Source organism: Seriola aureovittata, chromosome 9 (assembly GCF_021018895.1).
Source record: "Seriola aureovittata isolate HTS-2021-v1 ecotype China chromosome 9, ASM2101889v1, whole genome shotgun sequence".
Taxonomy (NCBI): domain Eukaryota; kingdom Metazoa; phylum Chordata; class Actinopteri; order Carangiformes; family Carangidae; genus Seriola; species Seriola aureovittata.
In genome coordinates, this window is record NC_079372.1 from 10617501 (window position 1) to 10670552 (window position 53052).

A 53052-nucleotide genomic window follows, 5' to 3' on the forward strand; every position below is an offset into this window, starting at 1 on the left:
GGGAGGGGGGGTTAATGCATACAGAGATATGAGGGGGCAGAGATTGATCTGGGACAGTGTGGGAGAGAAAGAGGGAATTGTATAAAAAAATAGAGAGAGAGAGAGAGAGAGCAAGGCCTTGGGAATGAATGTGTGTGTGGGAGAGAAACGATACACCGCTGGACTGCCGGAAAAAGAAAGTCAGCCAGGAGGACAGCAGATCGATTCCTCCCCAGAGTCTCACAACAAACACACTCTTTTTCTCTCTGCATAGCTCACCTCTGCTGCAGTCTGATATCGTCCCATCAGCACTTCATCTCTATCAACCTCTCTCTCCCTTATACCCCCCTCCCCTCCCCCCTCCTCCTCCTCTTTGTCTGCATGCTAGCACTTTTATTCTGTGGCCTCTGTGAAAAGGTCTTGAGATTAACTGGATTTTGTAATGGAGATTGGTTCTCACAGTAACTCGCTTGTGGTTAGTTGATAGGAATATTAAGCAAAATGCCCCAGATCTGTCATCTCAGCGCCACTTGCTAAAACACAACACATGACACATGAACAATGATCTGGACACGGCAGATAATGAACCGTCCGTCGAGAACGAAAAGAGAAAGAGAAAGACAGTAGCCTTCCTGTGTGACAGTGGTGGAATACAAATTGAGAAGTAGCTTCAATCTCATCATCAAAAATATCTCTGTGGGTCCTGTGTAATGCAGAGAGGAAACCACACACTGACACACACACACACACACACACACACACACACACACACACACACACACACACACACAGACAGACAGACAAAGAGTTTACCTCAAACACCAACCAACTGTCCTCCCAGACAGACAGGCAGATACTTTCAACTCAACCCTAATCTCATGAGCTCTGCATCACACAGACTCTCTCCTCCACTCAGATCACATTCCACACAGGGACACTGTAGCTGTTACGGTCACTCACACACACACACGCGCACACACACACACACACACACACACACACACACACACACACACACTACAGCAGGGAGGAGGATGAATGACTCCTCATCATCCTAATGATTATCATCTGAACTAACATCCCCACAGCTTGATCATCCAGTCATAGAATATACATATAATACATACAGGCTATGAATGTGTGTGTGTGTGTGTGTGTGTGTGTGAGGGGGCCTGCGCCAGACTGGGGCAATGGTGAGGTCACAGCTCCTTTACTCAGGGTTTGGCACGGCTCTGCTCCTATTCTTGCCATGTCAGCTCGAGCTTCCCAATAGAGCATTAACGCTGCCCTCGGAGTGTTAGTGAAGCAGCCCTGACGAAGCGAGACAACTCTTTGCGTTGTTTTGGAGTTGATGCAGGCCTGCAGCTGCCCCGCTGACAGCTGGCAAAAGCATTTCGGAATTCAAATCCTGTGCGCAACACAAGCCGTAGCCGTTTGGAAACAACTTAAGAAGAAAACCGCTGAGTTTTTTTTTTTTCCTTAAAAAAGAGAGAGAAACAGGGAGTTGAGATCCGCTTTTAATCATCAGGACGATTCACTTACCAGTAGCCGACACCCCCTGCATCTTGCACAAAGTTCTTCCCCGGTCTTTCTCTGCTGATCCCGTCCTTTTCTCTCGGAGAAAGTGGCAACAACAGTGGCTCCTGCGTACGGCGGACTACACACTCAGAGGAGCGCCTCCACTTCACAGCCCCCCTTTCCTGTTCGCCGGAAAATACACACACACTAAAGGACACTTCATGGTTTCCTAACGGACGCGAGCGATTTTTTTTACCCGGGTCATTTTTTTTTGTGTGTGTGTGTGTGTGTGTGTGTGTGCAGAGTAAAGAGCAGTGTGGTCCTCCGAACAGTCCTCTCTCCTCCCTCTCCAAAAACAGAACTCTCTCCGCTGGAAAGGAAAAAAAGAAAAAAAAAAGAAAAAGAAAATGCGCGTTCTCGCCGGTGCGATGCGCGCGCTCGACAGTTCCATTCATTGAGTGTGAAAGCTAGAATGAAAGATTAGCACTGGAAAAATAAAAAAGAAATAATTTTATCCTTTAACTCACCACTCGACTTTAAAGCAGTTGCTATAGCCTGTGTAGCTTACTCTAGTTTTTTATATTCCGTGTCTATTCAAGCTGTAGTTTTGCATCTTTAATATTACATCCACAGCCATGCTATGCCCACTGGCACAGAGGCATGACATGGCTTATCACGTGAAGTCATGAAAAGGATGAGGGATATTTCAAGAGATGGCTCTGCTTAGAGAACTCCACAGCTGCCTATTAGTGTGGAAAAAAAAAGAGCCTGGAAGACAAATACTAACTGGCAATACATTTCCATGTCAGTGCGCACGCTTTCTCCTGATTTCTTTTCATTGATTATCTTGAGTTTGCAGGGAGCTGAATGGAGGCTGTCAGCTGTCTCTGTGGATCATAAGGAAGCAGGAGAAAACAAATGTTGAATTTGCAAATCGTTAGAGTCATAAAATGTCATTTCTGTTGCTTGTGTATGTTTATCCAAAGTTGGAGGTCTGATAGTTGGCTATTAGGAAATACTACTCTTTACTGGTGGTGGAGAGTAACTAAGTACATTTACTCAAGTACTGTACTTCAAGTATTTTTCTTCTATGCTGCTCCATACTTCTACTCCAGTACATTTCTAAAGTAGACATTGTTCTTTTGACTACACTTCTTTATTCGACAGCTATAGTCAGTATTTACTTTTCAGTTGGACATTTACATACATACAAACTATGTGATGATCTTATAAGAATGCAATGCATTGTTTAAGGTTACACCTGCCGCTCTCGGTTTATGACTCATTACAAAACAGCAGTATCTAGTCAGCACTCCTTGTCACCTTTCAGATGTATGTATTTGGTTGCATTTCTAAATGTCTTAGATGGTTTAATAGTTTGATTTGTGAAGGTGAATTTAGTTATTTCTTCTTTCCTAACACATTAATCATCTCAGAAGTATCCTGTGAAACTTTGGAGGGCCCTGGACTAAATCTAGCTGTATATAAATGAGTTAAACCAAGCTTCACCTCGACTAATCTAATAGAAAAAATGCAACTTTACCATTGATGCATCAGTTACACTTTTATAATGTAATGCCATTTCTCTGCAGAAGGAGTCATTTTATTTTTGAGACTTTAAATACATTTTGCTGATAATCCTTCTGGACGTGAACTTTTATTTTCTTTTTGCAGTATTTTCACATTGTTGCCACAAGTTTTCACTTTTACTTAAGCGAAGGGACTGAGTATGTCTTCCACCACTGCTGGGCCATATGTCAATAATGTTTATCCTCAGTGATGTGACTATTTCCACCCAAGTCTCCAGGAGCACGACTGTGTGGTCGCTAACCTTCCTTGCCCCTCTCTGTGTCTGTCTGTCTGTTCAGCCCTCCATCTTTTTGAAACCTGTGTCGACTCAGCTACGCGTCATTAACCCCTTTTGTGGCTGGTGCTGTTGCTGCACGCTTTTCATCGGCCTCAGATCAACACACACAACAGCAGGGTCTCTAATGATAATGCCTCCTCGTCTGGCTGCTTGCCAGGCAGAAGGCCACTACGCTGACCCGCAGTCCACTCTAATAAGCTGTATATATACAGTGTATGTATATGAGCTCTTCTATACCAGCTGTCTGACTGCACTCTAATCACTTAATTTGTAAAGCATGACTCCTATTTTGCAGATCCAAGCAAATAAAAGAACAGAGAACACCCCCCCCCCCCTTTTACTTTAACCATTTTCCTCTTTGCTTTAGAGAATAATTCTGAACATGTCAGTGCAGAGTCTGAAAGGCCAAGTGTTTTGTGGATGACTGAACTCGTGTTTTAAATAGACCAGGGCCCCAGCGCCCCTGTTAGTGCCTCAGAGTGCATGGAGCTTCTTGTCAGCCCATCTGGGGCATGCTGGTCCACAGAAAGCAGAACACTAAACAGCCCTCTGGGATACATCCTCTCGCTTGCTTCCCTGGGGCTCCTCCACTCATAAGAGCAGAGCAGAGTGAAACAACAGCATCCCCAGAGAGGGAGGGAGGAGGAAGAGAGAGAGGAAGGGAGTTAAAGGAAGAGGGGGAAAGGTGAGAGACAGAGTATGAAAAAAAGACAGTTAGGACTAACTGAGTTGGCAGATGAGCAGCCAAGCTGATGGATTGGTGTGAACGTCGACACAGATAAGTGTGAGATGAGCTACCTAGAGCTTTTTACACTTATCTGAAACCTTCATGGTGTAAATGCCCCAATCATATGACTAATCACACTCCAGACCGGAGCGCCAGGCTTTATCTGCTCACTCTTTTTTCAGGTGTAAATTAAAGCATACTGATTGAATCAACACTTCGTCTGCTGTTGCCGTGGTAACCTGCCATATCTAGAAAAACATCAACAGTTTTGCGAGGATAATACCGACAGATCAATGAGTCACAATAGGGAGGGAGGACACTCACACCCAGCGTCCAGTGTCAGGACTAAGGAATGCTTTAATGCATCATGAGGCTGAGCTCACACTCCACAGGCCATAAATTTGTTAACATCCTCAGAGGTATTATTTCTGCTCCAGTGGAGCTGTTCAGAAACGTGTGTGTCCTGCTGGTGTTTGAGGCAGATCCATGTGAGGCATGTGTGGTGTTGATGATTGCTGCTGCTCATCCAGACCAGCTGATCCTGGCTGCTCCAGGCTCCACATGGGTTTATCACATGACAGCGCCGGCTCGAACACATAAAGAAAGACTCTTTGTACATGCAAACACATTCCGCCTCTCTCTTTAAGGCCAATGCTAGACCTTAAGGTAACTTGTGCGGACTCAAGCCGCTCATGAAGACGTCAACAGCTGTAGCACAGGGACCCCAAGTGGTGAATTTTAATAGTGCATCAGCTGAGATGTGAAACAGCTGCTCTGCTGTATCACCCTCCCTCCTTCCACACTATAATTACGGCACCTGCATATTAATAGAGCAGGACTGATGCCATGGAATGAATCCCACTGACCCATATTTCCTCTGCCAGTCGAGCCCTGAGTGGGGAGGATATATGAGGAGACTGGCACCAACAAAGGCTCCTCTGTTGCTACAGTGATGTCATCGGTTGTCAGTGAATTGACCTCTTCCCTCTGGTTTTCATTAATACTCTGACATTCAAATTCAATCAGTCTGGCACATGTTAACTGGTAGCAACCGGTTTAACTGCACTAAATCACAGCAGTGTGTGGGTGACATGATCATTAATGCAACTGATCTGTGGTATATTTAAGTTTTCTCATTACTATAACTGAAATGCTCTTTTTGTGTGTTTGTGAGCACAGTTTAAAACCAGTAATTGTTTCATTCACTAAAAAGGGGCACTCAACTGATGTTCAGTTTATTCATCAGGAGGAGTACTCCTTTAATTCCTGAGTTGCATTATGGGAAGTGTAGGATAGCTCATACAAAGAATTAAAAGTCAGGATATCTTGGCCTCTGCTGCTTTGATTTAACCATTCTTTTTTAAATAAGATCTCCTGTAAGTCTCCCCCAACTTTATGGAAGTGTGTGATCTAAATTGCTCGAGTAACCCTTTAAGAATATCTTTGCTGAACCACCTTTGGGAAGGTCTAAACTTGAATCATTTTGCTGTCAAAGCTCAAGATGATATTCAAAATGTTTCATTAGAGCCACATCTCTCAGGAACAGGAAATCTCTGAAAAATCATCATTATAAATAAAAGATGTTTGTGCACTCTGTGTCATGTGTCATCATTATCATAATCATGTTTAGGTTGTGAGTATTATGAATATGAATTTAAGTTTGGGTTGTTTTTTCAAAGCAGCATTTCTCCTGCATTTTAAATCACCACAAAGAAAATCACTGCAGTATTAATTGGACAGAGCGCCGGCCTCCAGAGCCTGGACAGGAAGTGCTGGGTGTACCAAAGGTCAACAGAAACTGGCTCTGAGTGCGTGGGCGTATCTCCAGAAGGCAGGGAGTGGGGAGGAAAGGAAAAGGAATGGGAAATGGAGAAAGGCCGAGGAGGGGGAGGGAGGGAGAGAGGGAGGGAGGAGCGAGGTTTAAGCGAGACAGCAGAGAAAAGACAGGGAGAGAAAGAAGGGTTGAAGGGGTGGGGGGTGTTTTTGTGCATTGTGTGAAATGTGATCATGTCCTGGAGCTGCTCAGACAGCTGGGAAGTTCCCCTGCCCCTGGCTTCCAGCTGGGAACACTCTGCGGAGACACCAGGGCTGCAGACCATATACTTCCCTGGTTAACCCTTCGTGTGCTGCCACTGCTGTGGAGGAGTTGTAAATGACGACACTGGACACCTCGGAACTTAAGTCACATTTATTGATTTTAGCCAGTATGACTACCTTTACACAGACATACCACCTCTCTACTGGAAAACAAACAAAACACTTTTGTAGGATTAGTTCAGCAGTAATACATCAGACTTAACTCTTGTCTTTTCTTTTCTTTTTTCGCAGTTTTTTTTTTTTTACACCCTGACAAGTTTACATGTTTGTTTTCAATTCTGTGTAAAGGTCCCATGACTGAGAAACATGCATATGACATTTAGCTGTAATCAATATGCCACTAATCATAATGCACATTATTGATAAGAATACAGTACTGCATGACAATTCAAATAAATACCAACATACAGGTGAAGTCGTTATTTCATATAAAGATATCAAACTCTCATTATGGATCAATACTGAAACACAATATGACAATATAAAGTTTGCACAGCTAATTTTATTATCACAATGCTATCGCTTCCAGCAAACAGAAAACTTTTTCTTTTTTAAATGTAAAACTGTATCTGAATTGCACTTTATTTTTTAGCTTCTTGTCCGTATTGGTAACTTTAACGCCTCAACAAACAAGCATTGGCTTATCATGGCACTATTCAAGCTTGTTGATGCTCATTTTGTTTTCTGTTTCCTGAAAACATAATGCTCAAAGATGATGTAAAAAAAAAATTCAAGAATAATAATAATAATAAAAAAAACCCAACAAACAAACCTCAAATTGGACAAAAAGAAAGATAAAATGCGCTCTCTGCACATTTTTTCAACAATACTATTGATATCACATTACCTTCACCAAACAAAGCTAGAGATACGTAGATGTTTCCAATAGTACACTGATCTACCCCAACACTTTACAGATGCTTGGAGCATTTTGTTCAATAACAGGAGGCCAAAGGGATTTCTTTTGGTTCCCAAAGTTTGATAAAAAAAACAACCTTTTCTTAATACCCCTGAATTTATTGAGTGGATCACTGACCCGCAGAATTCAATACAATTTCAGTTTCATTGAGCTAATTTCAAAACTATCTCACTCATGCAGAAAGGGTGGACATTCCCTTTGCACTTATTGCTGCTCACAGTCATTTTGAACCCAAAGTCCTCACCTATAAAAAAAAAAAAAGAAAACATAAAACGCTAGTCTAAGATTCTCCCTTGAAACAATGAAAGGCACTACTGGTCAGAAACGAAGAACTAAACAAACCAAAAAACAAAACCCCGGCGCTCGCATTGGGAGCGCCATGGCCCGAATTACACCTTTCTCAGTGACGGCTTGTCTTCTTTCCGAGTCTTGATTCTTTTCAATCTAAATGGTGTACCAAGATTTGGCACGATAAACGAAGAGAGAATGAAACAATTCCAATTTGGAATTTAATCGTCGCACTTGCAGAGAATTCTGAAAGTCAGTGATCCCGCTTCAGTGGAACGCCCTCGGTAAGAAGCTAGGAAAAGCATATCACGTCACTCAAATTTTTCCCAAAACACAACTTACCTATTCGAGTCAGAGCGTTGTCAAGTTTCATTGTGTTATTTTGAACTATTCCTAGGAATAATAAATACATGAAAAAACCCCAGAATTTGATCACCCTGGATTTTTTGTATAGAACATGGCAGTAGAACAAACATAAAAGAAAACAGCATAACATATGATGTAACAAAACAATTTAAGAATGATTATTTGATGGATAAAATCTTGAGGATGAAGTCGTAATAGTAGGTCTGTGGTTTGTGAAGCCCTTACTGGAGTAAATAGTCTCTTAAAATCAGGTGATTCAGGAGGACGTATAATCCTATAGTCTTACAACCTGTACTGAATAACTCACAAACCATAGTACTACCACGCTTTCCTATAGGTTAATAATAGTCTGTTATAATCCTATATAATGAAAGTGCACAGATTAAGAAAACAATAAACTAAAACAACAACAACAAAAAGCTTGTTGATTGACATAGAGAAAAAAAACCCCATCTCCCCTGGTTAGCCAATCACAAACACTGGTTCAGAATATCAATCAGTTCCACTGAACTTGTGAGAAATTGGCTTCCAGCAGCAGCACGCACAAATGAGACCAAGTGTAATATGCATCACGTTTTAGTGTTCAAAAGGAAAAGGAAGGACAGCTGATTTGACTTAAAAATCTGTGTTTTCATTTTGCAGGTTTTTCTTTTTTTTTTTTTTTTTTTGCTGTGGCGGCTATTTTTTGTCTTCAAGTCCAAATAGCCTATAGTGCTAACTCTTTTCGGCGAACTCAATCAGCTGCGAGAAAGGACCTTGTGTCGGTACGTCATCATCCGCGCAGAGCTACTGTAATTTACTGCAAAATGGAGAGACAAACAAATGATCAGCGTTAGCATTATTGGTCAATTTTAGAGCGACTGTTAACATGGTCAGCAGCTGAGTCCACACAGACGGGTAAACGGCGGCTGTAGTTAGTCAAAGCAACAGAAGCCGATGTTAGGAGCCCTGAGGCAGCTGATGTTATGTCAGGAGCTTTTCTGTCATATCAACATCATATTTCTGAGGAGCTGATGTGAAAGCACATTCACCACAAGTTATCCTGTGCGTGCAGTTAGGAAGCCAATGACTCACGAGTACCATGACCTTTCATTCAAAGGACAGAGTTGAAGCCACATCCCACCACCCTGGTTGAAGGAGAGGGGTCTTTCTCATATGCCATGCAAGTTAATGAAAAATGGGTTATGGGTTTGACATGCAGGCTTACAAGAAATCAGAAACTTGATGCATCATGTGTCGTAAAACTTAAAGGTGGAGTGGGAGGAGCCTGCAAGCAGAGGTAGGAGGAGCTTTTTCGGTGGCATGCTGTTATGACACCAGCTAAGCCAGACATTGATTTCAAATTAGACGGAGCAAAGTGGGAATTCATCTATCTAAGGAGAGGGGATTCTAGTTAAAACCACATCCTGGGGTCTATCTACTGCTCAGTGATTCCACTGCGCCTGTACAAGGGGAAGGGTTAGGGGCTCAACTAATTTGAATCAATGTCCTCTGGTTGATTGAGCAACTAGTTTTCTGTTTTTGTTTTTTTTTTAATTCTTCCTCCAAAAATTAACAGGAGTTTCTCCCCTCAGGAAACTCCTGGACTCATTTCTCCACAGTATAAGAGTCAGCTCTCAGCCAGACATCTGGCTTTCCTCACCAGCATGTCTAGCTTTCTTATCTCCTCTCTCAGGAGCTGGTTTACAACAAGAGTAGTTCTCCTTCTGCTACTCCTCAAACCTTTTCTCTGTCAGCGCATAGAAACAGAATATATCGCACTTGTAAGTTAAGTGAATCTCAAACGTAAGAGTGATTGACCTCTAAGGAGGTTTGCTTCTTTTTTTTTTTCTTTTCCCCTAACGTGTACGATAGCCTTGTCTCCATGCTGTGTGCTGCGCCTTATGGATGCACATTCAAGCAGGGTTGACTGCTGACGTTGTTCCGTCTTCGGAGGAATAAATGAACTCCCCTCTTCACATCTGAGAGGAAGGAATACTGTAGTAGGATCCTGCAAGATTATAACCTGAACATGATCATATTAAGAATATAGAGTATAATATATAGCTTAGTAGTAGTAGAAAAGTCATAATTTGAGAAATCTTGCAGGATTTCCTCACATCAACCCTGCTTTTAGCATCATAAAGCTAACGTGTCTATGATCCACAAGCAATACATGGATTTATTAAACACAAGCCCCACTGATATTTTTTCCTATTTGCGTAATGCTAGCTTGGCGAGGGGTTAAAGCTATTGTGGATACTAAAACAGTACGTTGCTTTTGTCCTCACACACACCATACAACAAAAAAAAGAAATAAGCAACCCTCCATCTGCAAAGCTTCAAAACATAATACACACATGAGGGCCCTTTCACTTCAACGCTGATGTACACACAGGCAAAAGAAAAAAAAAAGAAAAAAATCAGGAACACAACATACGTGAGGACATTACCTGACAAAAATTATTCAGAGGGCAATTTTCCCAACAATTCCTCATTCTAGTTAAAGGGTGAGTGGTGATGCTGGGGGAGCAAGCTGCTGACAATCTACAAGAGAGAAGGTCGTTATGGCGACCGAGCGACAAGACACAGATTAGAGACATGAGGAAAGGGTTTTCAGCCACATTACCACACAGAAATTATCTGAGCAATCTCCCGCAAATAGAGAAGGGAGGCAGAGGATGAGGGGAGAGAAGGAAAAAGAACAGTGTTAGCTCAAGATGAGACACAAGGACAGGGCTTTACATCAACAGATAGATAAATATATCAAGTGTTTGAGTCGACAGGCACTTTTGCCAAGCGGTCGGTTGGTTTTGTTTGTAGATTTATTGTCTGGATGTTGGTGCCTTTTTGATTTGTGCTCTTCTAGGATTTACTCCACATTTAAAAAATCTTCTTCGATCAAAACTATATTGTATCTCTGTTCACAGTTATCATTATATCCATTTTTAACAGAAGTAGGAACCTGAGGCACCTATGCTGAAGTGCACTTAATTTGGGTATGGAGATCGATTTGTCCAACTTTCTTTCTCTTTTATAATATGGCTCTGAAAGAATCCATCGCAACAAAATGGGTCACATGGAATAGATAGCCCTCCTGTATCTCACCAAACACCAAATAACTCCTCTTTTCTTTTTTTTTTTTTTTTACAATGTAGAGCCCTGTAGTACATGAGTTTGTCTTGTACCACACACCCGACAACAGAAAAAACAGTTAAAAAGCTCATAAGCGTTTTTAGCTGCAAAGCCATGCGATTCTACTGACCCTATTGTATTGGTGTGCTAGCATCACAGCTTTAAAATGATCCTGAAATAAACACCTGTGGTCACAGGTGCTCCTTTTCTGCCCGAACAATTCCATCATAAAACCCACTTCCGAGTTTTTGAATTTCTGTGTAGAATCACACTGTGCTCCCCTAGCAAGAAAGCAGGGGGAGATTGCATATTTTAGTTCCTTTTTCTTCTTGTAAACATTAAAGAGTGACCTGATTAGACAGTGGGCTGCTGGACACAGGTCAGTCCTGGGGGGACCAGGACGAAGAGGCAAGGGAGAGAAGGGGGGCTTTTTTTTTTTCAAAGGAGCACCAATGCCGACAGACGAGCCGAAGAGCAGAGGATGTCATATTTAGTTACAAGACTGTCAGATTGACATCCTCTTTACAAGTCCCCACCCCCACAATGTGTTACTGTTACCAGGCAATACACTCAGGGGGCCAGAACAAACAAGCACAGAAGCTGCCACCTTTTACATCATACGTACAGCACCATGACAGCGGAAAGAATAGACACTCCATAATATCCACAAAACCCCCAATATAACCGGGGCCTTATAATCCACATGCCATATATGTCTACTACAGTCCAAACGTCTAGTGCACACTGTACATACATCTGCATTCCCCTAAGCGTTTACACTAGCACACACAAGCAGCCGGTTAGTCACACAGCAGTCCCTAGAGGAGCGCAGGCTGGCCGGGGAGCTAAGCGAGCGAGTGGGGCTCTTTAACACTAAGGCAGGGAGGGTTTGGCCCGTAGGCCCCCTCCCCTCTGTACACAGCAGTCCCTTGCAAACTTCTCAGCCGCCTCAGTCGCAGTAGATCTTGTACTTCTCGCTGCAAAAGACCACAGGGCCTCCCATGATGCCATTGGGAACAGCATTGTTGTGCTCCGGTCGGCCGGAGCCAGAGCAGGTGAGACTCTGACTTACGTGGGGGTTGTTGGCGGTGCCACTGGCCGCCTTGCTGCGGGCCTTAGCCCGGCCGGCGTTGCCTCCCCGGCGGGTCTGCTCGTGGTCAAACTCCAGGTCCTCCAGGCGCTGTGTCAGGGCCAGTTTCTGCTGGATAGCCATCCGCAGCAGCGAGTTGAGGGTCTTCTTCTCATCCTCTGCTGCAGCGAGCTGCCTCTGCATCTCATCCAGCTGGGTCACATACTCGTCACAACTGCAAGACACACAGAGAGAAAGCTGTAGAGTCAGGCATGTATGCGTTCACTTCACACTAGCACCATCACACCACCAGTGTCATACCACCAGGGGGCACTGCCACTTCCAATAACACAGAACACTCTTTGACTCAATGGAGAAAAGAATTTGTTGGCTTTTTAAAAAAATTATTTGTATTAAAGCTAAGAACAAAACTATGATCCTCACACACATCTCTGCTGCATGTTTATGATAGTGACACCGACACTCAGGAAGACTAAAACCTCTGAGATTAAAGCACTTTGATCATGACCCTTCCCCTGGTTGCACAGTGTTTTTGCCACCACCAGGTGGAGCCGTTGGGCCACACAGTGCAGGCGTGATACCTCAGGAGAGCTCCTGCATTATTAACTTAAGATTTCATCAGCCATCTCAGGGCCCTAGAGCAAAGATCACAACCTAAAATGTTTGTCATTTCACCATCAAAATCTCATTTTGAGTTTCTTGAGTAATAAACTCTGTCTCTGCTGCCATCATTTGGGAATGTCTGTCTGAGTACTGCAACTCCCTCCTTCAGAAATGGTAAAACTCCACATTTCAAAACAAATTTGGACCGTTAAATTTCTTTTAATTCTTTAGACACATTATTACATGCAAATCCATGCTCTTGGTGGGGGTTTATATGGCAGCCGCTACAGGTAAGACATCTCGGTGTACTCTCATCCGAGTGTAGCTTACAGCTTCTCTGAATAATAAGAGGAGCGTATGTGTGGTGGAAGTTAAGAATAGATCACACACACAAAGGATGAAAGCATTAACCTCGGGGTGACTGAGAAGATCCTTCCTGCGTCACCTGCGGAACAGACTGAGGAGGGGAGTCAGAGAGGAGAGAAAAAGGAGGAATGCCCTTTATTGCTCTGAGCTGTGGCTGGTAACACCTGATCTCCACTTTTCCAGCTGGAGTGAGACTGTATCACTTCTGTGCGTCTCTTCCATCTCCAGTATGTGTGCGAAACAGCAGACAATGTGGAATCCGTCTACCTGCCTCTCCATTTTACTGGGTGCTGCAGTGCGGCATTATCACCTGTCTCCATGTGCCCTTGTAGACATGTACGTGTGTGTGTGTTTGTGTGTGTAAGACCGGACAAATATAAAACTGGGTCACCAAAAGGGGATTTTGAGGTGGATTTGGGGGGGGGGGGGGGGGGGGGGGGGGGGGGGTCATATCTCTACGCTCCATCTGCTGTCAATGCTCACCTTTCATTTTCATGCTTTTCTCCTACACCAACCTTTTTTGCTTTTCACTACATTGCAGTCTCATTCATCTCTCTCTCTTTCAATCACACCCTCTCTCCTGGCTCTTATCTTGCCTCTCAAGCTTTTTTTTCCCCCCTGCATTGCTTTCTTGCTGCTGTCTGCGTCTGTCACTTTCTCTCTCCCCATCTCGTTCATCCTTACTTTCTGTGTTGCTGACAAAGCAATACGAGCGAGGTCTGTCAGTAATGACTGACACACCTCTACGAAGGGAGGGGATTGGATATGTTGGTAAGCATCGTCTTATACTCCAACTGTGCGGCACCAAAACGGTTCACACATAATTTCACTGGCGGGTAGCCTCACCCTGCTCCCTTTTATCTATCTGGTATTAAAGTATTTACTTCTTTTGGAAACGCCCCAACCTGTGGTGACAGTATGCAACTCTTGTAGCCACTGAGAAACCACAAGAATGTAGAAATCTTGTTTATGTCATGTAATTCATCCATTGTATTCCAACGTTTGCTAACGATTTTCCCAGTAAGCATGTGAGATGTGTGATTGTTTGGTCAGGTTAGTGACTGCCTGAACTGCTGCAGGGTAAAAACAAACCAAAAGAACTATCTCCACCTTAGATATATTTTACTGTATGAGTCATAAAATTATATTTCTTTCAATATAAGCAGAAATATCTGTTAACAAGATGAGATTATTTGACCCATTTCCCAAGAAAATCAACTTCTATATTCGGGTGTTATTTCATGATAGTTGTCATGGCAGTCTGTCTTGTTTCAAAGATAAAGGACACTTATTTTTAGAAAATTACTCTAAGAAGGCAAACTGCATTAGGAACAAGCTATAGTGTCTAAACCCACCTGGAAATGAAGTTCTTGTTTTATTAAAAATAACGTCTTGAAGGCAGAATCTGGGATGAAAAAAACATGACTAACCACAGATGTTTTTGTTATGTGTGGCGCTGCACGTGGTTGTGCGCCCTGTGAACCCTGGCCTTGCCAGACCACCATACAGACACCCCCTCTTGTTTATGCAGTTTGATTCCCAGTGGGACACACACCCAGACAATAGGGATCAGTGCTGCTTCATTAAACTCACTATAAGACTGATGGGGCGACCCAGGAGGAGGGGTGCTGGTGTGCCTTCAGACGGCTCAGCCAGTTTTGCATGGGGGGTGAGAGGGCGTGCATTTTTCCCGGGAAAAAAACAGAGAAGTCTATACTAAAGACTGAAGGGATACAATAGGAGTCTTTTTGGTGTGCTGATGGGGTGTGGTGGCACAATGGCTGAGGGGGGCCGGGAGGCGGCTGCTGGCCTTTTGAGGATGAACAGTCGTCATATTCACTTTGACAAACAGGCACTTGATCCGCATCTCGCTGCGATGATTAACCGCAGCCAGTGGCATTTATGGCTGCACCGGGGAACCCCAACTATTGCAACATTCATGTACACACACACACACACACACACACACACACACACACACACACACACACACACACACACACACACACACACACACACACACACACACACACACACACACACACACACAACCTCCTCCACTGTGGTCTTGTTTGGAGCTTGATTGGTCATGGTGGGAGGGATATTAGAGAGACAGCAGGGAGGAGGAGGTAAGAGGAGAATGGAAAGGAACAATGATAGAGACAGAACACAACTAAGAAGAGAACAGCTGGATGACTGAGGGTGTATGTTTGAGGAGAAAACGTGACTCCGGCTAATGGTTGGACTGTTAATCAAAACGAGCAGGAGCTGAGAGCATGTCGAGGCATGTCTGAGGAATGTCAGAGGCAGGATCTTACTGTTAACATGACACCAGAGATTGCAGCTGGAGAGGCACACACACGTACACACAGGAACACAAAGAGAGGTGCGCACACGCACACACACTTGAAAAACATGAAACTCTCACAGAACGAAACAGACTTTAAAAATCTCAAGTAACTCTCGTGTATAAAGGCAGGCGCAGGCTGAGATCACACAAAAACCTACGCATTGTTCAAAATCCCACTCTTCCCCTTTGTCAAAGACCACACCATTAGTATCTGAGAGTTTTCCACATCTCAGAAATCCACCTTTACAAACTTTGTCTGAGTGGTGATTACCATGAAAAAAAAAGAAAAAGAATACTGTCAAATTAGGCTTCTGTAGTGGGCTTTAACTGAAAGCCTGCCCCCTTCCTCTCTTTCTTTTCCAGATGACTAGAGAACCGGGTGTTTGGTGATGAGGAAGGACGGAAAGGTGGGGGTGCTGGTGGTGGTTACAAAAGCGGGGGGCAGTGTGGGAAACTTCTCTCAGGCGAGTCCCCCCAGCCTCTCAAAGAGTTCCCTGACCCAACTCTGCACCGTATAGGACACAATTTACATACCAATACATGAATCCCATAAGCACACTGAATGTAACTCATGTATAGGCTCCAGAGAAGTGACAGACTTCTGGGGTTGGAGACTCAAGAACATCGTCATGAGGGGAGGAGTTTTTGAGCAGGAGGACGAAAACACAGGCCATAAACAACAAGCTCTAATGTGTTGTCAATATCTTAAGCCTCTCCAGCAAAAGAGGCTTAAGGGAAACAGACACTTCACAATGGCTCTGCTTCTTCACGGTATATGTGATCTCACACTTTCACTACACTGCTATAACAGTGACAAGTGAGACAACTCACGGGCCCTTCGAGTGAAAAAAAAAAAAATTAAAGTCATTAGTGGGAGTAAGATCTGGTTCTGTTAGCCCTGGCTGCCTTTGGTCCATATAGTTTAGCATTACACCTACATCCTGTAACCATCTGGCTCTGCAGTGCGCCAAAAAGCCACAGAGAGCAGACAGAGGAGTTCTCCTCCTGTGGCTAATTGATTAGCCACTGCAGGTATATGGAGTTACTTCAGCAAGCACACTTCACTTAGGTATTGAATTACTGTATGTGTAAGCAGAGTGGTGCTGAGCTGCCCACACATTCCCTGCAACCCCTGTAACCTTCATTCTATAATACCGTCCCCACCCTCCTCCTCCTCCTCCTCCTCTCCTCCTCCTCCTCCTCCTCCTCCTCCTCCTCCACCTCTCCTCCCTCTGCTCAGCTTGAGCTTTGCTGTGGATGGCGGAGGATTCTTAAATGCAGATGGGAAAGACTGTCCCAGCATCTCAGCGCACCCATCTGGACCAGAGCTGATATTTACAGGACAAGTGGGTATCCACGTGTTAAAAGAAAAATTCCCCATCAACAGGAAAAGGCAACTCAGAAAGTGAGTTGTGCATCCACATCCATAAAAATCACATCTAATATTACATATAAGTCCCTGTACAAGTGCACTGTACCACTCATCTTTTTACCTTTCTCAATATTTATGCACATGCATGAATAAACAAAGAAAACAAGCTGTGCACGAGCACTTAGTCTACTATGTGTTTAGGGGTGAATGTGTAATCCTGACCAAGCTGAGGTGGGATTATGCACAGAACCTTTGACCGGCTTCTCTCAGGAATCAGAAAAGATTAGTGTGTACGCCCATCTGATACACACACGCAGACACACACACACACACACATATTACATACACACACTGGTCAAAAACAGTACTTAAGTGACATATTTAAATGATACCGGGATTAGATACCTTCTGTGCTCTATAGTCAGTGTCAATGCCGCTTGAATCCCTTCCTGGCCGTGATTCTCCAAAACAGCCAGCATAAGGTAAATGTGGATTATATTATGATGGTGATCTTATCTTTATCTTACCTGCTTATATGTGTGTATGGTCTTTGTATGGTGCATGTGCAGTAGTTTTAAGAATAGCACAAAGTCTTCTATGTTAGCACGGCCTCTTCAAGCTAGTCTATAGTAGCACAGCACACAGGCACATTTGGGATTCACGCCAGACCATGTGGGAAAACAACAAAGACTGCTTATGTAGCAATTTCTTCCGGAAATACTAAGCGGGGAAACCTTTTGTGGTGTTTTTGAGGTTTGAAAGTTACGTCAGAGGAATGCTTGTGGGTCCTGAGAGGCTCAGGTGGCGGTATGTTCCTTACCGTGTGGCAAACATGGCCCGGAGAGAGGAGAAGGTGGCGGCGTCTTCCTTCAGGGCTTTGAGCTCATTCCTCAGCTTCATCATGGTCTCGGTCACCATGGCCTTTTCGTTCTCGTACTTGCTCTTCAGATTGGTCAGAGCAACTTCAGCTGTCTGTGGGTGGACAAGAGGAACAAAAGGGTCAGAGCAGCTGGAAAACGACGGGGGTGTATTTCCTGTCCCAACCAGTCTACCTCTGTTAATATGGACCATATGACCTTTTTTTTTTTTTTTTCTGTCACATGTGAGTCATTAAGGTAGCCATGTGTCCTGTTTTAAGCTGTTATTGTTAGGTGCCGTTTTAAAAACCATAGGTGTGTGATTAATGAGGGGCTTTCATGTTTGTGTTCTGATGGTCACTGAGTAACCACACACATACTTTAAAGGGCTACCAGAGCAACTGCATACACACTCTGTCTGTGGGTTATGGTTCTTTGTGCTTTGGAGGGCTGTTCTTCAATCCTAAACACACAGTTACTCTGGGCAGCTGGCACCATAAGACCACTGTCTCCACCAGTGTTTGTTACTGATCTTGTCTACAACACATTTGCAGCAACAGCTGAATAGACCCGAAATAGCCGACCACTTTTATCTTCTGTTTCTGTCTATCAAGGGGAAACTGGCAAATGTTTGGTCGCGATGCCAAGTTAGTGAAAAGATGTATTTGACTGTATTAAAGACAAAAACAGAGCAACGGACCTGCTTGTTGGCCTTGAGGACAGTCCTCAGGGTTGCAATCTGCTCCCTCTTGGTGCTGAGCAGGGATTTCAGTTTGAGGATCTCCTCCATGCAGGCCTCCTTGTCCTTGTCGGCCACAGTGCCGAGCTCCAGAGAGGCCACCCTCTGGCGTGAAAGCTCGGTGGTGCGGTCCACGGCCAGCTGCAGGTGCTTGATCTGGTCCCTGATGATGGCCACCAGATTGTAGATGTTCATCGGCTCGCGGCGGTGGTCGGACACGGGAGAAGGCAGGGAGGAAACCGGCGACGGGACTCCGTCGCTCAGGTCGGTCTTACCAGGCTCGGGGAACAGGCCCTTGGTGAGCAGGATGGGAGAGCGACGGCCACGGCCCTCGGGGCTGCTGCGGCCGCCCTTACCTTCCTTGTAGAAGTCGAGCATGACACGGTTGGGTGTCTCGTTGTTGCACATGCAGACGTGGTTGTAGAGGGTGGCCAGCTCCTCACTGAAGGTGACTAGCTCGTCCTGTGCCACGCTCAGGCTGCCTTGGGACTCGCCTGCCACGTCACTCAACTGAGGACGCACAAAGAAAAACGCATGATTTAGCCACGCTTTTGTCTCGCGGAGTTAAAACACCAAAAACAACATCGAGAGCCTTGAGAAGAGAATCTCACCTTGCGCAGCTCCTTCTCTAGCTTGGCCTTCTGTTCTCTCTCTGCCTGACTCGTCTTCTCCAAAGTCGACAGCTTCTCTCCCAGCGTGGTGACATCGTTCTCCAGACGGGTGCGCTCCTCATCGTAACGTGACTGACAGGCCTGGTATTCTGTTTTCAGAGTCTTCAGCTCCTCCTTCAGCTCTCCTGCCTCGGACACAGCAACCTAGCAAGGCAAGATCAATCACAAATTAAACCCCAAATTACCTGTCGAGTTAAAGCTCAATCTGACTTTTTGTGCTGTCAATTTTTCAACTACAACAACCTTACCTTGTATTTGCACTCCAGGATCTCAGGTCCGTTGATGTCCACCTCGTAGTAGTCTCCGTCTTCGTGGCTATCGCGTTCTTTCTCGTTGTCCAGGGCAGACTGGCGCTCCTTGCTGGCCTGGAGCTTGCGGATGGCGTTGAGGTTCTCCGTGAGGCGGTTGACCTTCTCCTGATGCTCTGACAGAGCGCCGTTAGCTTGCTCGAGCTGCTTCTGAGAGTCCTGCAGGGTGGACAGCAGGTTGACCTTCTCGCGCTCCATCTGAGGAGAGATGAGGACGACACAAAGAACGATGACATGCCAGGTCATCACATCTTGTCTGTACTGTACTCTCTGCTTGACTTACAAACGTGTAATTTCACACTTTATTTTCTTGGTCACTTGATAGTGTGAAGGACTCTTGCTTTGGACTTAACAGATCAAATTAAATCAGTGGATTATCTGTCATGTGGTAACTCTACCCACTATCAGGCTTGTGCTGCCACGGTATGTGAGGCTCGCTGCCCAGTATCCCAGCATCAGAGTCGGGACGACCTTGGCAATTTGCTGGCCTCAGTTCAGCTCAGTGCTGGCAGAGATGCTGGGTGGGTCGTCTTACACGCATGCAAACGGTTGTGCTGATACGCCCGCTGAGCTATTTCTGACACTGATCTGTAAATAATATAAAAGTATCATGGTCATGCTGATCCGCATGAATTTTTTATTAGTGTAGAATATATAATGATGATTAATCTTGAAAAGAGATGCCGTGCTTAACTAACATGACATGTTGAAGATTTTTTTTCACATTTAAAGAAATGTGATTATCTACTTAAGATACAGCTGACACGGATCTTTTCACATATTTACAAGTGAAGACTATTTGTGACGGTGTGATGCCACATGGATGTTGTTCTAGATTGTCAGGGCAACTAACCAGGCAATAATATCAGAGGAGCGGAAGTCTGGGATTGATCACTGAGGACCAAATCATTAGAAAGATATAAGGTAGGAGAGCAACAGAGTATGGCTGGATGAGTAAAGGAAACTTTTTGTTTCCTATGCTCTGATTCCTGCCGGGAATCTTTGGAATGACTTGGCAGGCGGTATGACACGCTGCTGCCTCATATCAAACACGGGGCTTTGTCACAGCCCGCCAGCTTCACCACTACAATGGTCAGGCTGAGAACCAGAACGGTGCCCATAGCGGGGCAACACTGAGGTAACGTCAAGTTCACACATTAATCCAGCTACCGTGTTTATGTTTGCAGAAGGAGAGATGAAAAAAAAAATATCTTTAATCCCTTAGTCCTCTAAACAATCATTATCCACAGGTTCCCGGTACTTTCTGGTAACCATGGTGCCCAATCAGGCAGATCCCTGGACTCATGGGGTGATGAGCAAGCAGATGGCAGGTCCTCCGGTGCCACCACCCGCTGATCCAAGCCCAGTGGAGCTTTGAGGGTGTGTGTGTGCGCGCGTCTCCCTGGATTAACTTTGCTATAAGGGGATTTAGATCCCTGCAGCAGCCTGGGTCAGGATCTAGACCAAACACTCCACAGACTCCCTCACTCCTTCAGACACACCTTCAGCTTACTCACATACGTAGTGCTGACAGTTTTGAGTTATTCTGTGTTAACTACTGTCAATATGGTTCGGAGGACAGAACACTATTGATAAATCATATTTTCATGAGAAAATAAGCAAAGAAATCTCACCATACTATTCATATCAAGGAAAATCTAGAGGAATATTTGAGGTGCTTTACTTCTTTTGACTCTCACTCGCCTGTTATTGATTCTCTCTTTACTGAATAAACCTAAAGTGAACCCAATCACTGCTGACACGAGTCATTTACATCGCAGTCTGCTCTTCGGTTTGTCGATTCTCTCTTTTCCATAGTGATTAAGAACAAACCTGTATCAGCTGCTGTTTGAGCTTCTGGATCTCCGAGATGTTAAGTTCGCTCAGCAGGTCGTCCACGAGGCTGGGCGCAGGACGGAACAGCTCTTCCTTCTTAGGCGTGGAGACGCGGTTGTCGTCAGTGATGGCGTTGGCCAGTTTGGTGAAGCCGTTCTCATATCCGTTGAGAGCCTCGTCGTTGTTAGGCTCAGTGGCGGTGTCGTCGCTGAACTTGAGGCCATCCAGAGAGATGCTGAGTGGGCTGAGAGAAAACGAGGGGACGAGTGTCATTTAGTGTTTGTTACAGAGGACGCTGAGGCTGCTGAGCGCCTTGTTTGTGTTCTGTTTACCTGTGGTACAGGGTGTCTCCAATGCTCATGTAGTGGGAAAGCTCTTTCCTCAGGGAAGCCTTCAGCTCGCGCTCGGTCTTGATGGTCTCCAGGGCCTCCCCCAGCTGACGTTCAGCGATCTCTTTCAGGCGGATGGCATCCTCCAGCTGGCTGTTCAGGAACTGAGTGTCCTCCTCCAGACGACGGATCTCATGCTTCAAACCCTCAAACTCCACCTGAGCAGAGGAGGAGAAGGAGCCACTTTAAGGAGTTTTGGATTCACAGAGAAATGAATACGGTTAGGTTCAGCTCCAGTTTAAATGGACGGCAAACCAGCTGGATCAAAAAGAATGACATTATTCAAGACAATTTTAAACAGGAATATATCCATTTAATGTCCTTTCTAATTAGCTCTAAGTTGATTGGATTTGGGAAACCTTTTCATAATGGCCGTCTAAGGAGCCGCTCTTGTTTGTTTCATGCCCCTCATGAATAAAGAAAACATAATCCAAAACAATAAAGGCATGTGGAGAATTAACATCTCAAGCATAAAAGCAAGCATCAAATGGAAATATCCTCTGTTGTATGTTTGCAGATGTGTAAAGTAGATTTCTTTCCCCCCTTTCAGCTCATCTGAATAAACCCAGGGAGCGTGTTTTGTAGCACGAAGTGTTAGAATCTCTGATAACTGTTAAAGAGTCTGTCAAACACTTCCATAATCAGACGACAGCCCTGTCTCCAGGCACTGGGAAAAACAAAAGAAGCTGCTTATTTATCTCTTCACTGTGTCAAAGGATGTTTTTATTATCGTAATTGAATCTGAATATTAAAGAGCTGATGCTACTTTTGGCAGTCTAATCAGTGAGGGAGGTGGGGGGGCCTGTGGGGCTGCCGAGATGCTGTAAGACAGCGTACAGTACAAGTGTGTTTTTAAAAAGTACTTGAACGAGAGGCCTGAAGCTATCAGTTTAATTAAGCCTCACTGAAGAGGCTGCATGATGATGACCAGCAGCCAAATTTAACAAGAAGGGAGTGTTCTGCGTTCATTCTTCTACCCTTCCCTCCTCATTTTTATACTCCAGCGTTCTCACCATTCACATGATTCAAACTTTGCACAAACTTTGGAGAGCTGCGGCACCGCTCTCTCCTCACCTGGCTCTGTTTGAGCACGGAGACCTGCTTCTGCAGCGAGATGTTCTCCTCCTCCAGCTCGGTGTAGTCCTGCAGCAGACGAGCCTCCCGGAACTTGTACTCCTTGATGTCATCCCGCAGCTGGTTCCTCTGGAGCTCCACCATCTGGCTGTTCTGCAGCACCAAAGGAGGTTAGACAGGACAGAGGGAGAAGAGGAAGAGCTGTCAGTGACCGCTATTTCAATCTCGTTTGACTGAGTGTGGGAGAGACGATTGATTGGATATTCCTGCTTTACTGTAACTGTTTGTGTCACGTTGGCTCTTTAACATTCTAAATCGTGCGAGATAAGAAATGGCTCCCATCTGGCCAAACCTGCTCTGTGTGTGTGTGTGTGTGTGTGTGTGTGTGTGTGTGTGTGTGTGTGTGTGTGTATGTGTTTGGTGTGTGGGCCCATTCGTGTCTGAGAGTTAGGTGCCAGGTGTCTCTCTGGGCAGTCGGCCCACAAGCGTGCCTGCCTGCCAAATCTGATGGCACAGAAGAGACTGAAGCCTACTTATCTCTCTCGTGGTGCCAGGTCAACGGCCGGGAAGCTCTGTAACAGCCTAATTTTCTAAAGAGGGGATAGATTAGGTTTGATTCTCTGTAAAGGAGGATCCAAGGACTAATCAAAGGAAATTAGGATTGTAGAATTCGGAATATGGAATTCAAATCAATCAGAAATTTTGACCATTTTCAGTTGATGAGTGCTAATATTTTGAGTGTGTCCCTGGCTGATCAGGAAAAGCATAATTATATAAAGGTGAGATAAGTATGAGACGTGTCCTTCCCCCACTTGTAGATACTGAAAGCCAGAAGGATCCGATCAGCCCTGCTGAGCCGCCTGTGTCCAGATTGCCTGATCTATTGCCCTGTTTAACCCTCCATCCTCTTCTTTCCAGGTTTGTCCCTGCCCTCCCGCCCCCTGCTCGCTGGCTCGTCCCAAAACATAAGAGTCCCGCAGGACATTTGGGTGGGTGGGGGGGCGGGGGTGGCATCTCAGCCAGTGAGTCTCAGAGAAACACTGGATAAAAGCTCTAAAGTAAAGGGATACTCGCTAAAGGAGGGGGGGCGTCTCACTCTCTTTGAACCGAATCAATGAACATACGTGTGTGTGTGTGTGTGTGTGTGTTGTGTGTGTGTGTATGTGTGTGTGTGTGAGAGTAATGTGAGGAAGAGGTGGGAAAAGCATGTGAAATAGATCTCTGTGTTCAGCAGTGTCTGAACTGACCTTCAATGTTTACGTGAGCAAGCAAGCATGTAACTTTTAGAGTGTGTGTAGTATGTCAGCAGTATGGTTTGGCTTTGCATATGTGTGTATGTGTGTCTGTGTGTGTGTGTGTGTGTGTGTGTGTGTGTGTGTGTGTGTCTGATACGTGTCCTTCTCTGAGAAGACCTGGCAGAGATAACATAATACCAGAGGGACAATTAGCCCTGCAATCCCTGGCCAGGCGGCCCCTTCCTCTCATGCCGTCACCACGGGGCGCATCACAATCCCTGCTCTCCGATCGTTTCAGCGACCTCAGGAAGTCAATCCTGAGAGGCCTTTTCCCTTTGCACACTTTCTCATATTGGCACTGCCTTGAGGCTGAATGAAGATCAGTAATATTACTCATTGAAATAGAGTAGGTAATGAGCAGGTGGTGACAGGTATCCTGATGGATAGAAACTAGAAGGTCAGTGCTTTGATCCCTTTGCCTGCAATGTGCTCAGAGCCCCCTTGTCACACACTATTCATAATTGAGTACAGCATTACAAAATAATACAGCTTTAGTAATAATGAACAATAATTCATGCTCCAAAATATTTAACTAATGCGACTCAGGAGACTATAACACATCTGTTTTTGTTGCGTTTTCTGTAATTGGTATTTACTCGCCTATTTTAGCTCATTGAGAGAAGAACGCTCTGACAAATACTACGTTGCTAAAATCCCCGCTGATGAAGCGCGCATGCTGCTCGTTTGCTCTGCTAAATTATTAATCACTATGTGCAGAGCCGGGTTGAGGCTGACGTTTGATGGTGCATTAATATTCATCAGGGTTTTGCGCATGTCTAATGAGCGTGGGTGTTTGCTGTACGAAAAGCCGTGATGTTGGTGCATTACTGAATAATGCATGAGCTTACACTACAGATCAGTCCTACCACCAAGCCTGCATACAGTGGTCCTGACTTCTGAGGGAGAACTGAATTAAAGCGCGAGGGGGGGGGGGCTGGAATCAGTCAAAACATTAACAGATTCGGTTACTCTAGCTGTCAAGCTTTGGAGAATTGAACAGCAAAGACGGAATTATTTCATAGAGATTTTTAACATCATCTCATGAGTAGAGTAATCTGTGGTGTTACAGAGCTGTGGCAGCTGGTCGTCCGGGTGGGTCTCTTCCTGGTCAGGGTCATGTGCCTCAGCTGGAGGGTCAGTGCCACTTGGTGCCGATGAATACAGGCCACCGCTGAAACTGATTAAGATCCTCCTGCAAACTGATTACGATGCGTAGCAGGGTTCTGACCTTTCACCTTGTTTCCACATCCTCTGCTACAACTGAACCCCCTCAGAGACTGAAGAGGGCTGGGGGGTGGGGTGGGGTTACGCTGCACTGCTGCCTGACAGAAGTTGATTTGAGTAAATTCATCAGGGGTTGTAGTGACCATGTGCGTTCCTGCTATTAAGTGTAAATTACATTTAATTAGACGTGGGACACATGCTTCTCCTGGGAATGTAAATTGTGATAATGTATGCGTGTGTGTGTGTGTGGCTGGTTAGACACTGGAGTGTGATATTCTAAAGGCCGTCTGAGCTGCCTTTCATGGCCATAGGACTGTGTGTGGTTGGTGATTACCCCCTGCCTGCTGTCACTACAGGTGACGTCTGGACAGCTGCTTGAACACACCCACGCCACACACATACAGACAAATGTGTCACTTACATGCAAAGCGGGTGGCAGTGAAAACACCAGGTTGTACTGCCCTTACTGTAAACTTGCAGGGTAGGTATAGGCTGTTAGATGATTAAAAGCATGTCGGTGTATCTACCTAATAAAACATATCAGCGGCCTTCTGCTCTCATGAAGTCTCTGTTGGTCGTACAGTCCAGGAAAAATGCTACAAGCGCACATTTCTATGGGTCAGAGCTTCTTTCTTTGTATGAACGCTCACTTTCAACTTTAAAGCTTTCTTTTCACTAGTAAACTGCTTTTGACAGCACAGTGGGGCTGAGCCTGCTTAAATCCCACCAAAGCTCTGAGTGAGTTTCTCAATGTGTTTGAGCCGCTATAACCTCTATTTCTATGGCAAATAGCTCCATCACTTAGTGAGCCACAGTGGCAAAGTTTCAGGCTTAACACAAGTGTAGATTAGGAATGTTTTAATGCTTTGTTAAAGTCTCTGCTGATTGATAACTCCACAGAATCCAGCTTGCATTTCTGTAAAATCCATATTTACTTGCCTCTTATTCCCCAGTTTGGTTCCCTAGAAAGTGCTGCCGAGACTTCCATATGGCACAACACTGTATTATTGATATAATAGCACAGACAGACTCAATATATACATATATATGTTTTATCTCCCTTCTACTCTCACTCCACTGACCTCTATCATCCCGCTCACTTTGCACTTAACTAAAATGCACATATACAAGATTTTTTTCCCCTGCAAAGTGCAGAGGGCTCAAAGATGGCAGGACATCGGGTGCCCACAAGCCCAATACCCCCCCCATCTCAGCTCCACTGTCTGATACCACTGACCTCCATTTTGCCATTTCACCCACACTACTACCGCTCTCATTTTTTCAACCCCCACCTCCCCTGTCTCCTCCGAGTGTGACAGTGTGCTGCTTTTAGAGGCCATGTATCAGTCACAGTTGATTTACTTCTTAATACTGAAGCTTCAGTTCCATCATATCTGCCTATCAGATAAGAAGAAAGTGGGCTTGTTCACCTCTGCTGGTAGATCTCTAGTGATATCGTGCTCCAGAGAACACTTTTAGACTTCAGTGAGCTGAAAAAAAACAAACTTTAAATGTCCTGTAAGCCTCTGCAGCACGTCAAGGTCACGTCGGCCCATGTTAAATCTAACTCTACAAGCCAAAAGCATCTCAGGATGACCTTCAGGATAGAGGGGAAGTGAATCACAGATGCAGTACAGAGCTCAAACCCCTCTCAGTATGGCTTTAGACAGAGCAAAGGAATAATGAAGCTCAGGGGCCTATTGCTGCTGTCAGAGCCCAGAAAGTAGGTGAAAGCAGATCTGCTTTTATCCTCCTCTTCTCTGCAAGCGACTGTCGTCCTGTTCAGAGTCCTGCCCAGAGTCCTGCCCAGACTCCATTAGGGAGAGAAAAACACCGTCACACTTTTCAATGAGACAATTAAAAAATAAAAAAAGTGAAATGAACCTTGTGACTGCGTGGCTTCTGGTGAAAAGCCTACAGGGTGAAAGTGTGTCGGCATGCACTTAACAGTGAACTAGTGATTTCGAGGTCACTTTGATGGAAGTGGAGAAATGTGCACGTGAGCATGTTTAAAACCATTAGCTGAAGTCAATGTGCAGTGTGCTGTTTGTGTGTGTGTGTGTGTGTGTGTGTGTGTGTGTGTGTGTGTGTGTGTGTGTGTGTGTGTGTGTGTGTGTGTGTGTGTGTGTGTGTGTGTGTGTGTGTGTGTGTGTGTGCATTCTTGTTTTATCAGGTTTCACTGATCTGGCATGGAAAACCTTTTTGGTGCTGTGAGCCAGGACACATTTTCGGAGCTTTGTTAAAGCTGATCCCAAAAGACAAACAACATCAGGAATAAATGGAAAATCTTCTGTGTCTGCGACAGAGTTCAGGAGACAGCTAGATGGGTGTGTTGGATGCTATGAGCAGATACCTCAGATAACATCTGGAGGCAGATACCTCAGATAACATCTGGAGGGTTTAGAGAAGGTTGTGGGCCATTTATGACAGCAGCAGTAGCAATGAAACTGAAGCAGCAAGTGTCTGTAGAAATTTTTTGCTCATTATATTCCCCTGTCATTTCAGTTTTCAGGGTTTTTTTTCCCATTTCTGTCAAGATTTTTCAACCTTTCCATACTGTCCCTTCCCCACCACCCCCAACTACCACAGGACAGGAGGTGATCTATCTTGGCATTAATGTCACGTAGAAATAATAAGGTGCTCGACATCTACACCCCCAGAGCCCTTTGAGAGTCCTGTTACATTAGCCTCACGTCAGATGATTATAAGAGAACAGAGAGCAACCGGTCTTGGATCCCTTTACGACTCAACTCTGACCTTCCAATAAGCTTCAGTGCGGCAGTGGCGACTGAAATTCTGCTCTCATGTCCATCTCCTGTGCAGCTCCACCGCTGACAAACTGTAGCCTTGTACTCTAATTGCTTCCGATGTCAATAGCAACAATGGCCTTCCTCGCAATGAGCTTAAACCCCTGCCTTCTTCGAACCTTTTAAACTCATCCCATCAATGCAGATACCTTCCTCCTACCTCTCTGTTGTCTGTCAGTTGTTTAATCCAGCCAGTTGAAGCAGCACTCAAATTAAGCTCCAGCCACTGTGTCAATGAGGTGGAAAAAACCAATCATGTCTGACATGTGAATGGCTTCCACATTATGGTGATTGACAAAACCACAATAACCATAACTTATGTCCCTGTGAGGGTAAGATAGTCTGAGCTAGTGAATTATATCAGAGTGATTCTCACATGGAGGGCAGGCAACAGTTACTGTGTCAACACTGCATCATGAATGAAGCAGATGTAGATAGGTAGTACTCTGTTAAAGGCAGAAACATATTACATTTTCTACGAACATGATTGAATAGCGAGACTGAAGTGCCCTGATTAGATTTCTCAGCGTCTCTATCTTCGGCTTTGCTTGACAATTTCCTGAGATGCATGGCGATGGGAATCCCCAATCCTTGTGAGGATAATGGCAGCCATCACTGTGGGCACATTGCTCTCCAGACATGAGATTGGATTTAATGAAGTCATGCCTATTAGAGTACGCCTCCTTACAATGTTACTGGCTCTTTGTGGTGGTTTAATCCTGTAGACTGAATCATAGCAGTGAAATGCGTCTTATCAGTGCTCCCGGCTAACATTCTAGTCTTTGGCATGAGAAACTGCCTGGGAGGTTTAAATGTGTCGCATGTAACCAGCTGAAATGCTGGAGCTAAACGGTGGTGAATGAACTGGCCTGTGCAGAGACAAAAGCCTTTTCACACCGAGTGAAGCTTCCAGATCTGTGGGATTTCAACACTTTCTGTTGATCGATTGCTTTATGAGCAACCCACCGTCAAATTACATCTCCTAAACCTCGTTTCAGCTGTAGTGCAGCCGTGAAAACTGCAGCTTTATTTCAGAGAGGAACCCTGTAAATATGCAGGGCCAAAAAAAAAAAAAAAAAAAAAAAAAAAAAAAACCTCAAAACACAAAAGGCAACAGTTACAGCCCAACTGTCAGTTTCATTCCATGATGAAATTGAGTCATTCAGTCTCCCTCCTGACTCAATTTGATTAGCCATGCTGTCCCGGAAAAGCTGCATCATCCACCATCTGCATTGAATTGACTCTCATTAAGCTTTTCTCCTTCTTTAACGGATTTCAGGCCTCCTTCACTTTCTTTCGCACCATTCTCGTCGTCTCCTAGTGCCCAGCACAACCCCCCACCCCCCCTCCCCTTCCTCTCACAGCCTGAGCTTTTGGGCTAATTTGAAACCCAGGAGACAAAGATCTCTTTCAGCCCTGTCAGTCTGGTCACAATGCCAGCCTCAGTGCCCAAGCTCCCTCCATTTGCCTGCCACACACACTCCTCCTCGCACCCACAGAAGTACCATTAGAAGGGTGTCATTATCTCCCATACATAGGGCAATTTACACTCCAGCCTCTTTTATGTAGCCAATTAGAGCTGGCCGGGGCCCATGGCGTTGCATCAGGGTGGTTATAATGGGAATGGCACCTGCAGAAAGGCCATCATGATGGCCACCAGTGCAAAACCAGTCACACCATATCTGTAGATCAAAGATATGCAGAAAATACTGTATTCCCTTTTCTCTATCGGCTTTCCTCATGTGGGAAATTTAGGAGGCATAATTTCTTTTTTAGACCGTCATTATGTTCAAGTTGTCTCTTGGATGACTGCTGGTAGTTAAATTTCATGTTCAGTTTCAAAAACATGTCTGGTACATCTGGCTTCTATAATGCCCAACTTATACCAACTTATATTCAGAGCTGAGCAGCAGCTGACCTAATTATAGTGGAATTTATATCTTTCTGGAACGTAAGTCGTCGTGAGGGACCAAGTCTTTTTCACTAATCTCCGTAAGAAGCGCCGCTGACATCTGTCTCAAGCAGTGACTCACAGAAAACAGCAGTAATTCCTGCAGCTGTCTGCCAAAGACTTTAGGCTCGAGTCAGGACGGGAGGCCCTTTCTTCCCCCCTACCAATTTCACTGGAATTACCAACTTGACCTGCAAAACAACGGCTAAATCTGCAGTGCGCAAACACGGGGAGATTTGCAATAGTGATGGGATTTACTACTGCAGAGGAAGAGCATTATACAGAGAGGAGGGGAGAGAGAGACCAAAAATCAAATAGACAGAGAAGACCATACGCCTATATTTGATTGTTTAAACAAAACGGCAGTACCAGGGTTTTTTCTTGTTGCTAGGGTGGAGAGGCGTGCTTGGAATGAATATAACGACATTGATCTGTTGTTGGAACCAAAGAATTCCTGCACAAAATGCTGATATGACGCAATGACATAGCTCCTGCCTGGTATGTGATGTGCCGTGCACCTACCTCGAGCTGCAAGTGTCAAATCAAGTTAAATCTAGCATTAGTGGTCTGTTCCTTCTCTCCTCATAAAGCCACACTCTCCAAACAAGTTGCTACTTCAAACCACCCCTTTCTTTATTATTCCAACCGTTGCTTCGCTGTCAACGGAGCATGGACCTTTGCATCAAAGAATCCCGTCTAAAAAGGTGAGAGGCTCCCTATACCTTCTCGTCAGACTGTGTTCATCTTTTTTTTTCATCCTTTTATGTCTCCTTGTGTCAAAACAGGCTTCCTCAGCGCTCCATACATCTCTCAGTCAGTGCGATTTCAACCTGTACCTAATTCAATGTCTCCTCATGTCCGACTCCGTCACGCAACTTCACACACGCACAGCCATTGGCAACCCACGCTCTGCACTTCACTCGTCTCTTTTAATGAGGTCACTTAGCTGTTGAGTGTATGTAAATGACAGCAGTGAGCGAGGTCAAACATTGTCCAAAGTGGGGCGCAGACAATAAAGGTTTGCGTTATGACAGTTAGGGAAGATTAGGAGAGTAGAATATGAATGCGTTTGCTAGAATGTGTAAAGGGTGTGGGTAGATGCTGGGATTTGAGTGTAATGCCTTGGTCGTGCTTCAGCCAAGCAGATTTCAGTTGACAGACTTCACCAGGCTGGTAAAAGGCTTGTCTGGGGTGGCGTTTCTTGTCACTTATGTCATAGCTGAAGTGAAAAGGTTAAGCACTACTGTCACGCAGTGGTTCACACACACTTGAGACATTAATGGATCAATTATGCGTGTAGGATCCTGCTCGTCTTTGGAAAAACAGCAAATTTCTCATGGTGTCAGTGTTTTTCCTCGATCTGTGACTCTAACTCCGCCCGAGATCAAAACAAGGGTGGAGGACTTCACATTAGTCCTGAAGGCAAGGTGTTGCTTTAATTAGCCTGCTTTCTGTCCTACAGGCATTACAGTGTAATCAGTCTAGTCTTAGCATGTCACAAATAAAAAGTTGTTGACTCTGCAGTTACGACCTAAATAACACAGGCTTGCACAGCAATATTGAAAGGATCAAAGGTGAATGAAAGTAGGTGCAGTAAATACTGAATGCTGCACTCCACACATTACAGTCTTTGGACTAGTGCTCTAAGAGGACGTCATTCATATCTTCATTTGAATCTCTATTCTTTGCATCCAATAAAAAATAATAAACAGCGAAATGCCGTATGCCCCAGTTTCCTCCTGAGCTCAACCAACACACTGCTTGAGATTGATCATCCATGAATACCCATCACGTTTTCTGTAGCTTCACACAGATAACAAACCCAACAGACGATAGCATCAACAAACACAGCCGTTGTTCTCATTAGCTGCAGGCAAACCAGAGCAGACGCAGCTCTCTGCTTCAACTCTCAAACTGAGTTTGTTCCCAAAGCACTGACGTAAGAAACTGTCTTCTGATGAACAATAATAGTCACTGAAGGGCTTTTTCCCAGCATCCTATGATTCCAGCTGACTGAACTAAATAGAGTAAATTTCAACACCTATCACAACTTGGAGAAAATAATCTGCGATGTGTTTCTGACTCTGGGTCTCGCTCTCTTACCTCTTTCATCTCTTGGGAGATGTTGTTCAGGCGTTCATTCTCAGACTGGGTGTTGGTGAGGATGTTGCGTGCCTGGCGCAGATCGGTCTGCAGCTCCAGGACCCTCTGCTCGTAGTAGGCCTCCTTACACGCCGACTCCTGGATAAGAGATTCCTCGCGGCTCTCCCCATCTGCTGCCACCTTCCTGTGGTTGGAGTAGGCTTGTCCAAAGGCCTGGAGATAGAGAAAATGAGAAGTTGTTGTTAGCGCATTGTTAACAGGCCAAACCAAAAGATATATAATTTAAATCAGTGGATGAACCAGTAACTGGCTGTTAAAAAGCTGGATATTAGGACTGTAAATGACAAAAGTTTACTTTGTGAGTCTGCCATTTCAAAGTGACACTGATCTCATCTACTGGGGTTCAGCTGGGGACAGGGGCTCAAAAAAAACAAAACCTCCCAAAATACTGCCATTGCCTGTAGAGATAATCAGTCAGGCTCCATCTGGGCTGCATCATCCCGTCTTCCCCCATGCAACCCCCCCCCCCCCCCCCCGACCCGCAGGACGTTGGCCTCCCCTGCATGTGCTCTGCAGTGACTCCACAGATGGGAAAACCAAACAGGAAAAGTAGAGCAAATGGACTAGTGTCCGGGTGATCACGAGAAGCCTGTAATCTAATGCCCTAATACCTTCATAGATCATAGCTGAGCAAAGGAAGGTCACTATTTGATGTACACAGGATCAAGTTTCTGAATAATTATGGTTGACATGCAAGCTGCAGCCTCTAACTTCTGTAGGGGGATATTCTTTGTTGAAAGGCTGTGGACAGGAATGTAGTTTGACTGTGCAAAATGAAACACTGTTTGACTATTATTAGTGCTGACTTAAATTTTGACCTTAATTTGATAACGCGCTGCAAGGCAGTAACAAAGGAATGTGGACAGAGACACACAGAGGGAGGGAGAGAAAGAGAGAGAGAGAGAGAGAGAGAGGGAGAGAGAGAGAGAGAGAGAGAGAGAGAGAGAGAGAGAGAGAGAGAGAGAGAGAGAGAGAGAGAGAGAGAGAGAGAGAGAGAGAGCATCATCGCAGCAGAATCTAGGTTAGACGACTCTCTCCCCTTCTCAAAATAATCATCCCACTGATTACAGATTTCACATCCAATCCTGTAACCACCGGTGATCCAAAGGAAATTCTGATTCCCATCTCACCTCACAGCTCGAGCGCAGGCTGTAATCTGAAATCACCTGAGGCGCTACATCCGACCTTGTTTGCATCTGCAGCGCACTCTCTCTTCTCTATGACCTGCTACTCCCTTACATCTGCACGTGACTGGCTGCTGCAGGATTTTCTCCCTTTCACTGCATATCGTATTAATCCCAGTAATTCCTTTAGAGAAAGGAAAATCTGGAAATTTGTATTAGTCGAACTGACCTACTTGCGGGACGAATATGCGAATGCGTAAAAGTAGTTTAATGGGTTGCAGAAGTGCGTGACATCATGTCTCGTGCATGGTGGCGAGAGAATATCTCTCACATTCCAGGAAAGATGACGCTCCGTGCAGGGAGATGGCAAAGATGAGCGGTTGAACTCTCACGCTGAGGCACAATATGATTTATATTTTTTACTGCAAATGTCTACTGGGCAAAAGTACTAAAAAAAAAAAGTCACAAAACATTTTCACTTTTACGGATGAACTGGTAACAACCGACATTTTCACCCAGTTAGATCCAATAACCGCTGATCCAACATACCAGAGCTGAAATTAGTTGATTAAAATTAAACAGAAGCTATTTTAATGATTGATTAAAAATTGTGTAATGTCCCAGGATTTGTCTTTTGTGACAGTGAACTGAATTTCTTTTGGACTGGATGTCTGACAAGACAACTAATATGACGACATAACCTTGGGGTTTAACGGTGATGGGCTTTGCTGACATTTTATAGCCCAAAAAAATCAATTAAGTTAATCAAACCAACAATGCTTCATTCATTTATAAGAAAAAACAAACGAAAAAACTAAACTTGTAATCATGATGCCACTAACCACTGGGAGGTGCTTCAGTTATCTTAAAACCAAGGTTGACAGCCAACATGTCTGTCAATAAACAACTAATGTCAGTAACTCTAGATAAGAGTGTTGGTTGAATAACTCTTCCTCATACCTTACTCACCTCCTCCCACGCACCATTCATCAGTTGGAGTCTTCATTTGATTAGAAAGTCATTACAAGAGACAGGATTAACCCAATCAGAAACCAGGGGGAATCCCATCATTATAATCTTGGCGCATAGTGGATAATGGAAGGGACAATCAATCCAATCTAAGAACTCAAACATGAAGTAGAGCCCGTAGCCAAAACCCACTGACCCAAGGTCTTTAATCTCAGCTCCCCAAGCGTGGGTTTAGGCTACTTTTAGGGGAGGGTAAATTGGGGACGCACGCGACCAAGCCTATAATCTCACAGTGAGCCGCCTACCCAATTTATAATTCATCTTTAGCTCGCCATATGTTGCAGTTTTTTTTTTTTTTTTTTTTTTTTTACATTGGACATGTGAGCATGGATTATTAATCCCTTGTAAAGCTAATCAAATGCAGGTCTTTAGTCATTAGCACGCTGTCTAGACCGGCTTTCCTCACAGATTTCCCTCACTAACGACTATGGCAAACATTATGGCGCTACATAAGGAAAAGTCAATCATTTAAGAGATTTATCGCTCTACACAACATGAGTTCTGATTCCAGATCAGTGCATACATTACGGGCTGAGGTTAGCCACCCTGCTGGGCTGGTCTTTACACTTTAGGTTGTCATGTGAGGAGGATCAAAGTACGTAATGGCTGTGATCAAAAGCATCATGTGAGTGAGGAGTTGATGAAATGAGACGAGCCACCTCAGATCGTTCCCGTCAGAATTATTTCACCACTTCCCCATACGCTGCTGACACCATAACCGAGCATCTAGTCATATGATTAACACATGGAAACTTTCAAAAGTGTAAATAAAGACGGCTGCGTGGGTGCATGCAGGCAGACTAATTTAAGAAAGGAGTATGTTGCTATGACTGCATTTTGGGTAGAGCCTGTATCAGAAACACTGGTTTCTCTGGTAATGAGGCTTATTTTACACCCAGGGTGTTAAACTCAATCAGCTATCTGCAAAACAAATGTTGCTACAACAGTGTTTTCTTTGACAGGACAGTCTTAGATTCAACACAGACCGCTTTTGTGTTTGTGTTCAAAGCATGTTGGAACATGGTGTGATCACTGTGCTGTCCTCTAATCTAGCAAAAAAAAAAAACACAGCCTTCAAAGGCAAAGTCCAATGGTTAGAAGGTGAGACAAATCAGGACTCAACGGTCAATCACTTCTTTCTTGCTATACGATCCCTGTTCGGTGATAGAGGGGAAATGCTAAACACTGGCTTCTGCAGGCTATAGCCCCCCGCTGCTAATGGTCAACACCTTACATGGAATAAGAAATGAAAGCAGAGAGAATATAGGTCACAGAGTGCACTCTGGTTTCCTCAGCTCAGAATCCTCCTGCGCATGTTCCTCTAATCCGGTGAGTCAAGAGCACGAGGGAGATGGTGCTTTGGGCTCTCTGACAGGTAACAAACAGATCAATGATGCCGGTCACAGAGGCTCCGTGGAGCTGGAGCAGGCTGAATCTAAAATTCTATTTTCAGTTCCCGTTCCGCTGGCAGAGCGGAGCTTCATGTTTGTGTGGCATGAAGTGAGAACAGTGAGTGGGATGTGAAATGTCTCGAGAGATATGATTACTGCAAATCCCCAGGAGTGGAGAATAAAGCAGATAGGTACACTCAAATTAACGCACACACATGAACTGTACACAGGGCTGGATTTAAGAGGCCAGCAGCATTTCAATCAATACGAGTGAGTCCTTCCGAAAAGCCCTGCCTTAAGAGCGAAACCCAGTTCGAACACTCTGGATTTGGGTCTGATTCTGTTATCTCTGCTCATTGTTAAAGTTTCCATTTAGCCCCCTGTGGTCTCATTGCCCGGCTCTACTGGAAAAGTAAAGCTCGCTGCAAAAAGACGAGGAGGAGGAGAGGCAGACAGAAGACGATAAGACAAAGAGAGGAGTCAGACAACCTCTCTGTTGCTGAGCCAGATCAAAAGAAACTCTGCTTTTCCCTCATGCAATCGCATTAGCCTTATACTTTGCTTTAATGTAAGTCTCAGGGTCCCAGTGACTTCACTATCTTCTATGGGCTGATAATGATCCTCAAGAAAATATATAAAAATGAAATAGAAATAAAGGCGCTGATTAAAACCTGGAGACAAGGGCTGACAATGTGAGGAAGGGTAAAACTGTGGAGAGTGTAAAGCAAGAGAAAATAAGAAAGGAAAAAAAAAAAACAGAGCCAACAAAAAGCCTGATCCAATGAGAACATTTTTTGGCATTTATACAAAAAATTCATTTGACTCTGATAGGACAGAATAATAAAAAATAAAAAAAAAAGATGGTCAGACCTGCTTCCCTTATCTAAACACTGATTTCAAGGCACACTGCTGGCATGATAATCTCACTAGATGATGCCAGACAGGGCACAACAGGACATGCCCTCTGTGCGATACCAGATGACACACCCTCCAGACGCAGAAACGTGATATGAGGATGGTCTTTGCCAAATACGGAGTGGGCAGATTTTGAGCTGAGATGTTCAGTTTCTTCAGCAGCGTTCTCGTGCTGTGACAAAGACAGCCTGTGATGAATGCTGAACAATATAACACTATGTCATTTAGATCGGTTTAGTCACTCATACAGATGGTCAGAGTGCTCCGGGGTTGACCCTGGACGCCAAAGCAGTGTTTCAGCAACACTGAAAGCTGGTCAGTGTTATCAGGGTTGTCATTGTAGGCGACTGCGGAGGAAGAGAGGTGGAGCAGAAAGAAAGAAAGAAAGAAAGAAAGAAAGGAAAAAAAAAAAAAAACACTGGATGGTTTCTCCTGCCTCGTGAACCGCAGCTCACGTGGAGTCACAGTTTGTGATGATAAACAGAGACATGCTGTCTTTCTCCCCGTTTCCGTATCTCTCTCTATCTCCATTCACAGGCCACTGCGCAGCCAGCGAAGCTGAAGGGTCAAATAGCTTCGAGGTGTGTGCTGATTCTATATTTAGCTGTCCACTATCAACTGTTCATCGTGCAAATCTCTTGGGGCATGATGTCAAAACGCATCTGGCGAACCAGTGGCTTCCTACGACACATATGTATGACCCAGCGCTGCAGGCTGACCCAGTATTCTTCACTAAACAGACTCACACTACACCAAACTTTTATTTATTTCTTTGGGACATAATAGCTCAGCGTGTTATTTCTGCGTCAACAGGCCGTATAACATAACACGGCTCTGTGAGGAATGCTGCCCGTCTCACGTGGCAGTGTATGCTTGTTTTAGTTAACTAAATCTACTGTGAGCACTGTTGCTGATTTGTGCATGTTATGCTAAAGCCAATAGCTGTTGCTATAATGTGTAACAGAGAAGCTAATTATTTACTTCAGACTTTACTCTTCAGTGGGGGTGGATATGGAAAAGGCAGATATTCACATTCCTTCCATGACAAATCTGCAAATATTATGTTTAACTCGCCGCTGGTTTGAATTCTCCCCTTCTCGCTCCTCCGAAAGTTTCATGTCCAACTCTAAATTTGGACTTTCATAAGGCGCAGAAATAAGCAACATTATAAGGGGGAAAAAAAACGTCATATTTAAACAGTTAGATATATGCGAGCTGTTATATTTGCTAAACAGAAGGAGAAAGAAGGAGAGAGTGAAAAAAAAAAAAAAAAAGGTGAGAGAAATGCGAATGAGGGAGGCAGAGATATTAGCTGCTGCCTGGCACAGAGCCACATTGATTCATTGCATAGCACAGAGCTGTTGGGCTATTATTCACACAGGCCTGGACAATTTCACAGACTCAACACACACATACACACACACACACACGCCATTTCCAATTTTCCCGGTGTGCCCTGCAGTCAGCCGTACTGCAGCACCTGGCACTCTAGCCATGTCGAGGCTTGCTCTCCCTTCAGAGATAAAGGAGGTAGAGGTGGAGTATTCAAAAGCCTCGTAGGGGTTCCACCACTGCTGCATGCACCTCATGTTTTCAACACATACAGGCGATGCACTGCATGCCAAAGGCAAAGGATACTCTACAGAGAATATAAGAAAGCAAAGGTTAGAGAAACATACCCATATGTGAGCTTTGCAAGACACGAATTTCCTTGAAAAGAAATGATTTAGCCTCAAGTAGACTGGCTGAACGTTATACTCTCATCGTGAAACTTGAAAGACGGGAACCTCCTAAAAACAACCACAAAGCTGTGCCAGATTGTGGATCTCCTAAGTTGCAGGGCAGGACAGAGAGAACACTAAAGGGGATGGAGCCATTGGGAAAAAAGCAGACACATGCAATTAAAGCGCACCACTTCTACACATCTACACAAACACACACACACACACACACACACACACACACACACACACACACACACACACACACACACACACACACACACACACACACAGGCCTCTGCATATGAGCGATGTACTAATCAGACCCATGAGGTCCTTTACATGCCTCACTGAAGAAGTCTTCCTTAACCATCAAAAATATCAGAGTAGTCTAATTGGGCTGCAGGAGCTCAGTGATACAAAATCTCTACATAAATTCTCCCTGCTTACATCAGGCTGTAATGATGAAGCGTTAGTTCAGACTTTCATCAGACCTGTCTGGGGAAAACTTCATGTCATATTTTATTTCAGCTTCACACACAGGGCTCCGAATCTGAAGTCTGCATTAGAGATTCTGTGTGAAGTTCGTCTTTGGTCAGATGAAACCTCATGTTCAAACATGCTGCTAATCTATATTCATTACACGCTCACAAAGCCGGAAGCTCAGAGGAAACATATCACCTTTATAAAAAGGTGAAACACCTGCAAAAAGGAGCACAACCAAGCCGCCCTCTGAGCATTATTGTGTCTGAGTCAGCCTGACGGCTCTGGACTGGCTCCTGTGTTATTACGGGGTAAAAACAGTCATTATACCCCTGGCAGTGAGCTATAGAACCATGGATCTGAGCGCACTTTATATAGACTTCAGTGTGTATGTAATATAATGATGAAGGCAGCTTTTTACATGATACCGAAGAGGTAGTGTAATGAGAAAGGGTAATTCTCGTGCCACTTGTGAGTGAAATACAAAATGAGCCTAAAAACAAACCATATGCCACTATCAGCATTTTCAGAAAAAGCAGATTTCGGCGAGGTTCCTGAGAAGGTTTGTCTTGACTCGGAGTACTGTTTTTGTTTCTCTCTTCTGTGCCACAATGAAAAACTGCCTGTGCTGGCTTGTGCAACACGAGAGATGAACAACAAGGTTTTAAAATTTTCGTTAGTATTTAATCTTAGCAGTCACTTAATCGTGAGGTAGGATCTGTTTTCCTCTGGCTGTTTATTGGGTCTATTGTTCAGCTGCTAAATGTTCTACAGAATAAAGGAAAAAGCTGTCTCAAGGGAGAGCAAAGATTTAATAGGTTCTGATATATTACACCATATCGGCGTCTGAGGTGGAGTCTGGGTTCTTTATCATCGTTCATATCACTGCAGTGTTCCACACCAGCTTCGGTTGGGGTGTGTTCACAACCTCAGTCATTTGCGATGCAAAGTCGGCCTTATCAGCGCCTGCCTGCCTACCTGTAGTCAGCCTGCCGGTTCCCCCTTTCTGCCTGACACCCTTCGTCTGGCTGAGATCTCCCAGGTCCACGTGCCCGCACCCCAGGGGAACTGCCGTCGTTATGGTTACTACGCCAATTACAGTGACAGAGCCACTGTCAAGGGGTGCCACTGACACAGATGGCTGTTTCAGAGCTCAGCCTAGCACAGCTTGCTCTCCTCCCTCCTTCTCTGGCAACAGTCTTCGCCCGTGTCCCATCCCTCTCCAATCTGAGATCTGTTCGCACAAAGAGCACGCGGATCTGAGGTTGCTTTCGAGTATTTTTTTTTTTTTTTTATCTCTTTGCTACCTGGCCAAGCCTACATCCTAATAAACAAGCAGTCTCTATTTCATGTATATTTCAGCCCATTTCCCAAAAGACACTGCTCCCCGTGGGACCTTTATACACGACTTCCACAGTTTGAACAGCCTCTTGTTGTTAGTGACATAAATGAAAGAGGAGGGGAGCAGCTGGGGGGCCGCAGCTGGGGACCAAGCACACACATAAACACATATGCATGCATTTGTGAACTCAAAAACACACACACACACACACACACACACACACAAACACTCACGATTACATTTTCTTTCAAAGTCCAAGGTCAGGTTTGCAGGAAGACGGGAGAAAGTGAAGTAGCTAGTGAATCTGTTTGTTTGTGCATATGTTCATAGGTTACGGGAGAAGGGTTCAACCTTACCAACAACCATTTATTCGATGGATGTTGTATATAATGCATGTCTACTTCATCGTCCCAGCTTCATCCATTAGCGCAGAGACATGTCTAATCAATCAGGGTGAAGAATTGACAGGGTGGGGGGAGGGCTTGCAGAAACTTGATTCTCCTTCCTGAGGTTTTCAATCTGACCTCATATGTTGCCACTTGAATACAACTATTCATCATCCCTGATTGACAATTTTTTCCACCACTTCAGTCATGAACAAGGCTAGAGGTCTCTCCCAACCTCTCCCATGTGCTGTCCCTAACTCCCCTCTCCCATCTCTGCATTCACCCTCCCGAACCCAGAAGACGGTCTCTTGGGCAGGCCCCGTCCTCGCTCTCGCTCCCCGCCGGACAGAGACTAATGACCTCCCTTCCCCATTTGCAGTAATTAAAACCTGTATGTGACTGTGTGCGCGCACATTCTCTCTACCAGTGAGGTTAAATCTCGGGTCAGGGCGGCAGGCCTACCATATGAGACCATGTCAGTTTGTAAAGAATGAGGTGGGGGCTCAGTTGCCTCACTACCACTGTGCTCATAATAGATCATATCTGTGCGCAAATACAGTACCCAAGGTTAAACAGAAAACAGTATCTGAATATAGCACACAAATAATTGTCTTTGGTTTGCATTAACAATAAGTTCTTTGATTCCATGCTACAATACCTCAATCTCTCTCCACCCACAGCACGTTGGTAGAGTATTCAAGGGACAATAATGGAGGAAGATGAAAGATAAGCCAAAACACAATGACCTAAAGTGAACGCTGCACACACAGTGGAAAACAGCCAACTGCTCTTTCATGAGATACATATTTATTAAGTTATGTTTGTATTAAAAAAACCGTAGCTGTTTATTCTGTTTATATTCAGCCCTTTAAACTCATTAAGCCAGCTGATAGAGGAACTCCTGTTCTCCTCCCACCTAAAAGAGAGCACGCTGGTTCCCACAGGAAACCCTTGCATTGATAAACCTCCCATAAAAAAACCTCTCTCCCTTTCTCTGTCTGCTGCTATCCCCATTTCTCCAGGACCCCATGAGAGACTGGCACACATCCAATTAAAACCCCTCCTCTCCTTGCTCTCTCTGAGCCCAAACTCTAATGTTGTTATTGCTGTAGAGCCGGCCCCCTGCCTGACTATACAACTCTTGTCTTCTTATCTCCCCTCCCTTTTTACCCCTTTACTATTCCCATTTCCTGCCTCCCTCTCTCTCTCCCCTGTTCTACCAAGCCTGAGGGTTGCGTGGACTCCGTGTGACTTGGGTACACTGCGACAGGGAGACCCAGGCCCACTAGCCTATTTACAATAGGAGCCAGGGGAACGAGGAGGAGGCGAGGCTGACGGCGGCGGGGAGTGGGTATGGGGTGTGGAGAGAATGTAGACATACTGTTGTTCTCTGATTGCACTGTGCTGCTGAAGGACCCCCAGGGTGAAGGGGCAACCCTTTGAAATTGGGTTTGCTAATGTTTGAATAGATGGCCTATTAAAACGAGGAGATGTTTTCTAGAATCTGCCCTCTGGTTTAATTAATTTGGGTGAGGCCGGAGGCGCTCCTCCACCAGTCAGGGGATAATTGAGATGAGTGGACTATGTAGGATTTCAGAGGAACCAGAGATGGGTGTGTCGTGTAAAAAGAGAACACTGTGTGTCTACATCTCATCCCAGATCTCTTCATCTCCTGCACCAAACCAGATAATGCCCTGGTACAAACTGCAGAAAATGCACAACAAAAGTGGAAGGATATGGGTGGGGCAAGTCATACTGTTCAGATGTGTGTGTGTGTGTGTGTGTGCGTGTGCGTGCATGTGTGTGTGTGTGTGTGTGTGTATCAAAGAGTGGGGTAGGGGGCACCCACCATCTGTCCACTTATAGCTACCACAAGTTTATTCCTGCCTGTCATATATGCTAATTTATTTCACCCCCATCTCTTATCTTTTGTGTTTTTGGGGATATTCCCCTCAACTGAAGGTGCTTAAAAAATACCCCAATGGGCAAAACTCAATATAGCCCCATGTGTCAAAACCTTAAAAGCATCAATGTGGGGGAAATGTGTTGATTTAAAAAGGTCATTAAAAGGACATCAACATTTGCATATTTCTTATTGCTTACTATGTGTGTTAAGATAGGATGAGCCCATAGGTTTCTGGTAGATATTTAAATTTCAAATCCACCTTTATCAACTTTAAAAAGTTTTCAATGCACATGGAATATTAGTAAAATCTGCTGATGACCAACCTCATTTTGTTTAATTCAGCACACATTTATAGAAAATTGATGGACAGCTTTTGAGGCACAAAATAAATTTAAAAAAATGTTTAAGTTAGGTGACTCCATAAGGTTACTGAATGTCAGTTCCTGTCTTTGTTGCCACGGTAAGGCCCAGAACCTTGTGAAAGGAAATGCAGCATAATGAGTGTTGATGTTAACACAGCAGGAAAAGCAAGGATAAAAAAAACAAAAAAAAAACATGTTTATTAATGTCTGTTGTTCCATACAGATGACAGTGGTAACTTGCCTGATGAACCCTCATGTGGTCATTTCCTCTGATCCACTAAAAGAAGCCATATTTCATATGCTTCCCCATCCGCTATAAAAAGCCAGACTCCTCACAAGTAAACAGGATGCAGAACGGGGATGGGGGGGTGGGGGTGGGGGGGTGGGTGGGGGGGTGGGTGGGGGGGTGGGGGCTCTGACTGATTTCAATAGACGAAAGAAGGAAGATTTGGTTGAACTTTGCTTAGACACTGTTAGAGCCCTTAAGGTTACCCATACCCAAGATTTATATCAAAACACAAACGTATAAATAGGCAATATGTTGGCCCACAATGACATGTTTCATATGTCATTCTGGGCTGATCAAGTGGCAGATAAGATAAGGAGGGTTTGTGGAGAATGTGATACATCCCACAGACTTGATATAAAGACTATTAAAGGGATGGTGCAGGCAAGGTTCAGAGAAAACTTATAGTCTACCCACATGCCTAGCTGATTCATCAGTTTATGTAAGACACCAGAGTGTCAGTACAAATAAATATGTCCCTAGTTTGAACTGATTAAACTGACCTTAAAAGTAGTTAAGTAGTTACATAAGCCTACAACTGACTGGAGCATGTGTTTAAACAGACAATAGGAGTATCTATCTCATATATAATAAAGTTTTTTTTTTTTTTTCCAATACAGACTATACCCACAAAAAAAGTCCCAACAAATAATTGTAATCAAATTAATCCAAAAATAACACAGCCAAAAATAGCCTGTTTGTGTTGATAAAAGCAAAATAAAGTTTTGGTTTAGGTTTAATCAGCTGGTGAAAGTGAAATATGCAAAGCAAGGGACACAATGAAACTATACAGGACAACTGGACATGTAGTAGAGTAGGGATAAGTAGCCATTGTGTTTCTTGTGCACACAATGGCTACTCACGTGAGTGCACACAGGCTTCTTTGTTGATGGATTTATAATAGTTTATCGTCGTTATGCAGTGTAGGAGAATGGAAACTGGAGAGTGGCCTATTGCCTGAGTGAACCATGTTGTATTGTCAGAGGCATACAGTCATGACTATGACCTCATCCCCTGCTTTTAGCCTGGGCTCCTGACTGATCTGGCCCTAGTCTTCAGTAATTGGATTACACGGCTAGAATCATGACCCTGCTGGGCTGCCGTACCGCCTCTCTACATGCACTTTTGACTTCTCCGAATCTTTGACAGAAGTCTTTATATAGGTAATTTCAAAATGTGTAAATCTAACTATTTGTAATAGCTGTAACTGTTGGCTTTACAATATGTGGTATCAAGTACAGGAAATACTGAAAATCATCAATTTCATTGCTGTTCAACTATGTTTGGACAAACTTTATTTGGCTTACTTAACTTACTTACTTAATAACTTCACGCATATTTACTGTTGCCAGAGGGCAGAGTTTCTGAGACCTGTGACCTGATGACGCACACAAAATTAGATAATTACAGAACAGACACAATGCTGCTCTTCTATCAGTAAACAACAACTTCTGACAGGCAGTTTCATTAACAGATGTTAGTCATGCCAATAAGCTCCACACATACAACATGTACTGTATATACTGTATGTTCTTTCTACATCACCCCCTGCCTGTGCAGGACTTAACAGAGGCATGATTCTTGTCATTTAAACACACTTCACAAACACTCCACTCTTCAAACATGAAGCCCAAAAACATTTCGAGCAGGCCGAACAATTCACTAACTGAGTCCTGGAACACTTACACAGCCACCCACTTATGCTCCAGAGTAAATGTGGCCTCTACTTGAACCATGGATGGGTGCTGATGGTATTTTGTTTATCAGAGTTACGGACAAAAGCTCTTAAAATCATTACAGATTAGCAGTGGGCTACTATACCTAAAACTAGGCGGAATGAGTCTTTCATTACTTGGCAATACCATATGGCCGTCCTTCTGTGACATGGACGGCTACATTAGTCTCTGAGAGGGGATCTTGTGGATAGACAAGCAAGTCTGGACACTTTTGGAAAATCTTTGCAAAATGATTGCGTGAGTGATCTTGACAAATATTTGCACATCAATATCGAGGCTCAGATTCATATAGGAGGAGACAGCTCTCAGAACAGACTGCTAGGCTTGGCAGCCACCGGAGTAGGCTACTGGGCCAGGTGAGAGAGAACAGGGCAGTTTCCCAAGAGCACCTGACGGCCTCTGTGCAGCATTACCCCAAAATGTACCTACCTGTTCCCGGCTATGGAGGCTGATGAGTGTGGCCGGGCCTGGCAGACTCCCAGACCTCTGTAAGCCCTGTGCATAGCGGCTGGGATTCATCCTCTTAGGCCCAGAGGGTAGGGGATTTGGGACTTTATTTAGTGCCATTTAGAAAAGATTACCCCTTAACTGCAGTCTTGCCGTCCGCCAAAAGACATTATGAATAAAAAGGCTGATCAGAATACCCCAAACAATGCTGAAAGGTTTAGCCGATGCCAAGTAACAAATAGAGGCAACACCATAACTGAACACAGACAATCATTGAGTACGTTGTCTTGAACGATAAGTAATAAGGACTGGGAGTTTGTGATAAGCTACATGAATGGCTGAAGTAAGAAAAAAAAAAAAAAAGATTATGAGAGTGAGAGAGGGGCAGCTGTCAATGAAATGTGGCCCAGTGTGGCAATGCTAATATTTGAGCCAGACTTTATTTATGACTCCTCATATACACGACCAGATGGGTTTTGTGTCCTCCTTGTATTTTCAACTGACGTCCAATCAGCATCCAACCCATTTAACACCACAGAAAGGGCTTAGAGTCACACCAGATATCTTTGTTTAAGGACATTGGGATATATCCTTTAGTGATCTGCCATTTCAAAAGGGACAAAAGTGACCAATCCTTTCATATGTAACCACAATGGGACGCCTCTCTCACTCTCTCCTTTGTCATACACTGTGTTCTGCTGGCGTTTAACCCTCTCTTCATCTGTGACACCCAAGACCTATTAACCCCAGTGGACTCAAACACACAAAGGGCCAGGTTTTACTGAGCTTAACAATATTTAGGGTTTTGATTGTCTGGTTGAATTCCACAACACAGTACACAGCTGCAGCTACACTGATAGGAAAGCTGCAGGGGAGGAAACAGTGTCTGTGGGTAACTGAATGACTTCAGTGTGGTCGCTGACAATTGTCACAAGTGCAACAAGGACCCTAGGAGCTTTGGGGCTTTTGTTAAAATGCCGTTGTCTAAGTGTCGGTAAAAGAAAGGACCAGTATCAGATAAAATAAATAAGTGAGTACAGTGAGATGCTCTATGGGTCCTTGGATAGAAGATGATCTCTTCTTCGACATCTTATTACATTCACACAGAGTTAAGAAAGGCAGAGGGGCTAAACATCGAGCCCAGCACAGACATCAAAACCTCTCAAGGTCTCCATACAGGCACAGACTATACACACTTCCCTCAGAAGTGCATTGACTGTTGGAGGTGTGGCACATGATTTCATCTGAGGGTGGCTTAACTTAAGGATATCAACAACAGCCGAGGGAACACCACCTCACGCTCTTACACTGCTAAAGTGTAGTATAATGGCATTAGCTACTTTTACCTTGCTCTGCAATCTGTGCGACAACTGGGTAAAAGTCAACACAGCCTAATGGTATCTTTCATTGGCGGCCAGGCGTGCAAGGGCGCCTTTATCAGAGCACGGCTTGAAGAGCGAGCAGTTTATTATGTAGAAATCAGATGTTGACTTAAAGATAAAATATAATGAATGAGAAGCTGTAAAATCATAATGCATGACCAGGCAAGTGGACATACTAAATCTTAGCAGTGTTACAGTCCAGGTCTCTGGGAAGTAGCACAGGTGGAGAGGGCCAAGTGACTCATATTCACTTCTCTGTCAGGCTAGCACAGTGGAGTGATAGAGGGAGAAGATTGATAATGTTAAGGGGGAAATCAACATACTCATAGCAGTAACCCTGGTGACAGATGTTAATATACAGGAAAGATAATACATGAGAGAATCATTTTGTGGTTGTACGGCCATAAAGTCAAGGACAAATGGGGCTGGCACTGTCCCAGATGCATGCGGACCAAATATATGACAAATATAGATGTATTATACATATAAATACGATATCTACACAAACAGACAGGAACGTCCTATGAATACCATTAACCAATGAATGGTTACTTCCAGCAATTTACCATGTGCATATACACTATTATAACCAGCTGCGTGCATACTCAGAAAGCAGCACCTGCTGGGGAAGCAGCATGGCTGTTCCAATTCAGGCACAGAGCTGTGAGGTTACTAAGCAACAGCAGTGCATTCCTCCATCTTCCTGCCTCAAGAGTGTTGTATATGTGGGGGTGTGTTTGAGTGTGAAAATCTGTGTCCTGCCCGAGGGGAGGTGAGGATTGGCCAAATGGCAGGGGAAGTTTGCCCCACTGTCATGATGATTTCTGATCGATTGTCTCTGTCCAAACTGCGACAAAAGAGTAGTATCTGGGCATGATGAATACACATAAATCTGAACTATTTTCTATTGTGTTGTGTTTGTGGATGCCAATAAGTGAAGGGACAGGTTTGTGGTCACTGGAGAGGATCCTGTGTTGAGCTACTCTGTAAATCTCCCAGACAATCCCATTCCAGTCTGTCCAAGTCCTCGAAAAGAAAAGAAACTCCTAAACATTGCTGCCAATTGTGTAAATAGTAGCCATGTACGTAAGACAACATGGCATTTGGACCTGACCAAACAAATATCTGTCTAGTGTGCTTTGACAACAGCTGCAGGCAAAAGTCACACTCGACAGTTTGACCCTCCTACTCCAAAACATCCCCCCAACAATCAGAGAAAGAATGTGACGCTGATTAATGTGACATTTGTCTTGTCATGATATCTTGAATTATAAGTTTGGATTTTCAAGTGGAAACCGTCCACTGAGATAAGCTTTCAGCCCCTGCTGCGAAAGTAGCTTATCTTGTGTTTGCTTCCCCTTACCGACTGTTCCCTATAGACAATAAAGAGGAAGTGCAGTGGGATGTCAGAAGAATGTGTTTGTATTTCTCTTGTGATAGCATCACTTCTGCCCTTCATACAGAGGCTGGGCTAGAGGGGCAGGGGGGATGGGTAGAAGGATAAAGGACCATAGTTATGGTCTTTCAAACGTTAACATCTGATCAGTGATCTACAGCCAGCATAACCCAAGCTTAAGACCAAAGAAAGAACCTCTGCCACAGCAAAACAATCGAGTTTATTGCCCAACCAGATGGATGTTTGTGCCCCCATTATGACACAGAAAGAAAGATCAGACACAATTCAGGAGTCCTAACAGACACACCACGAGAGCTTCTTTTTTTAAACAAGCATATTTTGAAAAATGAAAAAGAAATCTCCAGAAAATTCCCCTGCTTCTTTTTATTCGCTTTTTGTTTGCTGCCATGGCGACTCTTTCAAACCGTTTCCAGTCTGTTTCATCTATTCAGAGCTTTTTGCTGTCATTCCTCTGTGGCAGAGCTTGGCCTCCTTGCCAAAGACATGCATGGGAATTTAAGCAGGAGTTGCTGAGACAGCCCTGAGACCTCCTCCTCTCTGCAATAGCAACCACTAGAGAGGGAGGGAGGGAGAGAGAGAGAGAGAGGAGAGAGTGAGAGAGAGAGAGACAGGGCCACTGGAAGGCAGACAGAGAGAAGAGGGAAAAGCAGAGAGCTGGAAACCTCTCTGTTTGTGTCTCTCCCCTGAAAAGCACAAAACCCAAAGGGATTGATGAGCAGTTTTCTGGCAGGACAAGAAGGGGTTTACCATGAGGTAAGCTTTGTCAGCTATTGGTTGCCTGGCCTTGTGGAAGGACACAGGAAGAACCCATATCTCAAAGGAGGATGTGAGCAACCATGAACAAGCCTGTGTCAAAGCGGGAACTGTGGGCACAGAAGGAGTCAGGGCCCTTAGCCGTTTGGCGGGACTGTCTGCCTATAACGTCACTCTGAAGCAATACTTCTCTCCATATAAATCATGACACACTGACAAACTGCTGCTCTAGGGAAGAAAGTTTCACAGTGTGACACAACAGTAGGGAATAAGTGCGGACACTGCTCAGAAAAACAGACACATCCTTTATCTGACTCTCTAGCCCAGCTTGAACCGTCACTCTCAACATTCTTTCCATTCCCAAAGGGTCAACTCGTCTGTTTTTCCACTGCAAGTTGTTCATCCCTCTCTCTTCTGAGCGGGAAGGTTCAAAAATTCAAACCTACTCCCGCCCACTTTCAACTAAACCAGTAATTCTTGTTCATATAGGAGGGCCTATCTGAGCTGAGTGACACATTGACAAGATATGTAATGCCCATCAAACATACACAAGAGTTGGTTTTCAAGGTGAACTCAACATGTAAATGTAATTTTTAAAAGTCAGAGTAACAGAATTAGATTAAAAAAACAAAACAAACAAACAAACACAGGATAGCAGTGAATGACTCAGATCTCTCTTTATGTCCCATATCAAACATGAACAGAGAAGTATTGCAGATCACTGTCTGTAATAATGGTCATATCTGTACAGTTGGCAGATCTACTCCTGATTAAGACATTACAGAAGGGGGGGGGGGGGGGGGGGGGGGAGACACACACCAGGCCTAGACTGGCTGTGAGTCAGACAGGAATGTCTTGAAGAAGGGGCCATGAGAGATGTATAAATAAATAAAAGGTGGAAGTGCAATGGGGGGGACACCGTGCCTAACGAGATGTGCGGTGGGGGAGCAGCCTACAGAGGCAGCATCCTCATCTCACAGTTTTGACCTTGCAGAATGAGAGGCAGAGGGATGTTTTATGGCGGACGCTTGTCAAATGTCACAGCAAACCAAGTCCCTATCTAGTATATTGTATTGATGAAAGGGAACAGATACAATAAATATGGCAAGGGCAATGAAACTCATTATTCATCATCTAAAATAGTTATACCTTCCAAAATGCACATAAGGTTTATGGTTTTAGGGCTGATACGTAGGGCCTATAAATCCTAGATGATATTATAATTTCTGTGATTTTATACACAGCCTACCTCTTTCAGCTGGTCGACCTCCTGCCTCACGGCCTCGTACTCGATCTCCAGGTCATCGTACTGCTGTTTGAGCTGCTGCTTCTCCTCCAGCACCGCCAGCCCGTACTCTGCCGCCTGGATCTTCTCGTTCGTGGTCTCACTCAGCTCCCGGGAGAGACGCTCGATCTCAGCCCGCATCCACTCCGGCCCGGCCTCCAGCAACCGCATAGCGTCGGGGTATCCCTGCTCTTCCACGGACATAGTCGGTACCGGCGACGATCAACCAACGTAAGCCAGCTGATCTGCGACAAGGGGGATGTTGGGGCGTCTTCAAGCGGTGTAACCTTGAAGAAGAAGCTGTTGCTCAAATTCGTCTGTATTTAAATTGCATGATTGTTACGCTTGCGTTTCTCGTAGCCGGTCTTGTTTCTTTGGTCATGTAGATGAGTGTGATCAATTATCTCCGACGGGGGAGCTCGCCGTTTTCTCTTATTAATGCTCCATCGCAGAGATCCTGCGTTTCCTTCTCCTCTCCCCCGGCTTGTCGGAGCGATAGCGCCGGAGCAGGAGTACCAACTGCCAAGACAAGAGACAGGATATACAATTTCTCGTTCTTATTTTCAAAATAAAACGCTTGTCAACGAAAATTGGTGCCAGAACATGCGAGGATGCAGGTTTATTTTGTCTTATTTACGTAACGAAATGTGAACACTAGGGAAGGTGGAGGGAATATATGTACTGTGTTAAAAGGAATTGATATTTTCAAAAAATATCTAAACGTATTTCTTTTATTTTGAAAGTGAATTCGCACCTTTTCCGGTAGTTTCATGCTATGGACACCGGCTTGTTTGAAACAGCTGAACGGTCCGTTTGTACCTACGCAACCAGCTGGGGCAGCTCCTACAAAGCGGCAGTGCTTTTTGGGAAATGTAGTATTTGTATTACTGGCAGTCATTGACAGTGGTCTACTGATACCATGAAAAGAACTCATTTCCCATTAGGCTTTGTGTATTTGCTTATGTGGAGCACGGAAATCACTGTCCGACCGGTTTGTTGTCATAGAAGTAGAACGAACAGACAGGCTAACGGCGCCTCTGAAGCAGTTGCCACTTGTATATCTGCTGCCATCTGTCGGAAAAATTAATGAATTCATCTTTTCAGATAAATGCATTTCTACTGGTATTCATGCATTTTGCTTGCTATCTTGGTCGCTATTAGCATCACTATTTGAAAAGACTGAGGCATTATGGAAATTATTTAAGGGTATATTCTAAAATGAATATATATTTACGTATTTAAGTATTTTGGAAACGTGTTGAATGTGTGAAATAGGATGCACTGTTAAAGAAATAACTCCCTAACATTTAACAACAACAAGTAAATGAAATTAGCTCCACCTTGACCAGCTAAAGCATAAAAATGCTGATTTATCTAGATCCCCAATAGTCACTTGGTTGTAACAATGGCCTCTTGTCCTGGGGCCACAATTAATGCATTAACCATTCAGAAATATATATAACTGTCAGAGGAGCCTTTTTCCTAAATAAAAATAACTTTTGATACTTAAAGTCAATTTTCTTACTTCTCTACTCTTACTCAAATAAGATTTTGCATGCAAAACTTTCACTCATAATGGAGTATTTTACAATCTGGTATTGCTTCTGCAGATATCCTGCTTTCCTGACTATGACTATGACACAGCTGGTTTCCTCATAGCTGTCTGGGTGAATTTTGTATGTGAACTTGAAGAATATGGACTTAAGGCTTAAAGATAACTATTATTTTTATGGTTACAGATAAGAGTGTCTTCACCTTGCAGATTAAATCTAAAGAATCACACACCTGTTTGATGGTCCAGAGGTGCAAAACATTTCAGACAACACATTTAGACAACAGAAAACACAACATTTCACAAAATGGAAAAGGTAGTCACAAACTACTTCTTAATTCTTGACATCTAATCCTTAACACTATCAGAGCCTCATCAGAACTAGAATTAGATATTAACGTGTCATTGTGATATCTGTATTCTTTATATGTTTCACAAAATGTTGACCTTAATTTGGTTTTCTGTTTCACAATGTACCTTTACTCTTGTTCAGAATCATATGCCAGCATCCTATTGCTGACTCTTTAGTCTGCGCTCCTCTGTGTTTCTCACAATAAGACTGGTAAAATATGCCATAAAATCACATGCCTGTGATTTACTCTGGGTCTTATCTCATTTACATTCACCACATGCCATGCATTTAGCTTTGTGCTGACTGAATGTTTTGTCTCTCTCCCTCTGTTCCTTTTATCATGTTTGCTGATTGTCTGAGCAGAACAATCTAAGCCTATACCCTTTTCACTGCCTATTTCTGACATCTAAAAAGGTGTACAGCATTGCTTTGCTTTGGGATTATTGGCTTTTAAGTCTCTCCAAATGCTGTACTTCATAAACTGATCTCTCCCTGGTAACCTAAACCTAACCAGCTTTAGCAAGGTGCAAGGTAAGCCAATCAAATTTTATCTACTTGCTATGTCACTGAGGCCCCACTATTTGTAGCAGCAGGGTAGAAGAGTGAAGTAAAGTGTGTGAAAAATCCCCTGATCCTCTCATGACAAAAAGCTCAAATCTGTTTGTGCTTATTCACAACAATAGGCATGAATAGAATCAATAAAGTCAATATGATGAAAATCAGTTCAGGTGAATAGTTGGTCAGATGTTGACTGATGTCAATTTGTGCATTAACAAACAGAATATATTGTCAATCATTGTATCTCATAACAGTCCAGAAGAAGTCAGTGGTGATGTGGTTATAGTATAAGTTTTTGTTGAGGAGTGGGTGCTCTATTTTATACCCGTAGAGTAATGAGATTAGTAGCCTAATCCAGGAGGAGTCAGAAATAGCACTACACCCCCCCTAAGAGCAGAAGGAGGAACCTGTGCATGGAGACATTTACAAAGGACACAATTTGTGCAACTTTTTTTTAACACATTCTTGAGGTTAATTAAATCTCATACTTGATCCGTCATCCTGGTAAGACAGATGGCTTTCCACCAAGGAGCTCAAAGGATACTTGCATCGTCCCACCCAGCTTCACAGAGATAATCTGAGACGAATCAAATCAAGCGAGGCCACAGGATTGACTTTCCACAGAGCTAGAGAGGGAAAGACAACGTCAGAGCTG

At 44.2% G+C, this 53052-nt stretch overlaps 2 protein-coding genes across 6 annotated transcripts in view; both read right to left on the reverse strand.

Annotated features, from left to right (window-relative positions):
- Positions 1 to 1857, reverse strand: part of fgd (faciogenital dysplasia) — a 55792-nt gene extending 53935 nt beyond the window's left edge. The window contains exon 1 of the mRNA XM_056384918.1: positions 1522 to 1857. Within this exon, the coding sequence (XP_056240893.1) occupies positions 1522 to 1543 (22 nt within the window). The 5' untranslated portion in view covers positions 1544 to 1857. The remainder of the gene's footprint in view (positions 1 to 1521) is intronic.
- Positions 1858 to 6264: 4407 nt separating this feature from the next.
- LOC130175087 (protein bicaudal D homolog 2-like) lies at positions 6265 to 50445 on the reverse strand. Of its 5 annotated transcripts, XM_056385379.1 has the most exons (12): positions 49900 to 50445; positions 31911 to 32123; positions 22531 to 22683; positions 21400 to 21614; positions 21065 to 21311; positions 19172 to 19429; positions 18864 to 19067; positions 18214 to 18762; positions 17477 to 17628; positions 11948 to 12179; positions 10194 to 10287; positions 6265 to 8560 (listed from the first exon to the last, which is right to left on the reverse strand). In XM_056385379.1, exons 1-11 carry the CDS (start codon positions 50137 to 50139, stop codon positions 10240 to 10242), a joined length of 2511 nt encoding a protein of 836 aa, XP_056241354.1. In that variant the 5' UTR covers positions 50140 to 50445; the 3' UTR covers positions 6265 to 8560; positions 10194 to 10239. The 5 variants fall into 5 exon arrangements, 4 of the variants coding, with proteins under 4 accessions (XP_056241354.1, XP_056241355.1, XP_056241352.1 ...); XR_008828693.1 differs by having other exon boundaries at positions 10194 to 12179; XM_056385380.1 differs by lacking the exon at positions 10194 to 10287.
- Positions 50446 to 53052: the final 2607 nt, after the last annotated feature.

Bases quoted from the DNA above. Each gene is read 5' to 3' on its own strand.
- LOC130175087 (XM_056385376.1), bottom strand. From the start codon at position 50,139: ATGTCCGTGGAAGAGCAGGGATACCCCGACGCTATGCGGTTGCTGGAG. The intron at 22,684-31,910 runs GTAAGAGAGCGA...TTGGTGCTGCAG, and splicing joins TCTCCCAAGAGATGAAAGAG to AACAGCCAGATGGTGGAGCT. The intron at 19,068-19,171 runs GTAAGGTTGTTG...TTGCCTTGCTAG, and splicing joins TCCTGGAGTGCAAATACAAG to GTTGCTGTGTCCGAGGCAGG.